This window comes from Wolffia australiana, chromosome 16 (genome assembly GCF_029677425.1).
Source record: "Wolffia australiana isolate 7733 chromosome 16, ASM2967742v1".
NCBI lineage: Eukaryota > Viridiplantae > Streptophyta > Magnoliopsida > Alismatales > Araceae > Wolffia > Wolffia australiana.
The window spans coordinates 5,596,991-5,669,079 of NC_135850.1; the positions used below are offsets into that span (position 1 = coordinate 5,596,991).

Below are 72,089 nucleotides of genomic sequence, written 5' to 3' on the forward strand. Positions count from 1 at the left end.
GAAACGAGTCCGGTGGAGCTCGATAGGAGGCGCAGTGCAGAACTGGAGCAAAGGCGAGAGAGGGGATCAGGTACGGGGGACGGCATCGCAGTGGCACGATCCAGGCAGTGTGGCAAGGAGGCGGTGCAGCTTCATTGTGCGGATGGTGCGGACCACAACTAGTGCATGTGCGTGATCAGGTTGCGCAGCTTTCACTCGGTAGCGAGGTTGCAAGGCTCGACTGTGCAACTAAGTAGCATGGCTTGGCAGCCAACATGGTTGGGCTGTGCGACTGACGGCGCGGCTGGTTGGTCAGCGCGGCAGCAGCTGGCGCGACTGGGTGGTCTGGTCGAGCGGCTGCACGGCTCGACTGGGAGGTCAGCTCAGTTGTGGCTGGTGCGGCTGCAAGGTTAGGTCATGTGGGACCGGTGCTGTTGGGTTGTGCGGCAATAGGTTCTACATGGCGAGTTCATCCAAGAAGGGTGAAACGCAAAGTGTCACAAAGGGACTAAAGACGAAGGGAGCTCGCCAACAACATAGGAAACCTAATTAAGATTATTTTAGTAATGATGAATTTATTTTATACTCGTTAAGATATTAGAAAGAATAGGAAACGTATAAGTTTAAATATAAATTAGGACTAAACATAGTTTAGAGTCAAACATAGAAAGGATAAAACATAGATAGGGTGAACATAGATAGGTCGGACATAGATAGCCGTCATATGAAATATAACGGCTATGTATTAAATAGATCGAACCGTGCGAACCGTTCGATCCCTAGCCAGTTATAACAGCTATGATTTAAACAGATCGAAAGGATCGAACCGTTTGATCTGTAGCCGTTGTAACTAAAATAACGGTTACTATTTTTGAATCATTAATATATTTAGCCTAAACATACAATATATAAAGACAACCAACCATGTTCACAGATCATAAAGGGAATAAAGAAGATATTCGAATCTGGATTATGTCCCTCTTCTCCTCTCTTCCTCACCTCTTGTTCCTCTCTCTCCCTCTATTTTCCTCTCACTCTTTCTCTTTTCAATCTCTCTTCCAAGGTGAGAATCGATTCCTCTGCATGGTATCAGGTCAACGAGTTCTTCTACGTCTAGGAACTCTTCATTGCCTCTCTATGTCGACGGCCCTCCACATCGTGAAAGCTGTTTCAATGGAGCTCTGAGTCTTAAGTCTTCAAGAAGTCCAAGACTGCGTCTGCTCTTCGATGGCACTCTGTTGCTTCCTACGTTCAACAGCTCTTGAAAGCCTCTTCGGCGGAGCTTTGAGTCTTGAATCTTCAAGAAACCCACAGCTGTGTCTCCCGTCCAATGAAATCTCAGGAAAAACTGATGGCTCAAGAAGCTGTAACAGCCGCCTCTTCCTTGATATCAACTAGAGACGTGTGTACAGCAACCATTGGACAAGTGCAGGTTGCAATTCCTCCAAGATTGGTCATCAATCCACAGTTCGGCAGCAACAACTTTCAAGTGTGGAAAAGCTCAATCTACCAAAGCTATATGGGTATGATTAAATGGAGTACATTGAGGGTATATCACCACCTGTTCTTCTTGCAGATGTCCAAGGAAACATCACGGAAAATCCAGAACTCAATAAATGGTGGAGAATTGAACAAACGGTTTTGGGTTTTCTCCATCAAAACATTTCAGATTCAGTACGACAGTACATCAAAAAATCAAAATCCTTACGACAAGCCTGGGAGAGCTTGGAAACCACCTTCGTGAGCTGGAATCGGTCTCGAGTCATGGAGCTTCTAGGAAAATTCCACAACATGAAGAAAGGTACTCTAAATATTGAAGATTACATTAAGTACTTTAAAGAAGGCGTAGAATCCCTGGATAGAATGGGACATCGACTAGATGAGTCGTCAGTTATTTACACATTTCTCAGAGGACTAGGTCCTGCATATTCTCAGTTTGTAATGAGCATAAATGCAAACTTCTATCACCTCAAGTTTGATGAAATCGTGGCACAACTTAAGTCAGATGACGCTTTCTTCAACTATGAATAAGAAGAAGAAAAGAATTATTTTTCCTCCCATAGCTAACAACTTGCAGATCCAAAGAAGGCAGCAAGGTACTAACTATCAAAGAAGAAATTTTGGTGGACAAAACAGGTATAATGCTCCATACAGAGGACGTGGAAGAGGAAGAAATCAGAGATCTCAACCTAGACGCCAGATCTGTTTTCAATTTGGTCATAGAGCAAGAGAATGCTTAGAGTTTCAGTGTTCAAAGATTCAACAGCCAAATGCTCAAGCCTTTGTGGCAACAATGAATCAAGAATGGTACCCAGATAGTGGAGCAACTCACCATGTGACAGCCGATCAAATTTTTCTGTCCCAACCGAAGCCTTATCTACACAACGATCAACAACAGATTGGTAATGGCTCAGGTTTGAAAATTTTATCTATTGATTCTTCAAAAATTACTACACCAAATCGAATTTTACATTTAAAAGATCTCATAAGCTACCTTTTTCAAGTTCTGAGCATTATTCAAATCAAATTTTAGAAATTATTCATTCGGATTTATGGGGGCCTTCTCCAGTAATTTCTAGATTTACATCCACTATTCAGCAGCTTGGGAAAATGGAATTTATGACCGTAGAAGAGAAAGTGGGATCCCTAAAAACTCATAATAAAAATTTAAGGATCATAAGTCAAGGAGGGATAGAAAGTTCACAAAACAAGCAGAGAAGGGGAAGAATGGAGAATAGAAGGGGGCACTCGTTGTCCAGATTGTTGCGCCTCATCCACTTCTTTCTTGCACGGCTCTGAGCCGGTTGGTATACCTGGGCTGGTTATTGGGTCAGCCGATCGTCCCTCAACTGGACATGTTGACTGTTCCACGCGGCTAGTGTATTTGTTAGACCGCCACGTGCGGTCAATCCCCACACCTAGAGGACCCCTACCAGGAGCAACCTAAGCCATCAATCGGAACTCTGTCCAGCCACCTAGCTGATAAATCCCCGTGCTGTCACGCGAGTCGATTTCCCACCACAGCAGGCCTCTTTGGTGACCATGCGCCACCGCGAAGGTGTACGCCAGGGGTGCTTGACTCTTACGGCGTGTGAGTTGGCGTTGCACCCACCCACCCTAGGCGATACTTCTTGCTCCGCAAATGTGATACACGGCAAGACTTGACCTTCCGAGCGACGATCCTACGCTGCACCAGACCACCCTATTTGGTCAAGACTGCACGGATGTGCAGCAACCCAACTCTAGCCTCTTCGAGTGGTTCCTGAACGGCCGTGTCCATGTCAATCGAACGACCGGCCAAGCTCGCAATCCCCTCCGCCCAGTGCAGTATCGACGGAGGTCACGAATGTTGATGCCGACGCCGCCCAGGCCATGATCCTGCATAAATCAGTACTGCTCGACCAGCTACACCCATGGCCATTGATAAGTCCAAATTTAGGGGTTTTATGTCGTTTTTTTGATTCAGACTTAGCCAACAATATTTATGAAACTTTTCCACTTAAATACTCTATAATTAATATAGGGCAACTAAGGGGTCGATCCACAGAGAGGCGGAAATTTAATTTCAGATTTTTTTCTCAAGCTTGGGATGAAGAAAATGATTTTAAACGAGAAAATAATTTTTTTTGGGATTTTTCTAGATTTTTAGGTAATTTCTGAATTCCCTATGATTTAAGTTAAGCCAAAATACAAGGAGAAACAGAAAAAAATATTTTTAAATTATTTTTTCTATTTTCTCTTAGCAAATTAATCACAAATAAATAATTTTAGAATTTTCTGGAATTAATTTACATAAAAAATATATAAATATTAAAAACAAGAGATAGAGATTTTTAAAGAATTTTTTAGGTGTTAAAATGACTTTAAATAGATTATATGAATCTTCTATATTTTTCTCTAATTTTTTTGGATTTTTTCAATGCAGAAAATAAGTTTTCTGATTTTTTTTCTATTTTTTAATAATTTTTAAATACTAAAAATATGGTATTTACCTACTTAGCCAAATTGGGCTTAAGCCTTATTGGGCTTAACCCCGTGGTCAGGACTTAGCCGATTTGGCTAAGTTCTGCACAGGGCTACCCTGTGCCCTGCGGTCGTGTGCGCTGGCTGCGTGGGGACCGACGGGCAGAGGGCTGTACCTGCTGCACGGTGGCGGCTAGAAGACAAAAAATTTGAGTTTTGAAATGATAAAAAATGCTATTTTTATGCGATTGTTTTGGGGTTCAAATTAGGCCATCCTTGAGGATCTAGAGAGATATAGGGAGATATTTTAGAGGGAGAAAAAAAAAATTTTGGAGAGATAAAATGTCAAAATGAGAGGATAGAGAGAGAAAAAATGAAGAGATAGAGAGAGACAATGTAGAGATGGTGTAGAGAGAGTTTGAGATGGAACTTGAAGGTGTAGATGAAGGAATTTTTTATGGAATTTTTAGTGGGTGAAATATGGATATGGATTAAGGTCTAGATAGAGAAAGAACAGATTCTAGAGAGATAAAGGGCCAAAATGAGGAGATAGAGAGAGAAAATGAAGAGAGAGTGTAGAAGGAGTTTGAGATAGAATTTGGATGTGCAAATGAAGAAGATTTTTTATGAAATTTTTAGGGGAGTAACTATGGATATAGATGAAGGTCTATTGAGAGAAAAAACCTATTTTAGTGAGAGAAAGTAGAGAAAATGAGTGTTTAGAGTGGGTAAGTGATGGATTTTAAGGGTAAATGCATGGGAAGTGATGAAGAAAGTAGACATCTAAGATCCTAAAGCATCGATGCAAGTTTACTGAGCCCTTAATGCTTCCTCTCAAGTATGTATCCTTATATTTTGCCATGATCAGGCATTTTTCAATGCAAACAAGAGACGAGATTAAGAGAAAACTTCAATAAACTCACATTAAGCAGGTTGAACAACCTGGATTCTGAAAAATGCCTTGTCCTGCTGGCCAGCCACTTGCTAGAGCACATCCAGAATGAGGGAAAATGAGGGAGAAAAAGTCTATTTATACATGGGGAGAATCAATAAAATACCCCTTTGGGCATTATCTATTCTCTTTTCTTGCCATTTTGCCTCTTTTTTCTCCATTGATTGAGAGCTTTGCCTTTTAATTTCCAGTTTGTTTCCTTTTTAAGGTGTTTGAAGGCCCAATGGGTAGGTCAGGTCGTGGCCCAAGACCCTTTGATCTCTCCTTTAAAAGCCTACAACACCGTTTCATCATTTGCAGCCCATTTTGATAATCGCTAAGCTCCCAAAAACCCTCCAATTTCCTAAGAATTGTATCCTCTAATTCCTGTAAATTTCTGCACATTTGGAACTATAAAAGACTCATCGGTAATCAAACTGATTGACTTCATAGAAGTCAATGAAGTTAGTGAAAATAATCATAATGTGCAAAAGTTAGAATTTCTAGCTAATGCATAAATATTTGATTAATTCAAATAATAACACGATAAATTACAAATTAATAATACTAAAAACATCTAAAATGTATGAAAATATATGTTCATTTATCATGTCATCAACACCCCCCAACTCGATTCATTGCTAGTCCCTTAGCAATGGGCCTTAGGTTCGCCTTTGAGAAGTCCATCCATCCCTTGAAACAAAAGACTCAAGTATGAAGTGTTATGAATATCAATCACATCTCTAAGTATAAATAGACCATAAAATACTAAATCACTAATGGTCAAGTCCTTTGTAGTGATGGAAAGAGCTAGTGGTCATGAAGAGGGAAGCTTACTTCTCTCTAGGTATGGTACTATCACCATGAAAAGGTCTCACCCTCTAAAGAAAGGTGGCCCTCATCACTCAATAGAAGTGGCGCTCATCTTACCCACACAATATCTTGCTTCCACCTGAAATTTGAAATGAGTCATTCTTCTCATCCAAGTTCTAGCACAGAATATCAAGAGTGTACCAAAGGAATACATGTGTGGCGAGGTTAAATTCAAACATGGGTACCTATAGGTAGGGAAAAGAGGAGACAGGTGCGTGACATCAACATGGGAAGGATTGGGTGAAGGGAAAATGATGGATGTCAGATTGGTATATGTTACTTAAACTAGCCCACTCCCAAATATAGATGAATGACCAGAATGCACAAGAAGAAGGTGAACAAATATGAGGAAGTGGAGTTCATCAAGAATGTGGATGAGATAGGCATGTATCCACATAAACAAAGGATTATAGCAACGACCAACAAAATCATGGGAGACGAAAAATTGGAATGAAGAAATAAACAAACAAAGACCCCATAATTGTTTTTTTTTCATTTTTTTCTTTTTCTTTTTTTTTCTTTGTGTATTCTTTTATTATTTTTTCTCTCTCTCTTTTTTTTTTGAAGGGGTGAACAACCAAGAATAATACATATGAGATCATATTCTCCAAAAGAAGAAATGAAATTTTTATCTTGCTAAATGCCCTTGATATGTAGGGGCAAGTGCAATTTATAGTATTTGGACCATAAAATTGCCCGTTCTCTGATAATTTGATTCTCCACACAAGAAAGTAAGTGAAACAACACAAGCAAACAGCTGGTGAGAAGAAATAAGATGAGAAGATGTAGAAGAAACAAAGAGAGAGATAACAATGGAAATACATCATCACTAGATGATATCACAAAGGGGAAGAGGAGAAGAAAAAATTGGGAGTTGGACATCTTCTAAGTAACATGGAAGGTAGCTAAAAGGATAAAATCTAAGTTCACAACTACATAGGTGGAAGATGGGTTGTAGATGATGAAGTACGGTAGTACACATGGTTCTCAAATTAGCTTTAGGTGGTTCAAGGGCAGGTGATTCTGTGCTTAAGACGTGAAGAAATGACCATCTATCCTTCCAGATGAAATTCTTTGTGATGCATATGCTTCACCAAAACGTGGGAACCAATCGATTCACTGATCACTCCCTTCCACAATGATAGTACTTCTACCCTTTGACGGCCACGCGATTACAGCCGCAGAGAGGCGCGGACGCAGGGCGTACAGTCATGGGGGCACGGGGGCACGAGGGCACGCAGGCACACAGCATGGGATGTAGGCTCGAGCTGCATGGCGAGGTTGTTGGTGACCCAACACTGGATTGGTGAGATGGTCTCCGATCAGAAATTTACCATATCAGCCATGTCCCAGCCCATTTACTACAAGTGTCTAATTGGTAGCTTAAGGTTAATGACACTAGGCCTGATTTTTAAATGATTATTTTGGGATTTTAAGCAATTAAATGGAGGGATCTAAGGATGAATACTTGATGGTGGTGAAGGGGATATGAAGGTATATCAAGGCAATAATTGACATTGGGCCGTGCTGTGAGAAAGTGGCTGGTTGGCTGTTGTGATAGTAACCATGCTGGAGACCTTGATGACCTTGATGTCTTGGTGCAAACCTAATAAATTTAGCATCTCATAAGTAGAAGATCATATCTTTCTCTTCTATTGAATACGGTTATATATCCATGAGTGCAGTGCCATATCAGGGAGCTTAGTTGCCCAGGTTGATTGCTGAAAAGAAGGAAAAAATCCAAAGCCCGTCAAACTGTTGGAGGAAAAAATCTGCTATTACCTTTGGTAAGAATCTGATCTACCACATGCTCTTGAAGCATAAGAGCACAATATTTCATTTTAGCGTGTCATATATTGAGGAAGATAAAGTTACTCTGCACCATGTCAGCTCAGAAGATCAGCTGGCTGAGATTCACAAAGCCTCTTAAAAGGCTGAAGCTCGTTCAGCTGCATGTGAAGCTGGGTGATTGAAGCATTTACGGGGAGACGTCAAGATCCCATGGATGGGTCCACGTATTTCTTTTGTTTCTCGCTCAGGACGCTCTCTCTTTCTGGCTTCATGTGCATTAGCTAAAAGGGACTGTGTTAAACTGTTACAACTACAAGGAGGGTTAGTTTTTTTTTCTCTTCCCCTTTCTTCATCTGCCCTTGTTCTCTCCCGTCAGCACTCTTCCTTGCTGCTGCCGAGAAGTCGCAGCTCGGATTCTATCCGAACATAGTTGACACTGTAACCCTAACAAGAAGTTCCGAATTTAACGAGTGCCGGTGGAGGATTTATGCCTCGTAAATCTGTACATGTATTCGGTGGGTTGGTGTAATTTTGTTTTGGATTCTTTATAACGTAGAAATAATATTTTTATTATTGTTTGGCTCAAGTTGGACGTCGTGTGAACCCTTCAAAATAAAACAAACCGTTCATCGAGTCCTACTTTCGATTTCTCACTCTCAATGGGATATGATAGAAGCTAATTTTCTCGGCAAATTCACTGCAATTGGGCTAGTGGAACAAAGAGGATCTTATACATATTTTACGGTCAACACCCACAGGAACATTACCGCCTATCACGAAACAAAAACATGTAAAAATATAACTCCTATCAGTTATTTGACAGCTTAATCGCCAACTTCTTGAGCTATGTACTGGCATGCTTGCGGCGATCATCTAGAGACACACAGATGCTTAATCAAGGGTTGAAGAAGGGCTTGGTGTCGTAGCGAACGTAACAGCCGCTCGTAAGTCCCCGACATGTCTCGCGGTAAGGGCAGAACTCTCGAAACCAACCAACCGCCGTAGACACGCACTTGGAACACTCTGACGGTGGCAAGTCACGCGTGCACTGCGCCAAGGCGTAGATAGTCACGTTAGGGGTAAATCTGAAGTTACCCCTTCCAAGACCAAGGCTGCTCGTCGTTGAAGCCTGGCTTTGAACTTTACCCATTAACGACTTCAACTCCGTAGCAAACCTCTTCTGCTGGGCCGCGTTCTCTGTCAAGTTATTATCGCTGTAGTCGTAGACGCCATACCCATTATCGAAAGTCCCGGCAAAAGACTTAGTATCGTAGCGAAAGAAGCAGTGATCGAACCACATCCATACTTCCTCCTTGTTGCGGCAGAGTTTTGACGTCTGTGGCGGGCCGTCTCGCAGGCAAATTCTACAGTCTTCTGCACTTACATCTTGTCTGCACTGGGCGATACCGTAGACTCTGTCTCTCCCTTGGAGATCGTACGCTGTATTGTAGTACCCGTTTGCTGGAGTCTTCGCTTGGAGAGTAGCCAGCACTCGTGCGATGTTGGTCTTTACAGGAAGCGACGCTTTCCTACCTATGTCGCAGTATTCGGTGAGGGGAGTCGCAGCGTGGCACAGTGAATGTGCAATGAAGAGGAGAAGAACGATAAAAGAGAGAGGGGGGTTTGAGATTGGTGTCATGGCTATGCTTCTCCTTAAGCCTCCGTTCGTTGACAAGGTATGGAACTTCGAAGCTAAGATGTTATTTGTATGCAATGAGATGCCGTCATTGTTGACTGTGACCGCGGCGGTCTAATCCAACCGGCGTATCTTTCCCCCAAATCCAATGGCGATAAGCCGCGTTAAAAAGTTCGATCCTTTTATCTGTTTGCGCTTAACGTATTTTATTGTCCACGGAAATAATTCTCTTTATATTTTTTCTCTCCCTGTCAGTCTCTCTCTTTCTATCTCTCACCCTTTTTTTCCCTCTATTACTCTACTCTCCCTCTACTTCTCTTACCCTTATCTTTCCATCTCTCTTCTCTCATTCTCTCCTTCTGTCTATATCACTGTACTTATCTTCTACCGATGAACCTTTATCTCTCTCAATCTCTTAGTTCTCTTCGCTCGCTTTCTCTCATTCTCTCTCTCTATATATCTGTATTTCTCTTCTCCCTATCAGTCATTTCTCTCTCTTTTCTCTCTCTCTTCTCTCTTTTTCTCGCTCTCTCTCGATCTATCTATCTCATATCCTCTCTAGAACGTTCAGGAAATTCAAGGCCGTCTCTTTAAAATAAAAGAAACTGACCGCTGTTGAGAGGAGACGCAAACTATGTGCTATAGTTATTGCTGACCATAAAATATGATGCGGTCACAAGGAAAAAAACGGACCGTCACAATCTACAGGGACAAAGCTTTACGTAGGTTGACAATTGTTTGCCTGTACTGGCGGGTGGTTGACAGCTCTTCCTTTGACCGTTGAATAAGTGCAGTTCCTGTGTCGTTTCTGTGTACGTTGACCCGGTTCACATGGAAAATAGAATTTGAGATGACGTCAAGATGAGGCATCCCAAGTTTCCGATAGTTATTCGTGTCTCACTCTGCAACCTTTATTCGTCTATCTCTCTCTCCGGAAATTCGACGCGCACCCATTGGAATAAGAAGAGTGACACCTCATTGGAGGAAATGCAAACTATGTGCATGTAATGGGTGACAATAGACTATGGTGCACTCACAAACGAAAAAATGGGGCGTCTCCCACTACTAGATATACTGGTACATCAAATGACATTCCTCCTATACTGGCTGGTGGTTGACAGCTCATACTTTCACCATTGAATAGTGGTGCTTCTTGTGTCGTTTCTGTGTTCATCACGCTAGTTCACCGTTGAACATGGAATTTTCGGATGACGTTGCAATCGCATCATAGTTTACAACGTATATCCGTTTTCTCCTGGTTTCAATCTGATAGAGCAGAAACCTTGTTAGCTAGTCAAACCTGGACTAAACATGTCAAAGTGATGCAGGACAACTAATGCAGGACGATTAATGCAGGACGACGATGGTGACGGTAAAGGGGACGACGGGTGTGGAGGAGTGGAGACGGCTGATGAGATTGGGAAAAGAATGATGATGTGCTATATGTGAGGGTTGGTTTTGGGAGGAGGTGGATAAAACAGACCACAAATTCACACGGTCGATCTCGAGAGATTTAAATCCGATGAAATAATGGTTCTGCCCCTTTCCTCGTCGAGGGCAGGAGTACTGTCTTCAACCACCGCGATGATGCCAAGCACCAAAATCAATACTATCAAATTCATGCTCACGGGAAAACTCAAGAAATACCTAATCCACTAGTCATTGAAAATTCCAGAAAACCTAAAGCAAATCCGACGGCGGTGGAAGAACTTCTCGCGGAACACTCGACAAAGAACACGGACACCAAAGAGTTTGAGGGGTACCTCTGCGCCAGGAGTGCGTGATGAGGCTGTGGGAAATTCTCAACGCGTCATTGGCAGGACGATTGACGTGCGCTTTGACATGGTGTCGCGGATCCAACTGCGTGGTCAGTTGGCGGGAGGTCAAGGGGGGAGTCGCCCCCTTGCGGGTGCGGGGCAGCGCCCGACACCTAGACGGTATGCACGGCGAGGGCGTCTGGGGAGTGGGCGATCGGCGTGGCAGCCTGCGCAATGTCACTTGCAGAGGCGGTCGGCGTGGCGGCCTGCGCGGGCAGTGTCAGCGTGGGTGCCCGGTGTGGAGGCCTGGGCGGGCAGTGCCTGCGCGGGTGCCCAGCATGGAGGCCTGTGCGGGCATTGGCGAGGTGGTCTCCATGGGCAACGCTTGCGCGGCCGGCCGGCATGGCGGCCTGCGCGGGCGGCGCTTGCGTGGGCGGCCGGCTTGGCGACTTGCGCGGGCAGCGTTCGTGCAGGTGGCCGGTTTGGCTGCCATGGAGGGGACGGCCTGGCGTTGGGCGGCCCCAACGTGGGCGAGTTGGCGCTAGGACGGCCAGGTGCTTGGGGCTGGGCATGAATAGGCAGAGAGAAAGAGAGAGAGAGGGCGGTTGGCAGCGTGTGGCGGCAGTCGGCGGCAGTCGGCGGCAGTCGGCGGCATCTGGCGGCAGTCGCTGGCATGTGGCGATGACGACGGCGGTGGCGGTAGCGATCTGAAGAAGAGGGATGGATTAGGGCAAGTCCTCTAAGAAGAGAAAAACTCAATTATTGAAAATAACTTTGCCTAAATTTTCCTTGCAGCATTCGCCTATATATATAGGCCTTGGATGAAAGAGAAAATGAGAAAGATAAAAATAAAGTAAAGATAGGCGACGTGATAACATGTCACGTCAGAGGGCAGTTCTTGATATGGCGTTGACGATGTGTCATGACGCGTGATAGGGCGTGCGTAGGTGGAGATGTGCTTGATGGGGCGTGCGTAGATGGAGAAGTGCTTGATGCCGGTGCGTTGACTTGGTCAGTTGACGGTAGCGGTGTGTCCACAGAAGTCGTGTTGACGTCTTCGCCATCACAAAGTCAGATCTTAACTGCATGATGAGTTGTTTAATATTATTTTTGCAATAAATATATCGCATGTTTGTCCATGGTAAGGCACACAAATCCTTTAAAAGACTTATTTAATATGTATACCTTTCCATGAAAATAAATTATTATTTAATCTTTCCCAGTTAATGTAGAGAAAATATCAGGTTGGTTCTTAAATTACTATGGCGAAGAGGATGGAGCATTAGTGGGTGTAACAGAGGGATACCACCCCAGATGACATAACATCATGATGATACCGGACTGAGGGAAATCAATTTCATGGAAAACCCAGTATATTGGAGCGATATCATCCATAGTTATAAGTAGGGACTGACATCGCGTGGTCTTGTAGAGTATTTTTAGAGATGGTTAGAGAAAGAGGGAGAGATAACAAGAAGAAAAGAGGACGAGAGTGAGAGAGGGCGAGAGAGAGGGATAGAGGGATAGAGGAAGAGAGTGAGAGATGGAGAGAGATAGAGGCGAGAGAACGAGAGGAAAATATGAAGAGACTAAGAGAGGAACAGAGTGAGAGTGTGATTAATGGGTTCTTGAGGCCTTGAATATAAGGATTCCTTCCACGGAAGAGTTATAATGGAATCATAATGGTATCATTAAAGAATGAAATGAAGAACCGCAACATAGATTACATCAGTGATTCCTTTAATCCTCAAGTGAGTCGTGTGGAGCTGTTCATGTGTGAAACCTCTAGAAGTATTCACACGAACCATTGCACATTGAATCTCCTATACCAAACAACCTTGGTTCAGCCTCCATCACCTCGGGAATGGAGTGGAGTTGTTGGAAGAGTGGAGAAGGGAGAAGAAGTGGAAGCCTGCTGAATAATTCTAGCCTTGATGAATTTCATTAAGCACCTTCCCCTAATTGTACTAAGTGGGATTTTTCATAATAACCCCCAAACTTTAAGTATATCTTTTGATGTCTAGAAGACTATTTGTGTATGACCCTTTTAAGCCAATGTCTTAGTCAACTTAATGGCTCTAGAGCCCGATTTCCTTTCTTGTCCTTCACAATTAATTAATTATATTATCATATAATTTAATTAAAGTCGTATCAAATTTTACCCAATCGATAAGTTGATTTTACAACCCTAGGGTACCAAGTTACACTATGTGCTCTAGAAGATACACAGGATCAAGAGTGTGTGCCAACTCACTCATGGTACCAGTTAATCATCGATTACTATGTACATATAGTTCCTCATCCACTTGACCCTCCTAGGATGACTTAGTGTATGGTCAAGTATCAAACCCTAAACGTTTATGTAAGTTAGTACTGATGTGTTTGAAAATAAATAGCGAACTATTATCCAATATTTCACTCCCTTGGCCAAGGACTTCATCGCATCGTCTTCCTTTATCTGTCTCCCTTTATACCAAGGGTGGATGATCCCATCTTGACCACTCAACCATCTTCCTAAACTTCTTGATACACCCAAACTAAGACTATAAGAATCCCATGATAGAGACTCATAGGTTATAGTCAAAGTACGATTGTTCCTCCATAAGATCTCTTTGGTCTCTCAAGTGTAAGGACCTCTTACACAACTATGAGGTGAATGAACCTGATGGAGGACCATCCAGTAGATCAAGCCCTGACCCGTCAACAGCCGCTTCGTGGAGCCCAGCCGATGTGAAGAATCCACGCTTCCTCATATTGCTTCGTGTCATTCTTCTTTATGTTCTTTCAGTTTTTTCATCGTCTTTGGATTGTCGGGAGGCCCCTCTTGTGTGAGTACCAGCCTCCCCCCCCCTAACTTGTTTATTGCTTATTTGTCCTAATTGTGCTTTTTAGGGAGGAGAAGAGTCCATGCAAACTCTTTTTCCCCCTAAAAGACCGTTTTAAGGGGGAGCCCAATAAACTCCCCTCTCAATACAAGACCCAATTAGCTCCATAACTGCCCCTTCTTCTTATAAAAGAAGGGAGGAAGTGGACATGGGATGTTAATGTTTTGAATATCCATATCTATCTTTGTAGAAAGCAGTTTTTTTTTTCGATCGTTTTGCTCTAGAGTTCCTTTTCTTGGTGCCATCTCTTCTTCGTTCTGGAATTGTATCTGGGATTATCAGAATTCCATTGGTAGATCCAACCCCTCCATCGCAAGATAACTCGGTTGCAGATTTAGTAACCAGAGGACGACTCTTCCTTGTCGACTGATCCCGTGTAAGAGTGGACTATTCATCAACGGTATTGTGATTTCAAGAATTTGATGTGGTTGTAACATTCTTGCTCTTCGACATTTCGTTTATTTGTGGGCTGAATCATCCGCAAGGATCAAACTGCCCTCGAAGATTTTAGACAGTTGAAGAATTTGAGAAGGTCAACAACAGCTTGATTTCTACATTCCTGATTTCAATTGGTCTGATGGTCATACATCAGAGTGAGACTCCGGAAAAAAAGGGTCGTCATGATCAAGCATTGTTCCAGAGACATTTTCACGGCATCCTGAACTCTAAGATTACAGCTACAGTTGTTCTGGTGACGTAAAACCAGGTCTTCATTGGGTTCACAATGAAGAACACCTACCGGATGCGTTTGATCAAGCCATAAGAACATTGTCCTCTCATGGCGGATGTAGCAAGAAATTTGATGTCGATTCACTCGTGGCCGCTGCTGATCACAGGAATCCGGTTCAGTTGATCATCAAGCCTTTTACACCGATTTTGCCTTGGGTGGAGAATCCCCAATGTGGACATATTGTTACAGTCATCGTCCATTTTATTCCCTGGTTGATCGACTCATTAGCGGTCTTCACCTCCATCGTGAATTCTCAAACCGGCACGGCCATCGGCTCTACTCTACAATAGCAACACCGGTGGGTTCCCTGGTGGCTGGGTTGGAGTATCCAAGCTCTCTTCAGCAATTCGGTGTGATCTCCAATGGTTTTCTCGTCTCCCACCCCATCGACTAGAGTCCACCTAGTGATGGAGCGCGCCCAAGCGTCATCGACAACACGTCATCGCAGCCATCTTTGTCAACATCAGCATCACCACCGGTCTATATCCATCTCGACTAGCACACCAAAGCGTCTGTGAAGACGCTCGGGTTTAAATACCCCTGGTAAAGCACGTCCGCGCTCGTATCTTAGTGTTTTTGTTATTTGTTTTCAGCCGTCTTGATTTCTGTTTTTAGTCGTTCATATCGATTTAAGTCACATCATCTTGTCCTTTGTTTCTTATTTGTGTTGTAATGAAGGGGAAGATCCTTATTGGACTCTCCTTTCTGAACTCCATGTAAGGGCCCATCATGGCCCTATATAAGGCCATGATGGGACCACGTTCAATCTTAGATCTGGAATTGGTGTTGTAGTTACATTCTCGTTTCAGGTCTCACTCTAGAAGAAGGAGAAGAGGGTGAGGAAGAGGAGTAGGGAGAAGAAGAAGAAGAGAAGGGTGAGAAAGAAGAAGCAGAGGAAGAAGGACAGAAGGAAGAAGAGGGAAATGGGAGGAGACCTACCTGCACTGTCGTTCTCTGCCCAGGCACAATCGACCACGATGTCTTCCTCGGCCGTTCCGCTGCTGCATCGTCCTCAGACGATGACGAATCGCACTATTATTGCAAGACGTGTTCGACAACTATCCCTTACACACGGAGTTTCACCGTGCCCCTGGCCTCATGTCAACACAAAAAGTCTTCTAAACAACACCATCGATCGCTTGTGGGCACTCTGAGGAGGTCCCGCTGCCCCACTAGGGGTGTAGTCGTCGTGTCTCGCAATTTCTCATTGCGCACAACCCTGACACATCAGGCACATATGTTTAGTTGTCACCCCATGGACGGGATCCAATGCCGCGCTACGACGGGTCAACGCATCGCTGCCATTCTGTGACGGGTCAACATGGCTCGCTGTCGCCCGCGATGAGTCGACTTAAATCGCTGCCGTTGGACTTTGCCTTTGCATGACGATGCACAGTTGTGGAACGATGACACCTCCGATCAACTGGAGCAGATGACGTGGATCCGAGCCATCCTCTTAGTGATGCAGACGCCAATCTCATTCATAGCATTGGGCGTGGATGCCTGAACCTTGCTTGATCTTAGCATGGGCGCAGTCTACGCCCGTATTGTTGACACTGCCCGAGGTTGCCTCTGGTGTCAGCGCCAGCGCTTGTGACGTGTTCAAACTCGTCACGCCACACACCTCCATCTCTCTAGTGAATGTGCTCATCAGGGCTGACCAATCGCTTGAGTCGACTCCCTGTCGCACGCCTCGCATCTCTGACCTCATCGCCTCCTCCCTCTGTTACTACGCTCTTGCACTGAGTCATCGTAGCTAGGTGAGGCAGCCATACCCCTCTACGGCACATCTCTCCCTGCATCAACCCGCACCAGCACTTGCTCCAATGGAGATCCCATCGACAAGCAACACCACCGACGACGTACGCGTCCCTTGCTCGCTCTTTATATTATCTCCTTCAGCATAATTTCGGCTGCACTCCACCGCGCTCGAGTTAGATCAGGTGAGAGAATCACTTTGAGAAAACTACGAATTGAGTGTCTTCCTAGGTACAAGATGAATCAGCCCATTATGTGTGAGCCCCTATGGAACTATTCCATTCGGCACTATAGTCACCATCGTCACTCCGATGAGGGTTAGAAGGTCACCGTCATCATCATCGGTCGCCCGCTCTGGAGCTCAAAACTTGACGAACCCCACTCATTGGCCCCTGCACGTACATTTCACATAGGACAATTGCATCACGTAGTTACATTCACCTAGTGATTTACCCATCGGACGAAATCATTGATGACGTCCGACATCAACCTGGTGTCGGCGACGAGCACCGATGATAATGAACCCTCTGTCTGTGATTTTTGGATGACTTGACCTGACTGCATCGGCTAGCAGACTTCTCTCTCCAATGCCAAGATATACGCCTGCCACAGGGTAATATTCCTTTCCCCCTCTTACGGTGTTAATTAGTTCTTTCAGTAGCGATCTCTAAATTGCTCATCGTCACGAGTGAAATTCAACGCGCGTTTAGGAATAGCCACCCTATTTGTGATAGAAAATTTCTTGACGGTTTCAGGTCTGATCAATTACATTGACGGCGCGAATGCTCTTGGCCAAGACCGTTCCCCTCTCATCGTCTTTTGATCTGTTCACACAGGTCATTTGGAGCTTTCTCGTGACATAACCCATCACGTGTTGTCGATAGAGCAGCGTCTCGGATCACCCGACGCCGGACATATTTCTCGTTATTATTTTCTTAAATCATAGTATTATTCCATGTCAATAACATCGCATTTAGAGTTTACCCTCCGGACGTAACACGAAGTGTCAATTCCGACCGTCGTGTTACATCAAAACCTAATTGAAGGTTTGGTATAATACCGTTTCGGGACTAATGTGGATCAATTCACTAAACTCTTTCTACTAATGGCAACAAGAACATCCATACTCATCATATGAATGAGGCTAGATAGTGTTCTTCTACCAAATACTTTCATGTCCTTCTCTTGTATCCCATAACTAAGAATATTTATAAAACATGCTTATTTCATTATTATTGCGATCTCATCATAATTCACTAAGTCAGATCATGTGTATAGGGACTTCGTTATAATCACTGTAATGAATATTTTCTAGTAATGAACAAGGAATAGGACATGGAATGTGTGATTGTGATGGCGACGACGTCAACGATACTTCTACGGACACGCCGCCGTCGTCAATCGACCAAGTCAACGCAGTGGCATAAAGCACGTCTCCATCTATGCATGCCCCATCAAGCACGTCTCCACCAACGCATGCGCCATCACGTGTCATGACACGTCATCAATGCCAGATCAAGAACTATCCTCTAATGTGACATGATATCACGTTGCATACTTTTATTTTTATCTCTCGCATTTTCTCTTTCCTCCAAGGCATATATATATAGGCCAATGCTGCAAGAAACATTTAGCAAGTTTTATTTCCAGAATTGAGTTTTCTTCTTGGAGGACTTGCCCTACCCTCTTCCCATTGGACTGTCGCCGTCACCCCGATCCGTTGACCATCGCTCCTTCTCCATGCCCGTTCGTGTCCTGCCTTTCGTCGTTAGGATCGCCCAAGCGCCAGGCCGCCAACTCCAGGGCCGCCCAACGCTCAGGCCGCCCGGCCATCCAAGCGCCAGGCCGCCCCATCAGGGCCGCCCAGCGCCAGGCTGCCCCATCAGTGCCGCCCAGTGCCCGGCCGCCCAAGCGCCAGGCGCCCTCGCTAGGGCCGCCCAGCGCCCTAGCCGCTAAGCACCTAGTGTCGGCCGCCCAGCGCCTGGCCGCCCCAGCACCACGCCGGCCTCGCCAGGGCCGCCCAATGCCCAGGCCGCTGAGTTCGCGGCCGCCAGCGCGCGCCCGCCGTGCTCCCAGAAGCCCTCGCAACCACTGGTAGCCGCGCATACCGTCTAGGTGTCGGGGCGCTGCCCCGCACCCCGCAAGGGGGCGACTCCCCCCTTGATCTCCCGCCAACTAACCTCGTACTTGGATCCGCAACACCTTGTCGACGCGCACGTTAATCGTCCCGCCAACCATACGATCAGAATTCCCCACATCCTCGTCACGCACTCCTGGTGCAGAGGTACCCCTCAAACTCTTTGGTGTTTGTGTTCTTCATCAAGTGTTCCGCGAGAAGTTCTTCCACCACCATCGGATTTGCTTTAGGTTTTTTGGAATTTTCAACGACTAGTGGATTAGGTATTTCTTGAGTTTTCCCACGAGCGTGAATTCGATAGTATTGATTTGGTGCTTGGAATCATCGCGGCGGTTGAAGACAGTATTCCCGCCCTCGACGAGGAAAGGGGCTGCACCACTACTATTTCATCGGATTTAAATCTTTTGAAATCGATTGTGTGAATTGTGGTCAGTTTATCCATCCCCTCTCCAAACCAGCCCAATATTTGGCCTTCCCCGTCGTCCCTTTTCCATCACCAAAGTCATCCTACATCCATCATCTCCTGTTGTCCTGCATAGTTATCCTGCACCAGATTAGCTTTCGAATCACATATATTTTTGTTAGGGATAAAGGGTGTGAGAGAGAGGGTGACATAATCAGAGAAGAGAGGAGGGAGAGAGAGGGTGTGGGAGCAGTTGAGAGGCAGAGGGACAGTCTCTAGTCTTTTTTGACGTGCCAACCAAACATGGACCACAAATAATCGGTCAGCCCTAAAAGGACTGACCAATGGTTGGGTTTGGTTTGGTTTCACAAAAGTTCAGTCAGATAATGTCCTTCACTAGTAAGTTTGGGCTCCTTTGTCAAATAATCATGCACCCACTTCTAAAAATCATAAAATATTGAAGCATGACAATGAAGGCATTGAGTCCCTAAGTTTTATCTATGTTTCTAACCTATTAGCACATAACTCAACTCAAAGACCCAATAAGCACATCTAGATGCATGTTATCCCAAGGAATTTTTGGCTTTGCTTATTGAGGCATAGAAGAGTTCTCAGAGTAAAAAAAGTTTTCTGGTCCTTGAGATCTCAAAAAGGTCCTCTATTTGGATAAAAGTAAGTACAGTGGGGTGGTTGTCATTGCATAAGCTGATCTTGTATTTACATATCCCAGTTATGAAATAGCCTAATTGGGTTGTATGGCACAACTGGTCAGCTTTCATTACCTGGTATTTTAATAATACAAAATCTAATTTAAACTTCATGCATTTATTTGGATTTTAGATGGCCAAATCATGTCTCATATTATTAAAAAAGCTATGTGAATATGCCTATAGTTTATTCAATTATATTTTCATAAATTATGGACATTTCCCTAACCCATTTGATAACCATATATAATATGCTAATTATAGTATTGATATTACATATTTACAAAAGAGATGGCATCATATCCAGGCATAACATTTACATAAATGTTAGCGTAGATACGTGATATGTGCCATAATTTGTCCCCAAGCCTATGGCCTCCACCTCTTGGGCTTAACTTAGTTAAAGTATTGAAAAATTCGGGAGGCTTGAGATCAATTCGAGGTTTGTGTCAGATATGATAATTAAGTGGAGATTTCATACAAGTACTATAACTCTGTTTTCTAATAGTTTGGAACCGTCATGATTTTTTTAATGTCTTAAATGATGGATATTATGTGATCGTCAAGCCAAGCACATCACAATGTTTTTTATTTAATTTCATTAAATGTAATATTTATTCATTATTATTTTAGTGTATATTTATAATGATGGATATTATTGCATAATGACCTAGTGAATTATTAGGGACCATAATTCATTGATCACTAGTCTTTCAGTATGTTTTATAAATGTTCCTATTCGATAGATAATCAAGATCGAAATCAAACTATCTTGATATAATAACACTATCATACTTACATTATAAGTATGGCTGATGATATGGCCATTCGTGTGGAGACAATAAGGGCAAATGGTAGGTATTCTTTGGAAAAAGGGTCCAACGAAATATCTGTATGTAGGGTTGGACATTTAGGATCGTGGACCAATTTGACCAGACCAAAGCGGGACTGTAGGTCCTCCACTTGAGGCTGCACTGGTTTGTATATCATTCAATATTTTTAAAAATTTCCAAAAATATTAAATCCAACTCGACCTAGAGGTTTCTATTGAGCTCAACGTGGAAGCCATATATTTTACCATCTGTGGGAACCAACTTGGTGTAGAATATATTTAAAATTACTATGAACATAAATATTCTACTTTGACTCTGACATTGACTAGTGAACTTGACCAGATCGGGACCAGTCCAGACCGGATTGGGACCAAAAAAGAAAGGACCAGAACTGGACCAAATTTTAGGTAAGGTTTAGGTTTTTGCTAAAAGATCAGACTAGATCGGGACCATCAAACCGTATCTATAAGTAGTATTCACTGATCTTTTATCAAAAGGTCAATCAAGTTGATTCATATCCCATTTGTATTGGTGATCTATTGATGTAAGACACCACAGATATCTTGTTGATGGATGAGTATCATTGATTAGGGCTTAAGAGTCTCTAACCATGGGATTAGCTCATATATATATTAAGGAGTACACAAAGGCAAGAGTGGTCAAGAGAGGATCTTCCCCGACGTACTGGAAGACATAGACTTAAGGAAGAAAATGTAGCTAACTCGGTAGCGAGGTAGCGATTATATTGACGGAGTCGTTCTTCAATGATCTCTGTTACAAATGATAACTAATCGAATGAAGGATTAGGTCTGCACGCTTAATCATATCCTAATTTGTTTGAGAACCTCGCACAGATGAAGGATTATATATACAATGGTAACTGATGATGGTGAAGGTTCAATGAGAGAGTTTGAACGCTACTCGGTATCTTCTGAGGCATGAGGTGTAGCTTTGCACCTAACTGGCTGGAATCTTTACCTATCTATTGAGCTAATTTGATCATTAAATAGTTAACCTATGTATTGATATAAGTAATTAAAATTTTTGGCTAATAAGTTTTTATTGGGCACTAAAGTTATTGACTAGAACGATAAATAGGCGGAGAGGGGACACACTCACAAGTTCATAGGGGCATTGGTAGATATATTTTACTTGATGCGTTTTTAATAAAATCTTAAGTAAAAATATAAAAAGTGAAGGGGCACACATTTTTGGCACCGAAGCCAGCCGGAGCTAGATACCCACTGTCTTCCTTTCTGAGCTTTCTCCACTCATTTAAATGTTTGCCTGAGTTAGTGTTAAAAGGATCGGAGAGCAAGGTAAATACAAGAACTAAATTTTGGAGTGAAAAGATGTCTTATTTTTGCCTTCAAACTTAGCCCATTAGAGGGTACTAAATACTTATCATGTTTGATCATTGTTGCTCTTGATTGAACTGGCTATGATGAACTTAGGCCGAGATTTGCTCCAAAAATGTTTAATGCCAATCACTCTGTGTATTCTTCAACACTGCTAGAGGAGTTGAATCCAACCTTGTTAATCCACCCTGTCATATATAACCTGACATCATCATGCAACACGAAGGGCATTTTCCGTCAGCTAAGAAGAGAAATTCAGAAAGAGTAATACAAGTTGGGTAGTTTTATTCTAAACAAGTCCTAAATGTTGGAATAATCCCGATGAAGATGGAGATTGTGGGTTCTAAACTTGAAGCGTAGGAGTCGTTCTTCTGTTATTTTTGTGGTTTAGAGATAGATGCAGACAAAAACGTGGGAACATGGATCCACTTTTGAGTCAGTTATTTCCCTTCCTTTTCCCTAAAAATGTACGTTCCATTTCTTCTTATAATCAACAAGTCGAGAGTTTTTTTTGTCTCTTCTCTCTTAAAACCTCTCTCCCTCTCTCATTCTTCCACCATAAGAGGGTCTCTCCCAACTTCTGGTATCAGAGAAGAGAGGATCCTCAGGAGGTTTTTTCTTTCTCCAATTGAAACCACACCATGCCGAGAAGAGGTGAAGAGGTGTCTCAAGAAGGAGGAAGTTTTTCTGTCGAGCATGCCATCAACGGAGCTGGAAGTAGAGCACCTGGGGCAGGAGATGTGGCACCGCCATTGCTATTTCCTGTTCTAAAGAAGACCAACTACTTCTTGTGGGCTGATCGAATGGAGGCGTTGTTGGAAGCGCATGGATTATGGGAAGCGATTGAAGAAGAGACCAGGCCGAGGAAGAAGGATCGTAAGGCTCTCTCAAACGCAAATCAACATCAAGAAGTCTGCGAAGGAGATTTGGGAGGAGCTCAAGAAGAGAAATGTGGGTGTTGATTGTGTGCAGAAGGCTTGAATTCAAGGTCTGAAGAGAGATTTCAAAAATCTCAAGATGGGCAAGGACGAGTTCATCGACAACTTCTCTGGTAAACTCTCCAATATAGTGACGAAGTTAAGAAGCCTTTGAGAGGATATTACTGAAGCATCAGTAATAGGGAATTTACTCAGATCTACACTAGCGAAGTTTGATCCAATTACTTCAACATTGGAGCAGTTTGGTGATTTTGAGATGATGACTCTCAATGACGCAATTGGGCTGACGCCGCACGCTATCAAGGATCATCAACAACGTCACCCGCGCCGCGTGCCATCGACGTTAAAGACCGGGTGAAGATGCTCGAGTTATCATTTCTGTTTTTTGTCTCTCCCTCTCTCTCGTGTCGTTGCATTTTTCCCTTTCGCGTCGTCAAGTTTTGTCACCTTCGCGACGTGTTCGTCCGTCTGCCATTTTATCGTCAAGGGGCGGGGCCTTCTGTTGACCCTTTCCCCCTCGTCTCTCTCCCTTTTCTTTCCCCATTCCCTCATCTCTCCTTTGCTTTATGTCTCTTTCTTTATTTGTAATGGGGGGAGCCCATTTATAAGGGGCTCTGATAACTTGCATTCTTACTTCGAAATACATGCTTAATTTAACCATTTTAATGCATTCTTATCATGAAATCGATGAATGTTATCATGTTTTGTGGTCATTTTAAGAAAATCATGGCATTTAGACCTAAGTTCCTAAAACTTCATTAAAAGAGCTTTTTTCAATTTTTAAAATGTATTTTAGATGCCATAGAAATATAGAAAATTAAATTTCGAAACCAATGAAAAAAATCTCACTCAAAATGCATTTATATTTTAGGAGATATGATTTTTCAAAGGTTTAGGGCTTTTTCTTATATATATTCAAAATCCCAGGGGTATAACCGTAAAAAAAAGCCAACAAGCAGCCCATCTGACATGGCGCACGGGTGATAAGGACGCTGATGGGGCACACGTGGCAAAAGAAGATGGTGCCACGTGGTGCGCAGGTGGCGCACGCATGGCGCCGCATAGGGAAGTAACTTAGCTGTTGATATTGATGAATAGGGTAAGCTTAAATATTTGCTTCACTCTATGTTTCTCTTTCTCACAGGTGACGTGGCGCAAGGAGATGCGTCCGTTGCCTTCATCGGACGATAGAGGAAGCCCGAGGTACGGTGTACCTGGATACACCGTCTCACTTACAGCACTCTAGCTCGTGGCGTGCTCCCATTGGTCGAAGACTAAAGAAGCGGTGCAAAGAAGAAACCGTCGGATTTTAAATCCGACGGTCTAGATGGAGCAGCGGTTAAGCTTACCACGGCCTTTATCTCGGGGGATGACATGGCAATGTCATAACTACGCGATGAAAATCGGACGGCCCAGTCCAAACAGAAGTCTCTCTCTCCTCCCTCATCAGTTGTCAGAATGGGCGGCACTATCCCACGCGTCAGATTCAGATCTGACGGATGATATCTAAAGAACGCCAGCGCCTGCGCGTGACTGTCAGATCTGGCCCATCCAACGGCCAGATCTTCTCACAATCTGCGCTGATCGCAGATTCGACGGCGTGCGTAGCACGCGACTCTCTCTCCTCCATTTTTCTCTCTCTTCTCCCCTAAAACCCTAAAAATCGGGGTGATATGGTGATATCTGAGCCGTTGCGCAACTCAAAAGGGAGATCCGATGGCAGATAATCCTCGGGACCTCCCTTAACCCTATGTTCTTCATTTTTGGTTGAGATTATCCCGTTTTTGAGCTTGTTCTTGGAGATTTTTGAGAGTTCTTGAGAGATTTTCGACTTCATCTCTTGGCGGTGATCCTAGGGGCCTTCATGACGCGATCGAAGGAGAAAAACTCCTCCGACGAGTCACACAAACCCCGAGTACGTGTATTTCGTTGGACAAATTGTCCTTGCCTTCTCTCCTTGTGATTTCGTCGATTACAGCCTTGATCCGGCGCCGAATAGGGTCAAGAATCCATTGGACAGAGGGTTATCGATGAGAAACCCGACGGGAGCACTTTATATAGATTTAATTTCTCGTTTTAGATAGGATTAGGACCATAGTTTTCCTCAATATTATCGATCGCGCATCTTATCTTCATTCCACGATTTCTCCGTCGTTTCTAGTCCGATTCGCGCAATCTTGGGCTCATCAGAATGTTCGTTTCCTCTATTTTCTATCTATATATATATATATTCCTGTATATTATCTCATCTATTCTATCCCTCTAATCTCATAGAAATTTGATACCGATATCCGAGATTTTCCCATTTCAACACTAATTCCCTGTGGATTCGACCCGTACTCACCGTTATACTTGAATCTTAGTTTCAGTGAGTCGGAATTACAAATGTTTTTGACACGTGAGTGTGTGCACTAATCTTAATTAGCAACTAAAATGACCGTGCGCTCACGTCTCGTCAGGTCCCCCTAATGGACTCCCCTTTATGGCCCATGTAAGAGCCCATCGCTTCCCCCTTTATAAGGGAAGAGAGGGCACCCTAAGAAACTCAAACCAGGAGAAGTAGAAGGAACCTTGTTGTGTTTTTCATCCTGGTCTCCCTTCCTCATCGAGAGAGAATCACAGGGGAAGGAGGATGAGGGGTGTGGGAGGAAAGAAGGAAGAATTGGGTTGGGGATCGAATCTCCCCTTTCCCCCCAATTTTCTGCTCGATTGTGAGCGTCGTTGACCGTCCTGGGTGGTCGATGCTCACGCCCGAGACAAGACCTCATGCCCCTGGTATGCCACCATTGGGAATAAAAAGAATCGGATGAAACTCAGTTCGACTGTGAATTTTCTGGTCACAACGGCCAATTGTCGTAGCAATTAACTCGACGTCCCACTCCGGTCAACTTTCTGACGCGCTTGAGACACCGACGGATGCGATTCTCGATCGACCTTCTGTGGAGCTTCCATGGGGCAAACTCTCCTGTCCGTGTTGACCAATTTCCCAGACTAATGAATGTCGGACTGTCCGGTGAGTCTTCCACCAGATTTGACGGGTCGTAAGTTCACCAGACCCGCTGTTCCCAACAGGCCGGACGGACGGTCCAACTGATCGGGAAACTGCCATGGTCAATGGTTCTATCGTGCTAAGAGATGATCCACGCTATTAGCAGGGTAGACGTACCAGAACGAAGGACTCCTCCCCATGGTGGGCATCCATCATTGACAATTCTGGTTGGGAAAGGGTTACCGCCGGCGCTCTACCGCTGCCGGCTTGCCGATTCCCTACTAGGACGAAAGAACCTCCACGGCTGCTTGACTTCAGCGGGACTCTCTGTGTCCCTGACCAAATGCATCCATTCGTCGACTCACCTACGTGGCTCAACTTGCTCGTGCCGACGTGCCAAAGGACATTACTCGCGACATCGTCCAGCGCCTGCATGCACCCTCCTGTCAATAAGGATGCGAACGGGTCCAGAGCGCGCTTGAGCTGGTTCCCCGCGTCTTCCATTGTCCCTCCTCCTCCGACTTCTACGTACAGCTCCAGCACTGCGCTTGTCAAGCCGCCCTTAGCTCTCCGACGCCTCTTCGTCACACCCGCTCTGACCGCCACCAACTTTCGATGATCCTGCACGACTAGCCACGCCAATGATGAGCTACGCCGCCCTCTCCCGTTGTTCATTTATTTACTTCTTGTAGTGTACTTTTGTCTTGACTCCACCGCGGTCGGGCTAGGTAGGTGAGTGAGGCTTGAGAGAAACTACAACGTCTTTGAGTGTCTTACCGGTACGGACGAGACCGTCCGTTACGTGCGAGCCCTATGGAAAAATTCCATTTGGCCATAGAATCCTTCGTTGCTCTGACAAGGTTTGAGAGGCCATCGTCGTCGTCACCCGGCGACCCCGTCCAAGCCTGGAGCTCGGCGCCTCCCACTAGTCAGAGCCTGCATGTACAACACGTAGGACACTCATTTGCGCATCATAGTTACATCGACTCGTTAGGGTTTATCTGTCAAACGACAACCCTGTCGTAGTCCAATACCACCATCACTTATCGGCGCCGAACCATCATATTCGGTGTTGACCGCACGACGTCCTAGATGACGTCCGACATCATGGGTCATTGAAAGTACATCCGAGATCGTAAGGTAGAAGAAGAGGAGCAAGCTCTGCTGACACAAGCAATTGAGAAGAGCAAAGGTCGGAGTGAAAATTTGAAGAATGAAAGAGGCGAGAATTCAAGAGGACGCGGTAGAGGTCGCACTAGAGGACGTGGAAGAGGACGAGGCAAGAGCACTGGTGATCAAAGCAATGAGGGTGAGCGAAAGCCCTTCGACAAGTCCAAAATTCAAAGGTACAACTGTCAGAAGTTTGGACATTGCATCAGAGTGTCGCAATGAAAAGAAAGAGCGGACACTCAATGTAGCCCAAGCCGAAGTGGAGCCACCGACAATACTGATGGTTTTCATTGAAGAAATGGAGACATTACTCCTAGGAGTTAGTGAAGAATCGACAAGCGATGATCGCTGGTTTCTCGACACCGGAGCTACCAACCATATTATGGGCAAGAAATTTCTATTCCATGATCTTCAAGAAATGTCTGCCAGGACGGTTAGATTTGGAGATGACTCTAGAGTGGATATCCGTGGGAAAGGTAGTATCCACCTTGAGACGAAGATGAATGGATCTGTAATACTGGGTAATGTTCTATGTGTCCCTAAATTACGAACTAAAGTTCTCTCCCTTTGGTCAGCTAGACGACAATGGGTGTAAAATGGTGATGGAGAATGGAGGACTCACCATCCATAATTGTGAAGGAAGATTGTTGGCCAACGTCAAGAAGACAAAAGGAAGAATGTACCTGTTGAAGTTAAGTACAAAGAAGATGTGCTTATCAATACAAGAAGACCATGATGAAGCTTGGAGGTGGCATCAGAGGTTTTGCCATCTAAAACTCCAGTCGAAGCAAACTTTCAAAGAATCAGATAGTCGATTGTATTCCTACTTTGAAGATACGAGACAGTCTTTGCCAAGACTGTGTAGCTAGAAAGCAACATAAACAGCAATTTCCTTCCGCCTCCTCATTTAGATCAACTCGTCCACTTGAGCTAGTGCATGCAAATATATGCGGTCCTATTTCACCAGCGACAATCGGAGGAGGAAGGTAATTTATGTTATTAATTGATGATTTTTTGCGGCTAACTTGGGTATCGATACTAAGACAAAAGTCAGAAGCTCTTCGTATCTTTACCAAGTTGAAGGGGGGTTGTCTAAGAATAGATAGAGGAGGAGAATTTCTATCTAAAGAGTTTGCGGAGTTTTGCGACCAGCATGGCATCAAACGACATCTTACCTCCCCTTACACACCTCAACAAAACGGTGTGGTAGAGAGGAAGAATCAGACCATTATGTCTATGGTCCGAATCATGCTCAAGAGCAAGGACATGCCATTGCGGTTTTGGGGAGAAGCTGTCAACACGTGCGTCTACACGTTGAATCGATCACCGATGAAGAGCCTCGATGAAAAGACTCCTTATGAAGCATGGACGGGAAGGAAGTCAAATATGAGTCACCTGCGGGTATTTGGCTCAATTACTCATGTTAAGACGACGGGTGGAAATCAGAAGAAGCTTGATGATAGAGGAAAGCCTATGATTCTAATTGGCTATGAAACTGGTTCAAAGGCATATAGATGTTTTGATCTAGTAGAGAAGAAGATTCACGTGAGCAGGGATGTGATATTTGAAGAAGAACAAGAATGGAAGTGGAAGATCCAGAAAATGAAGAGAGTGGAGGTATGCTTAAAATTCCTGTTTTTTCTGAACCTGGTGATGATGAGATCCAAGGGGAGCGAATCCATTCCGATTTTTATGCTCAAGGATCAAGCAATGAAGAAGCTACACCTGAAGAGCAATCAGGACATCAAGGTTCATCCTCGTCAAACAAAACTCTAGTAAGATATAGAGAGCTGAATGAAGTCTATGAAGAATCAGATAGGATTCATCTTGATCCGGAGGAATGTATGTTGATCTCAAAGGAGCCACGATATCACATTGAAGCATGGAAAGAAGAAGAATAGAAGAAGGCCATGATAGAAGAGATGGAAGTCATTGAAAGAAATAAGACATGGGAACTTGTCCCTCTGCCATCTGGATGTAAGCCTATCGGTCTCAAATGGGTTTAAAAAGTAAAGAAAAGTCCGAATGGATAAATTCTACGCTACAAAGCAAGATTGGTCGCTAAAGGTTATGTTCAAAACTCGGTATTGATGTTAACAAAGTTTTTGCTCCTGTTGCAAGAATGGAGACGATACGAGTATTGATGGCCTTGGCAGCACAAGAAGGGTGAAAATTACATCATCTAGATGTTAAATCAGCTTTTCTAAATGGCGAGTTAGAAGAAGAAGTTTATGCTAGACAACCAGAAGGCTTTGTGCAGAAAGGAAAATAGCATCTCGTGTTGAAGCTGAAGAAGGCGTTATATGGGCTCAAACAAGCACAAAGGGCATGGAATGTGAAGCTAGATAAGACCCTTATCTCACTTGGTTTCACTAGAATCATGCAAGATCATGTCGTTTATATGAAGCACACCGTCGATCTTGTACTATTAGTCGGCGTTTATGTCGATGATCTGATCGTGACTGGATCAAAGGAGGATGATATTAATAAGTTCAAGGAAGAAATGAAGAAGAAATTTGAGATGAGTGATCTTGGATTGCTCAGCTCATATCTTGGCATAGAAGTACGTCAGAAGCACGGGGAGATATGGCTTAGTCAAAAAGCCTATGCTCTAAAGATTTTGGAGCATACCGCCATGAAATAAAGCAATGCGGTACAAAGCCCTCTCGAAGCGAGACAAAAATTCGGCTGTAACGCGACTTCTCCACTAGTTAACTCTACTGAATTCCGGAACATAATTGGATACTTGAGGTATTTGACTCATACCAGACCCGACTTGATGTATTCAATTGGGATTTTGAGCAGGCATATGGAGAAACCTACATGTCTGGAATCAAGAAAATTCTCAGATACATAAAAGGCACCTTGGACTTGGGACTTATCTATAAGAAGAGAGATGAAGAATATAACTGATCAGATATAGTGATTCTGATCATGCCGGAGATGTGGATGATAGAAAGAGTACTTCGAGTATGGCATTTTATCTCGGAGGGAACTTAATTTCTTGGTATTCAAAGAAACATAAAGTAATTGCACTATCTTCGTGTGAAGCAGAGTACATCGCTATCACTGGAGCAGCATGTCAAGGAATATGGCTAGCACGTCTAGTTGCAGAATTGAAGAAAACGAAAGAGAAGATGGTGCAGTTAATCGCAGATAATAAATCTGCCATAGCTTTTAGCAAGAACCCGGTACTTCATGGTCAATCAAAGCACATTAAAACAAGGTTTCATTTTATCAAAACATGCCTAGAAGAAAAGAAGGTTAGCCTGCATTATGTTAGTTATGAAGACCAGATAGCAGATTTGTTTACAAAGTCTTTGGGAAGGATCAAGTTCGTGAAACTTCGTCTTCGACTTGGCATCGTTTCTGTTCGAGAGATGCATCAAGATTATGGGGGAGATTGTTGGACTAATCCCGATGAAGATGGAGATCGTGGGTTCTAAACTTGAAGCGTAGGTGTCGTTCTTCTGTTTTTTCTGTGGTTTAGAGATAGATGCGGACAAAAACATGGGGACATGGATTCACGTTTGAGTCAGTTATTTCCCTTCCCTTTCCCTATAAATGTATGTTCCATTTCTTCTTAAAATCAACAAGTCGAGAGTTTTTTTTGTCTCTTTTCTCTCAAAACCTCTCTCCCGCTCTCATTCTTCCACCGTAAGTGGGTCTCTCCCAACACTAAATTCATGTAGCATCGTGATCGCCATCAGCAGTCAACGGAGATTGTGAGAGGACATCCTTGTGACCAGCCTGTCCATCTTCTTCTTTTCCTTGATGAGAATCAGTTGTTCGAACACGCACCAGGGGAAGCTGAGGAAGTGTGGGCGTTTCAACCCCTCATTGAAGCAGCGCCAGTAGTCGGGATGGTACGTGACGTGGTACCAAGCTGACGCCTTGGCCAGCTTATTAAACTCTTCTCCGTTGCCATCCTCGCCCACGCTGCGGCGCTGGAACCACTCCCTGACTTCCTTCTTCAGCGCTTTTATGGCCAGGCGTATCGAGTCATAGTCCTTGCGCGCGCTGAAGCCCTTGACAGACTTGGCCGGCCAGCCAAAGAGAATCTCCGCCTCCGTCTTGACTCCGAAGTGTTCGATGTGATTCCCCAGCTTGAAGTCGTACTCTTCCTTGTACATAGCCGCCTCGTCAACGTGGGTCTCGAAGCCCTCCACCACCATATCCTTGTCGTAGAATCTGATGGCCTGGCTATGGGTGAACTCCGGCACGATCATGCTTGAAGAGCTGAGGTCTTTGACGGCATTGAAGAGCTTGCCGATCACACTTTTCGACGTGAACGTCGGCTTGTCGAGTTTCTCCATGAAGTCTGGAAATTCCTTCGCTGTCAGCGATGGCAGGATCACCGCGGGCACCCCTGTCTTGGGAAAGTCGACAGTGATGGAGAAGAGCCTGGCCAGTTCTCTGCACTGGGGGCTCATCGCCTTCTGAGGCTCTCTGTCTGCGAATACGGTGTGCGCGTTAGCAATGACCCCCATGCTATCATTCACCAGGTAGTTTGCAAAGTATTCTTCCACGTCCTGCGCAGAAACTCAGCAAGTTTCTTCTTCTGTTTGGGTTCTAAAGTTTAGAATGGTGTTTTTGAGAGAGGGAGAGAGTAGAAATACCTCCATGGAAATCTCGCGGTCAAGATAAACTTGCCGAGAGGGAGTGTAGTCCATGGGTTCAACCTGGCAGGGGGGTATCAGCTCGGGATCCCAGCAGACAAAGTAAATATCTCCGTCCAGATCGCTCCCGGAACACTCGTTGGGATGGGGTCTTCGGTGAACAAAGCAAAGATCAATCAAAGTTACTAACATAAAAGGGTAAAAAAGAAGGAAAGAAGGAAGAAAGATGAACAAGACCTGTGGCCCTTTTGAGGGAAGACGACGCAATCGACCAAGTGGCACAGCCGGGGCACATCTACGGCCTGAAGCATGCGGACATCGCCAGGGTGGAGGCAAGGGTTCTTCACGACTACCAACTTCCCGGTAACGACAGTTCTACCGCTGCTGCAGCTCTGAAGAGCAGACAAGGAAGAAGAAGAAGAAGAAGAAGAGATCTGGACGAAGACTTGGCCGTACTCGAGAGTTCTGGTCTCATCAAGGCAGCCCATCATAGCCCGGCCCAAGGGGAGAAAATTTCTGCTCCTGGTCCGCAGCTCGTTGAGCTTGGCCGCCCTGAAAGCCCTGAGCATCATAGACATGAAGGGCTCCTCTCCCGGCCTGTACCCGCAGGAAAGCATCATCTTCTTCAGAAGCCCGGCCATCTCCCCGGCATTAATGGCGTCGAGGAGCTCCAGCGCTCTGACCGGGTCCGTCTGCGTCTCTTCCAGCTTCGCCACCAGCTCCGCCTGCTTCCTCACGAAGACCTCGTCCCGCACGCCGAGCGTCGACAGCAGGTTGATCAGCTGCCGGTTCAGAAAGCAAGTCTGCGGCTTGCTGTACGCCAGCACGTCCAGCTTCGTGTTGCTCGACTCGAACTTCTCCATGCTCTTCCGCAGAGAGAGCTTCGTTGTGCACGTCGGGTCGACGGCGACGACCCCTTTGAACCCGCCGTACCTTATCTGGAACGCCGACGGGACCCCCCCGTTGAGCTCGCATTTGTCCGCCACCTGCGCCGCGAAGGCCGCCGATATCCTGCCGATCCCGTCGGAGAAGACAAGCCCGTCGGCGCTCTCCACGGCGGGGATCATCTCCGCCTTGCGCCTGGGCACGGACAGCGTCTCCGTCGACGACCCGAAAGACTGCCCCAGCCGCGCCGCGTACTTGGCCACGTTCCTGATCCGGCTAAAGTCCTCCATCCAGCGTCTCACGCCCTCCGCCGTCAGCTCCGCCGTCGACGCGAACATCCACACCGACCCTTCCTTGAGCTGGCTCGCCGAGAACGCCAAGAACTCGAACCCGCTTGTTCCCGACGGAAATCCCGTTCCGTAGCACCGACCGCAGCCTCCGGTAGAGCTGGGTCTGCCCGCCCTGGCGCGGCTGCAGGTCCACGGATCGCAGCCTCTCGCCCTGCTCGTCCACGAAGGAGACTCTCATGAAATCCTCCAGGCGGTCGGCGAAGTGGCGGATGACGCGGTTGGAGACGTTGACGTCGGGTCCTTAGAAGTAGACCTTGGTCGGGGTGATCTGGGCGCCGTGGACGTGGACCAGCCCGGGCGGGAGCGCCGCCCGGCTCGGCATCCGACAGAGCGGGGTCTTGAGCAGCTTCTCGTACTGCCCGACCAGCCAGCCGACCGGGTCCAGGACGCAGGTCTTGGAATAGGACAGCCGGTCTAGCCCTCGGTCGACGATCTACCGGCAATGGAGCCCCGGGTTCACCAGCTTGAAGAACCTGGCGTCCAGGGTGGGTCCAGAGAGGATCCCGTTCTGCACCAGGTGGTTCACCCTGAAGAGGACGTCGTAGGGCAGAGGGCTCCCCTCCTCTTCCCCGACCACGGCCGGGGGACGGACGACGGGGACGAGTTCCAAGTCCTGCGAGTAGGACCGGCCCGCCTCGAGTTGCAGAGGAGACTCGACGTGTTTAACGAAGGGGAAGTCCTGGGCCAGGTCCGGCGGGCTGGCGCCGGCGGGGAGTTGCAGATGGACGGCGGAGGCCTGCCCGATGGCGCAGCCATCCGTTAAATCGACGGCTCGGATCCATCTCTGGTCGTGGTCGGGGTCACAAAAGTAGCTGTAGCGAGGGTCCTCGAACGCGACCATGGCGAAGAGCTCCTGTATCGTGAAGATCTTCGGCGCAGCCACCACCTTTTTTTCATTCGCAGTTAAAAATTACTCCCGGAAGTTCAAATTAATCGTAGATTTCGGGATTACCAGGAAGAGAAGGGAGTCCTTGCGGTGGCGAATCTCCCAGATGCACTCGTAAGTGTACTCAAGCTTGTACTGGCGCCCTCTGAAGGAGAGGAAGAAGAGGAGCTTCCTGAGGTTCCGGCTGAAGCTGCAACGAACGTTCCCGCAGGCGAAGAGGACGGAGAGGCGGTCGCGGGAGAGAGGGCAGCCGAGGTAGAGGGCGGCCCCGCCAAGCTCGAACATGGGCACCCTCGGCCTGGGCACGATGTCCTGGGCCGGCCTGACGGTCAATCGATAGTAACCAAAGCTCAGGCCCGACGATGACTCCGCCTTCTGCTTGATCAACTCCGCCGAGCTCCCCGTCGTGAACTGAACGATGGCGAAGCCCTTGACGGGCGATCGAGGGCCTTTCTGGGCGCGGAGCTTGACGGCGAAGACGGTGCCCTCTCCGGTGTAGCGCTCGAGGAACTCCTTCACCTCGCTGGCGTCGCTGTTGCGGGGGAAACCCAAGATGTTCAGCGTCCTGCTTCCCATCTTCCTCCGCCGATCGAGCAAGATCAGTCTCAACTCTCAACTCTCAACTCTCAACTCTCAACTCTCAACTATCAATAAGAGGAATCGGAATGAATACCGAGTCGCCTCCATAGCAGTAGCTCTGCCACCTGTGACAGAACCTCCCACAGCGTGGGAATTGGGAAAGGTACGCTGTCAGGCTTTTCTTTTCAGATTTTTTGGTCCGGTCCCGGTTTTCAAAACAATAGTTCATAAAGACGCCACGTTTCTCACTTTCTATGTACTAAAAAATAAACGGCATTATGGTTTATTTTCCCAAATAAGGCTGCCGTATGAGTTGCATGGTTGGTTTGATGAGCTTATGTGTCAGTCCATGGAGTAAAGATAGAATATTTTGCTTCGTAGATATTCAAATGGCACGTTGCTGGATTCATTCTTTACTGAGTTCAATCATCTAAATATGTGAACTGCAAAACATTTTCTTCCATTGTAGGTTAATGATATCACGTCTTTGCAATTTATATTTGAAAATGATGATTCTCGCACAAAATATAATAAGGGGGAAATAAATATTGAGTGACACTAAGAAAGGATAAAATTTGTGTGACAACCTCAAATCTATGAGACATTTTCATGCCAATGTCCAAATGTTTGGAAGGGATGTTTTACAAACTATTGGGTCATAATCTGAACTCACAAAGCAATTCGCTGAGAACATGAAAATCAAACGTACAGATGTGCCAGATAATTTGTTTTTCAGTGAATGAAGGGATGAGAGTATTTGTAATTTTAAGTCATAAAAATAAACTAAACTTAGACGGGTCCCTTAATTTTTCTAGAGAAGGGAGTGAACTTACCTCAAATAAAAACTAAATAGATCAGAAAACTATGTGTAGAATTTTAGAATCTTCCTTTTAGCTTATATCAAAGTACACTAGAGTGACCATGTTCCACTTATATCTTGGGATCTACTATGAAGAATTATGTACTGGGAAGTTGGGTCGATGATGATTAATGGTGTTTAAAATATGAAATATATGTTGAGTTACGTGCCTTGGTTCAACCCTGGAAAACATGGTTTCCATGATGCAGAAGCCTGTAATCAATTCACAATCGATCTATAATATCATACATCACATGTACCTCATGGGGAACTTATTCCACCATTGACCTCTTATCTTTGAGATGCTCTTGGTTCAACCATGGAAAACATGGTTTCCATGATGCAGAAGTGTGTAATCAATTCACAATCAATCTATAATATCATACATCACATGTACCTCATGGGGAACTTGTTCCACCATAGCGTTCTTGTAGTCGCTAACCCAACATCCAGGCTCCCTCTTCTGACATTCAGCGATTTTGCCCTAACTTTTTCTAGAAAGCTCGGATCGAGGTGATTTTTGTTCCATTGGATTCAGAAGGTCTTAATCTATAGGAATCAACTAAAAGAACGCTATCAACAGATTCCTAAAGGCTCCGACTCGAAGCTTTTGATTCCCAAGAGGTTAGTTTCTCTATCCGAATTTTAATTTCAATATATCTCGTAATTCAAATGCGCTAAATATTTCGAATATACACTCCATCTGTTCGTCTCGACGAGGAGCATCATTTTATTTTATTACTTTGACATGAATTTTCTTTTTTAATCGTATATTTTGATCGCAAATTTTGTCTCCCCGAATACACTAGCTCGCAGCCCGCAATCCAATGCAGGCTGCAGAGCCACATGGATGCCCGCCTGACGTGGATGCCACGTCGGTGGGCCACCGAGCACTCGATGCCCATGTGGACGTGATTTCAGGGTCCATTACCCTTCTAATGGACCCTACTCCGTCCACGTCAGCCGTCGGGGGCGTCCACGCCGTCCGATCCGCCAGCGTGGACGCACCCAACGGTCTCTTAAAAACCAAAAACGACCAAAAGAAACAAAAAAAGGAAAAGTCAGAAAAAATCAAAAAAAGTAACCTCGGCAGCCGAGCAGCCGCCATCCGAGTCCATCTGGACCGTCGCGAACGCCACATGTTGCGATCGCGATGGTCCAATAGATTGACCATCAGTGGATCGGGCGACGGTTCAAAAAATTGAGCCGTAGGCATTAAGCGCCAACGGCTCAATAAAGACACCTTTATGTCTCAAAACTGGCTCCCTCTCACATCAGATCCGACGGCCAAAAATGAATCAATTTTCAAAATCAATACAATTTGGACCGTCGGATCAGCCACGTCAGCCCTTGAGAGTGAAGCACATAATGGCGCCGGCAACGCATTAAATGCGTTCCCGGTAAGCGCACCCCCTTAGCCGCCCATCATTGTTGACCGGTCCAAGCCGACGACCGATGCTCCTTTAGTACATCAATCAGACGGCGGCAATTCGTCCACGCAATCACCACATCATCATTCCGAAGACCATGTTGATGTGGCGTCTATTGACCGGACCAACTCGGCTGAGTCACTCCGAGTCGACCTGGTCGACTCGGATGACCCAAACCGAGTCAAACAGGCTGGCAACGACCAAGTCGACTTGGTCGACTCGCCCGACTCGGTCGGGAGGGCCCGATCCGACCGGATCAACTCGGCAGGTGCTGACCGAGTCAATTTGGCGTGACTGGCCGATTCGACCAGATCGACTCGGCCGATTTAGACCAAGTATATCTGATCGACTCGGTCAAACCGGCCCAAGTCAGCCTAGTTGCATCGGCCCAAGTCAACAGGGTTGACTTGATCCGCGCATACCAGGTTGACCAAGTAGACATTGACCGTGCCAACCCAGTTTGACTCGGTCATACTGACCAAGCCAACACTGTTGACTTGGTCAAACCTACACATGTTGACCACAAGGTCAACACTGACCAAGGTAACCTAGTTGACTTGGTTAACCTTGAGCATATTGACCACTTTGTCAATACTGACCATGTCGCCCAGCTTGACTCGGTCAACCTTGATTGTGCTGATCCCGTTGACTTGATCAAACGTGACTGTGTAGATCAGGCTGACTCGTACCATGTTGACCAGGTTGACTTGGTGAACGCCGTTACATCTGATCCTGACGACCAGGTCAACTCGATCAACCTGGAACGAGTTTCAGACTTCGAACCTTCGGACGTCCAGAGCCTATCCGACTCGGGTACTCTGCCCATCTCCTCTACTGATCGGATTGGGACGAACGGGCCAGTCTGAAATATCTCCATTGAACAATCCTCGGGGAGACCATCATCGATGACCTGGGCGGCGAATGTGGTAGGGACTACGCACACAGCTGCCACCCAATCCCTCCCCAAGATCACACTTCCTCCACTTTACGATGACACGACTCCAAAGCGGGGTTACATTGACCCGGAGGGGGTGAGAGTTGTCGCCTTCTCGAAGGAGAAAGTCTTGCGAATGGCTACACCATTTGCCTACACTTTGATAGGGCGATTCGCGACCAAGCGCCCCCTCATCGACGATATCATGAGGGTTTATGTAGCGCCTGGGAACTTCATCGGTCCGGTGGTTATAGGAGCCCGTAACCATCGGAATGTCTACATCTGCTTCCAATGGGAAGCAGACTTTAGGAAAGCTTGGAGTCGCACCACGTGGACAATTAGTGGTTCCACGATGCACACCTATCGATGGATAGCCGAGTAGACTAGGACCTCACGGGAGCATTGCCCCCACTCTGTACCAGTATGGATCGGCTTCCCAGGGCTCAGACTGCACCTCTTCACACCCGCTGCAGTGGAGTCCCTAGCTAGCGCTGTTGGCACATTTATACATATTGACAAAGATGTACATCTGTTCAACCGCCCCGAATACGCGAGGGTATGTGTTGAGATAGACCTCTTAGAGCCCATCCACCGCATGATCCTCATCCGCAATGGGGATGAGTTGATTCGACAGACTATAGTGTACGAGAACCTTCCACAGTTCTGTACGCACTATATCCTCCTAGGGGACACACTTCAAACGTGTCACCAAAGGGCGTCGCACACTCCCCTAACCCCCTCAGAGGAGTACCTTCCACCTTTGCCTTATAACGACTACATCATAGATGCAAAGTCTACCACTCCACGACGTCGTCCCACCCAAAGACCGGCCCAGAGTACACGCCTCGCCCCCGCACCGCTTGGTGCGCCTACTCCTACCCCTCCCCCACTTTGGGATTCTATGCTACCCAAGACTATCTCGACCAAGCCCACAGCTTCGGGGTCCCAATGGGTGAAGAAAGGGGCTAACAAATGCACACATATTCCCACTACCAGCATTCGACCAGGCAAGGGTAAGGAGGTACAAGCACTTGCTAGTACCTCTAATACCTTCGCCCTCTTGGATCTCGAGAATCCTGAGGGAGACTGCGTGGAGGTTGGACAGAGTCGCACGATTGTCCCTAGCACTTTGGGCCATCCACCCACCCGTCCCTCCCCACTTCCCCATTCCTCATCACCCCCCCGTACCACATCCTCTCGCCCCTCGCCAGACCACCAGCCTACACCTCCATCGCCCCTCCCGCCTGGCTCCCCTCCATCCTCACCACTCCGCTCTTCCACCTCTTGCTCCTCCACATCTTGCTCCCTTCCACCTCGCCCATCTTCCACCAAGCCACCCACCCCTCGCTCACCACCCATCACCACCTCTAGCCTTCCGCCCCACTCTAGCCACACTCCCCCCCCCACCCGATATACTCACCTCCCTGCCCGACCTCCATCCATCACATATCCCTTTTGAGCTAGGGGACTGCTTGACTAACCATCAAGCCCTCCTCATTAGCTCTGAGGATACATGTGCGGATACTAGCGGCCACGCTCCCACGGACGATGAGGATGACGACGCCTCTATCTCCGAGGAGTCAGACGTGGACACCACCCCTTCTTCAGGTCATCACTCGGACACCCAACATACACATCGCATCTATAACACCCGATTGAGGGTACGACACACGAGTCGATAGCTTTATGATTCCAAGTCTTGTTTGGAATTGTAGAGGGATCGGCAACCCTCAAACCCAGTCACACCTCCTCTCCCTAATCAATAAGTACAAACTAGGAATAGTTGGACTTATTGAGCCGATGACTACATCGGAGAGCTCCCATACCATTGCGAGGAAACTCGGAATGGATCATGTTTATTGTCATCCCTCGAATAAGCTCTGGCTTTTCTAGAAGCGAGATTATTCATTGGAACTCCTGGCCGAAGGGACTCAGTATGCCACTTTTGACATACCATACTCACCGAAGCCCTACATCCTTACTGTAGTCTATGCCTCACATAGACACCTAGTGCAGGAGGCCCTCTAGGAGGAACTCGCATTAAATATCCATTCCCACTCACGGCTTGTTGATCTCCCTTGGTTTCGAGCTGGGGATTTCAACTACATACGAGCAGTCAGAGAACGCCAGGGAGGCCGCCCACCTAAGTCACGATCTATGCAAGCGTTTAACGACTTTATTCTCTAGACATCACTTGTGGAGCCTCCTACCATCGGGGAGAAGTAGACTTGGTGTAATGCACGCCAAGCAACCGCGCGTACGTATGAACGGATTGACCGATGTTTTACTAATAGCAATGCACTGATGCAGTGCACCATCAGAATTCAGATCCTCTCGAGATATTACTTGGACCACTCGGTGATCCTCCTACTCCCAGACTTGAGTAATCGAGTCCGCCGTCCTCCATTCTGCTTCCAATCCATGTGGTTAGAGCATAACGACTTCCATTATTTTGTCCGTAGCCATTGGCATGGAACGATCTCGACATCACCTATGGAGAACTTCAGTTATCGACTAAGGAATCTCAAGTTCCACCTTAAATGGTGGAATCGACATGTCTTCAGAGACGTACACGCGCCAGTCGAAGCACTCAAGACGGAACTAGCTACTATCGAGTGATAGTTGCAAGATGTTTGGACCGACGAAATGGGAGAGCGCCAGCTTCGGCTTAGGGAGTAGCTTGAGGACGCTATGCGACGTCAGGAGATTTTCTATCTCCAAAAATTTGCATGTCCAATGGCTGCGAGAAGGTGATAGAAACACACGGTTCTTTCATGCCTCAATTCATCATAGAGCCCGCCCAAATTATACGACCCTATTAGAGACATATGGCCAGGACCCCGCCCAGCTAGCAAGCGCAGGAGTGGAGTTCTATCGTTCCCTCCTCTCCTCACAACCAACTATTGTGAGCGAGGACCTTCTCGCCTCTATCCCCCACTTGGTGACCAACCAAGAAAGCACCCTCCTCACAGCCCTTCCTACTCGAGTAGAGATTAAGGATGTCGTATTTTCCTTGGCTAGGAACAAGGCTCCGGAACCGGATGTATTCTCAACGGAATTCTATATCGCATATTGTAGGCACAGATTTAGTGCTTGCTATCAAGGAGGTGTTTACGCGCAAAGTCTTCCCTCACAGTTGGAAATCCATTTTTTTGGCGCTCATACCAGAAGTGGACACTCCAACTACCTTCCAAGACTTTCGCCCAATTAGTCTTTGTAATGTCTGCTACAAAGTTGCATCCAAAATCATTACAAATAGACTAGGGAACTTCCTTGAGCGACTTATCTCGCCTGAGCAGTGTGGTTTTGTCAAGGGTTGATAGGTCCATGACAGTATCATGCTCGTTCACAAGCTAACACAGTCTTTAGACGCTCATATACGGGGCTTAAATGTCATCATCAAACTAGATATGGAGAAGGCCTTTGATAGAGTCGAGTGAAATTTCCTCACCCAAGTGCTGAGTCGCTTCGGGTTCACCAGTGCGTTCATCGACCTCGTCAATGCTTGCATTAGAGAGGATCCTTTCTCTCTCCTGATGGATGGAAATTCCACTAGCTTCTTCACGGCCACGAGAGGTCTACGACAAGGTGATCCTATCTCACCTACCCTTTTTATATTGATGGAGGAGGTCTTCAGCCGATCGCTCACACGTGCGATCAACCAAGGCCTCATCCAACCGTATTTTACAAAAAGGGGCTGCCCGATTCTCTCACATTCTCTATTTGCAGATGATGCCATCCTCTTCCTCAATGGATCCAAAAAATCCATTAAGGTATTTATGATTATCCTCACAGCATACAAGCTTGCTTCGGGCCAGCTCGTCAATGCCCTGAAGATTAGCTTTGTAGTTGGTTCTTCCACTACTATAAAGCGCTCTCAGATAATCCAGCACTATACCAGATACCAGCGCTTTATAGTTGGTCCTTCCTTTCAAATATCTTGGATGTCCTATCTTTCTATGACCCGCTAAGCATCGATACTTTGATGCCTTGTTGGGTAAACTTAGAAAGAAACTAGAGGGATGGAAACTTTGTTTCCGATCCCCTGGCGGACGTATCCAACTTATTCGACATGTCCTCATGAGTATCCTGCTTCACACCCTCGCGGTCCACTCACTGTCTCTTACAGTCCTCCTCTCAGTAGAATGACTGTGCGCACGTTTCCTATGGTCCGTTCACCTAGAGGGAGAGAGTCGCCATCATTAGGTTTCTTGGGCAAAAGCATGTCAGCCGACAGCCGAGGGGGGTGTAAGGATTAGACGCCTCACGGACATCCAGGACATGCTTCAAAAGAAGCTCGTATGGTGTATGTGCACCACACAATCTCCACTAGGAAGTTTTATCTCCGCCAAGTATGGCGAGTGGGCTCAACGAGAGATGGACATCCCAGGCCATCGGAGATGGTGGACATGGCAGCAACACTGGCTTGAGATGGCCACGATCATGCGTTGGCATATTAGCCGTGGTGAGATCAGCGCCTGGTTTGATACTTGGCACGCTGATGAGCCGTTCGCCAGCCATCCCCACTTCGTACCACATAGAGCGCGACTCATAGTGGCCCAACTGCTTATGGGCAACCCGCAACACCTATGGGAGCAGCATGGCCTCCCCCCCCACACGTTATCCCAAGTCTTGAATACTCCAATCGGGTCCAATCCCGATCGTGCCATTTGGACGCTCACACTCGATGGAGCGTACTCATGTAGTTCTTTGGGAGCATTTCCGTGAGAAAGCTCCCAACCAGCACTGGGGACGCCGCATCTGGCACCCGACGATCCTTACTCGTGTCTCCTTTTTCCTTTGGAGGCTCCTACATCGTGGCCTCCCGACAAATGACGACTGATCCATCTTGGTCATTCTATCAGTTCCCGCTGCCACTATTGTCCAGCATCCCCTCATATTGAAACTATGGAACATCTCTTCTTCCATAGTGAAATAACTTTAGACTGTTGGAGCCAAGTTACATGCTTCGTGCGCCCACTTTCTCATAGTCCACTGACCCCGTTAGAGTGGTTTGGCAAGCTCTTTCTCTTGCCAACATACCCCAAACGGAGCCTCATCCTACACATCACCATAGCTTACTTACTATGGGAGATATGGAAGGGACAAAATTCCTCTCTTTTTGCACGTACACCCATGCGCGTTGTGGATATCATGCACCGAGTCAAGATGTGGCTCAGGCGTACCTATCATCTCATCCCCCCTCGCGCCAGCAGCTCACCACTCGCATGCGACCTCCTTCGCTCCTGGGGAGTCCCGACGACCGTAGCCCTCATCCGCATTCAGCTACGGGTTATCTATTGGCTCCCACCGCCAATCGGCATCTTTAAACTGAATGTGGATGGGGCGTCCAAAGGAAACCCGGGTCTAGCAGGGGGAGGGGGCATCCTTCGCGATCATACAGGGAGCATTCTCTTTGCTTTCGCTTCTTTCTATGGCATACAGACTAATACAGTAGCCACAGCTATGGCGATACGTGATGGTTTACTCCTCTGCGAGGAATGAAACCTTCATAATATCGTTGTAGAATTGGACTCACAGGTGTTAGTCGACATGCTGCGTGTAGGTACATGCTCCCAGTGGCGACTACACCAAGTATGGCAGCACATCATGCGGTGCTGCCCTCGCACAATTAGCGTTCGACATCAGCTCTGAGAAGGCAACCAGATAGCAGATGCTCTTGCCAACCATGCGGTACACACGCGACTCCCTTCTTCTCTTTTTCTTTCTTGGCAGGCGCTCCCTCCGACAGCTCGGGGATGTTGCCGGGTCGATCGTCTCGACTTGCCAACCCTCCGTACGCGTCGGACATTCTCGCCTGTGACCCCATGGGAATGGAGGATTGCGTGGAGCACTCAAGGTGGGAGCGCTCGACCTCTTGCCTAATCCGATGATCTCTCATCTCAAGTTAGAGGGGTGGACTGCGCCCGCCTCGACTGAAGACCTCGCCACGCACTACATTGATACCATTTGACGGAGGCGAGGTCATCTTCACAACTGCTCCATCATTGACATAGCGGGGGGCTCTGTTTAGGGACGATGACGCAAATACTTCTCTGAGCACCTGCAAGGTATCATTTATGTACCATTTTCTTTTCTTAACATGGCCGTGGACGAGTGGGATCCAAGTGTAATTGGGATATTTATACTCGTTCCACGCCTATAAACACTTATAAACACTTATAAACATTTATAAACACTCCACTTATATATAAAATCCCCCTGGGTGGCGTCTAGGGCGCGGATGGATCGGTCTACGGGCACAACCGCAGGGTTGACCGTACCCGGCTGCCATTTAAAAAAAAAAAAGATTCTGGCATGCATGGGTGCTTGAAATGAGTGCCCCTTTCACATTTATGTTTTGCTTAAGTTTTTCTCAAAAATCCCATAAAGGAAAATATACTCACCAATGCCCTTATGATCTTATGTGCTTAACCCTCTAGGCCCACGTATCATTCTAATTAATAACTTTAGTGGCCCAATAGTAATTCTTGGAGTACCGTATTCATTCACTATATCAACGTATAAATTAATTAACAAAGGGTCAAATAAGCCCAATCAATATGTTAAGTTTCCAGTCCATGAGATGTCAAGCTACACCTCGTGCTCTAGAAGATATCAAGTAGTGTTTGAACTCTCTCATGTAACCTTTACCATGGTGGATTACTGTTTATGTATAATCAATCATCCACACGAGACTCTCAAACAACTTAGGGTATCGTTAATCATCAAACACTAATCCGTCATTCAAGTATTGATGTGTAACGGAAATCATTGGAGAATGACTTCTCTAATATCCTCACTAGTGTGGCCAGGGATTTATTAGATCGTCTTCCTTGAGTCAGCTTTCTCTTATAATGATGGTGGATGATCTCGTCTTGACTACGCAATCATCTTTGTGAGCTTCCTACTACATCCGAGCCATGACTTGTTTGAATCTAATGCTTAGAGGCTTGTAAGTCATAGTCAAAATCTAGTCATCCAATCATGAGATGTCGATGGTGTCTCAGGTCAGTGGATCACTAATACAAACAAGTAAATATGTTTTGTGACTTAGAAAAATCATATCTTTATAAATTTTATGTCCAAACAATTCAGGAGAGATCAAATTGGAGTCAACATAGTTCTTTTCGAATAAAACGTCAAAGAAATTGGTATAATTTCAATCTTGCATTAAAAAAACATTTAATGAGTAAATATTGACAAAACACGTATATAATAAATTTAATGAAATTAAATATTTAAATATCATCATATTATTATATGAAAATTGCATGTTATAATTAAGCCAATGAAAAAATCAAGATTGGATATGGGGATGGGGCAGTTATCTATATGTATTCAGGCTACTCCCTAGTGTGTCCCACATGTTTTATTTTCATAAGACTTTGACACTCTGATAAGCCACAAAATAGGGGTGAATTTTGGAATATTTTTAGTCCATTGTCTTTGCTAATTTTAGCTTATACAATAAAATTTATAAAACCATAACTTAAGATGTATAATGAAAATTAGGGGTATCATCCAACGGAAGCTAGAAAGGCATTAAATTAGTGACCTGCTTGAATAATTTGATCCTAAATGGAGTTCATTTAAATTTCAATGAAGATCAAATCACCCCAATTAGGTTATGAATTTAGAAAGGAGGGTAGAAGAGATGGGAAGAATAGAAGAAATAGGCAGTTCTAGATTGACTTCTATGATCCAATAAAAATAATCAAAGGGGTCGATTAGAGGGGATAAGAAGGAATATGATTTAGTTTTAGTTTCATTCTGGGGAATTTGGTATCAAAATTCCCCAACTATTAGATCATAAAGGCAATCTAATATATCTTAGTAATTAAACTTTTATAATATTTTTTAATGTGCAAATGGAATAGCTAGGTAAGTTTTACAATCTCTTCTCTCAATCTCAATAAGGGCTTGTATATTCCGCTCAAGCGTAGCGATTTAGAAATTGATGTAGGATGACTCAAGAGAAAATTGAACAATTGACTAGAGAGACGGGTGGGGCGACAAAGGATGCTGGAGGAAGGATGGGCTCGGGGTAGGATGGATAAATCAGACCATGAAATCCACACTATTGGTCTCGAAAACTTAAATCCGGTGAAATACTAGTGGTGCAGTCCCCTTCCTCGTCGAGGGCGGGAGTACTGTCTTCAACCACCGTGATGAAAACAAAGCACCAGATTCAATAATTCCAAATTCATGTTCACAGGGAAATCTCACGAGGAGACCTATTCCGCTAGTTTTAGAAATTCCAAGAAATCCATAAACAAATCCAACGGCGGTGGACGAATTCTCGCGGAGCACTGGATGAAAAACACTCAACACCAAAGACTTCAGGTGTACCTCTGCACCGGAGTGCGTGAAGAGGTTGCGGGTAATTCTGATAGTGACGAGACTCGGCGTTCCATGCATTGTATGGCCCACTACACGAAAGTTCTGGACGTTTCAGGCGTTGAATGGCCCTGGCGAGGTGTGTGACGGAGGAGCGAAGAACACAGACGGAGGGCGGACAGAGGCAACAGAGCGTGCATGGGCACCGACGGGTTGGCACCCCAAGCGTTAGAGGGTGTTGGCAGACACTGGCGCTTGCGGGCGCTGACGGGCGCTGGCGTGCGCTGGCGTCGGTGGGCGTTGGCGGGCGCTGGCGTGCGCTGGCGCCGGTGGGCGCTGGTGCGCGCTGGCGCCGGCGGCGCTGGCGAGTGCTGGCGCTAGTGGGCGCTGGCATGCGCTAGTGCCGGCAGGCCCTAGCGCGCGCGGGCGCCGGCGAGGCTGGTGCACGCGGGCGGCCCTGACTGGGGCGGCCGGCCCTGGGCGAACGGCCTGCGATTGCGCTTGGTGCTGGCGGCTTTGGGCGGGCAGCCTACACTGAGCGTTGGCGTGGGCTGTCCTGGGTGGGCGACCGGCGCTGGTGCTTGGTGCGGGCAGCCTTAGGCGGGTGAAGGAGGAGAAGATAGGAGAGGTGAAAGAAAGAGAAGGAAAGGAAGGGAGAGGGAGAGGGTGGACGAGAGAGAAAGAAACGGTAGCCGGCTGCGGCGACAAAGGCGGCAACGGCGGCGACGACAAAGGCGATGGCCGTGACGAAGGCGGCTGCGACCTAAAGGGGGAAGAGGGGATAGGGGAGGCTAGGGCAAGTCCTCCAAGAAGAGCTAACAAAACTCAATTCCTAAATTATGACTTGCCTAATTGTTTCTTGAAACAATGGCCTATACATATAGGCCTTGGAGGAAAGAGAAAATGCAGTTAATAAAAAAAATAAAGACAAGCGACGTGGTTCGTGTCACGTCAATGGGCACTTGTGGATCTGCCTTTGGCCACGTGTCAGGACGCGTGAGGGAGCATGCGTTGGTGGAGATGTGCTTGATGCTGGTGTGTTGACTTGATCCTGTGACAATAGAGGCACGTCCTTAGCGGAGACGTTGACTTCAAATGACGGTGTTGGCACTTCCGATATCGATGCGTTGATGTCGTCGCCACCAGAAATTCAGACCAAGATCTAGAAGAACGATGAAGAAATTCACCAAAGAAATCATCCAGATTACACTAAAAACTCAAATATAAGGAAATAGAAAGCACCTAATAAAGTTGATCCAAGATGAAGCTCCTGTATCTCTTGCAGATGTGAAAGAACCACCTCCACAATGACCTCCTCCTCTTGAAATTCGGCTTTTTTACTAAGGTTAAATGGTCAAAATTATCATTTTACCCCAAAATCATTAATTAATTTGTATCCATCAATGTAGGGTAGATCTGAATGATCAAATATAGATAGAAAGAGGAAGTCAAGACGAGCAAATCCATGAAAAATCATCTCAATCGGACTTCAGGATAAAAAGTTATTAATAAATAAAATTTGACCAATCACAGTCGTTGGATCATTATGTGTCGATGTATAAGTCACTGCGGAATTTCAAGTTCATTTGGCGCCTACCTCTCGGTGCGCCACATACCCGTGATTTTAGTAGAAAGGAGAAAAATAAAATAAAATAAACAGCATACATAGCGCTGTGCATGTGTACCCATCGTCATAGTTGTCTTGGAGATTTTTCTCCCCTCGGGCAAAGCTTTTCTCTCCTCCGCAATCGGCGATTTTGCCATAACTTCTTCTACAAACCTCAGATCAAGCTGATTCTTATTTCATTGGATTTGGAAGGCCTCAGTCTATAAGAATCAACTACAAAATGTCAAAGCAGAGTCCAATAACTTGGATTCGGGACCAAAGAATCCCTAAGGTAAGTTTTTCTATCCGAATTTTAAATTGCCAAATTCCTTTTATTCTAATGAGATAACTATATCGAATCTATACTTAAATTGTTCATCTCGGGGAGACTAATTCATCAATATAAGTAATCTATTATGAATTTTACGTTTTAATCTTTTTTTCCAATTAAAGCTACCTCTTATTGCAAAGGAAAACTCGCAGCCCGTAATCCAATGCGAGCTGCTGTGTTGCCTGGGTGTCAAGGTTGCCCGCCTAACGTGGCGGCCACATCGGCAAGGCCGCCGACCCTGGCAGCCCAGCTGGAGGAGAAACCCAAGTCCACTGATGCTTTAGTAGACCCCGTTCCTTCCACGTTAGCACTGAGATGCCTCCAGGACGTCAGATCTGATAGCCATGAGGCATCTCACGGCTCTCCAAAAACAAAAAAAGCAAAACAAAACATTTAAAAAATCAAAAGCCCTCATAAATCCCCCTCCGACAGTCACATTGACTGTCGAAGCATCCACGTGCAACAATATTGTGACTATTGAATGTGCCCCTTGGCACGATCTCAATGACCCTAATGATGGACCCTTAGTCCATCGCCAGATTTTCAAAAAAATGATCTATTGGCATTAAATGCCAGCGATGCATTAAATCCCACTTTATACCTCGGGCCCCTCAAAATGGCTACGTCATATCCAATGACCCAAAACCATTCTCTTACCTTGATAGGTGAATTTTGTGCCGTTGGATCATCCACGTCATCACATATGCAGCTTTCCTCTACCGTTCTCGACAACACATTAAATGCATTGTCGGGAGTTCAACTTACCATGCCAGCTCCTATTTTTGACTTTCCTCTTTTATTCCCACCATCGAATGCCAAAGACGTCCACCGGTCGAACGGTTGTCTACGAGACAAGTCATTGCCAACCCCAGGCTGAGTTGACTTGGCCCAGTCCAGCTGAGTCGACTAGTACGCTTCGGCCCAAATTGATTAGGTTGACCCGACGGATTCTGGCCGGGTCGACCTGATCGAGTCTGCCCCATTCAACGTGGTCGACCCGGCCGATTCAGACCAGGTCGACCCAGTCGAACTAGCCAGGCCCGATCTGGTCGATCTAGTCGATCCGGCCATTTCTGACCCCCCGGCCAGATTTGATTTGGTTGATTCGGCCAGACCTGAACCGGTCCCCTTGAAAGGCCCAACCTGGTCGCCCCGACCAGGCTTGACTCGATTGTTCTGGTCAACTCTACTCGGGACGACCAGGTCAATCCAGCTGGGTTCATACTGATTGACCCCCCCGATACTGGCTAGGTCATCCCGATCGTTCGTGACGGATCCAAGTCGGTCATCTCAGTCGACACGGATGCTTCTAACGGGGCCATGGAGTCACCGGTGATGGGGTTTGACCATGCAGACCAGGACGACCAAGTCCGAGCTGACCAAATTGAAGCTACTCTAGGAGATCGTAGTGGCGGGGCATAGGATGGCGTAAAGGCACAGCGGCATAAAACGGCTGCATCAAGGTACTATCAGACGTCAGCGACAGTGATGTCTGGCATCGCTTCGATGATGAAGAAGGTTGTAAGCTAACTACTAGTGGATGGAGGTAGGCATCTATGATGGCGGAAGTTCATCCTGCCGTGGCATGTACTTTGCGTCGATGAAGTGGCGGCGGCGGGTTGTTTGACATTTGCTCTCCTTGAAACTATTCTAGAGAACACTAGGCACGCATGTGGCACGAGTAGACGCGACAGCGGGCTCGGAGGCAAGCGCTGTAACGAGGACACTAAAGGCGCTGCTAGGCATGGTGACAGGCTAGGAGGCGAGCACAGTAAGGAGGACGGCCCTGACGCATGTAGGCGCGACAATGGCTTGGAGGTGAGCACGGTGATGAGGATGGCAGCGCAGCTAGACGTGGTAACAAGCTCGGAGGCCAGCGCAGTGGCACGAACGAGGGCAATGCAAGTAGGTGCGGTGATGGCTCATAGGCAAGCGCGGTGATGAAAACGGTGACAACGCAGGTAGGCGCAAGGACGGCACAGTGACACGATGTCATGGTTGATGCAGACAAGGCAGGTGGTTGCGGCTGCGCAACTATGGTTGCAGCTGCTACACGGCGAAGCGACTACGCGACTAAGGCTACGGCTTGGTTGCACTGGTGCATGGCTGCACGGCTGCATGGCTGCACGGGTGCATGGCTGCACGGCTGCTAAGCTGCCCACATGCGGCTGCACGAAGACGCCAGCAACTGCGGGATTGTGGCTGTAGTTGCTACGCGAGTGCGTGGCAGCACGGTTTCAGCTTGGCTACGCGGCTGTCTGGCTATGCGACTGTGGCTACGGCTGCACGGTTGCATAGCTACGTGGCCAGCTGCACGTCTACGACAGTACAGCGGCATGGCTGCCCGGCTGCTAGGCTGCGTGGCTGTGGACAACGACTGCGACCACTACGAGGGCTACGGCCGCTCTAGCGGCTCATGGCACTGTGGCGGCTGCAATCGCTATGAAGGCTACGACCTGCTCTAGCGATTGCGGCTACTACGACGGCTGTGGCGGCTCTAACCGTTGTGGCGCTTGTGGCGGCCACTGTGGCGCCTGTGGTGGCTCTGGCAGCTACGACCGCTACGGCCGTTGCGGGCGGTTGCAGTCGCTCTGGTGGTTGCGACCTGCTTCGACGGTTGCGGTTGCTCTATCTGATGTGGCCTGCTTTGACGGCTACGGTCCCTTTGGCAGCTGGGGCGGCTACGAGCAGTTGCGATCGCTAAAAGGGACTACAGCCATTACGAGCGGCCGCGTTCGCTCTAGCTGCTCAGGCTGCTGCTCATGGCAACGGCCGCTGCTCTCGGCAGCGCCCGCTACTCGCACTGGCACCTGCTGCTCTCGGTGGTGCACGCTACTTGCGCCCGCGCCCACTCCTCGTGGCGTCCCCCCTTGCTCGCGGTGGTGCCGATGCTCGTGGCGGCACCCGCTGCTTGCGATGGCACGTGCTGCTCGTAGTGGCACCTACGAAGCAGGCGATTGCGCTTGCAGGGCAAGCAGTTGTGCCCGCAACTCATGGATGGGGCCTCGTTCGGCAACGGCGGGTGCCTCCTGGTCCACTGGTGGCGCAGACAATGGTGGCAATGGAGATGGCGGCGCCGGCGAAGTTGGCGGCGGCGGTGTTCTGCCGATAGTACGATGGAACACTAAGTTTCCCTCCCCCCCCCCTCGAGGGGTATTTTTGTAAATACCCCAAACTCAAAAACTTTTAATAAAAAAAACACCTAAAATAAACCTAAAAAAACACAGGACTACATGTTGACTTTTCTCTTTTTTCATTTGACTCTCCTTTCTTACGATGGACACCCCCCCTCCTATAGGGGAAATATGGGCCTTCCTCCTTAGAAAAAGGAAAGAAGGTCCAAACGTTTAAATGGGAGGGCCTAATTAGGGGGGAAAAACAAACACACGCCGGGCGTGTGAAAAAACACAGAAGATATGCCTGTATGGCTGGATGGTCCCCCATCACTTGACTCGAATTCAACGAAGAAGAAGAGAACAAAATAGATGCAACTCACATCAGAAGGTTCATGGGAAGTCTGAGGTATCTTGCTCACACACAACCAGTTTTGGTGTACAACGTGGGTGTTCTAAGCAGATTCATGTAGAAAGCCACTGACGTTCATATGAGGGTTGCAAAAATAAACCTGAAGTATGTTAAAGGGATTCAAAACTAGGGCTCGTGCATAAAGGAAGACAAGGAGTTGTTGCATTGACCAGCTATAGGCATAGTGACTTTGTTGGAGATACACTTGTTCGACAAAGCACCTCTAGTGAAATATTCTTCTAAGTAGCAATGTCCGTGAGGTGGAGTCGCTCGAAGCAAAAGGCTCTGTCTTCATGCAAGGCTGCATACATAGCACTCTGAACTACAACCTGCGAGAGAATCTGGTTGAGCAGACCTAGCGATACAACTGAACGGGGAATCACAATATGGCATCAAAATCAAGGTAGACAATAACTCTAAGATACAATTGAGCAGAAATCATTTGCATCATAGTTGGAGAGAGATATCAACACTATATTATACTTTATTAGAGGCTGTGTGGAAGCATGATAGATTGAAGTGAACTTTGTGAAGTTGATGAACAAATAGCAGACATTATTACCAAATCATTCTAGAGGATTAAGTTTCATGAATTTTGACATAGAAAAATTCTACAAAAGATAAGTCCTAGCGTCTAATATTGAGGAGGAGATTGAAGGTAATTGATCCCTGATGGTCACTAGAGCCTTTCACGATTCAGCGGCAGACTACAATGGGTCATTAGAAGCAAGGAGTTATTGGGCCTGACTAGTCCACGTGCACCAAGCGATGGTTACTCGGTGATGGGAGGATTTTGTCATCCTGGGATGAAAAAACTGTCCCATCACCATTAGTGCACTATAGTTCGGATCATGCGATGAACATCTAGTGAAATTTACTGTGATAAACAGTACATGGTCCATTTGGGCCAGCCCAGTTATAAAACATCGAATTTGGGCCTGGTCAGGCCATTAAGGGATCTTGAGATTAGAGGCTTCTTAAGGCAGACTTGTTCTTCTCTAGGATGAAGTTCCAGCTGTATGGGCTCTTCTTGTTAGCCACATCCTCTATCCTCTTTGCGCCGATCCTCATACACAACAAAATTTAGTGATTAATTTGTATTTCTCTCTTTATCTTGTTCGCGCCTTATTTTAAAAACATATTTTAAGGATCAGGCCACAATATTTCAGGTGAAATTAGAAAATGGTTCTGCAAGGATCTGAAATGAGCTAGCTAAACATGAAATTTTGCTTAATTATTTGGCCATTGCAGAGAGTAAAAAGACCTAAGTACAGAGGCTGAGAGCTGGAGAAAAGGATATCAAGAGAGACGAATAAAGGGGGGAGAAGAGAGACCTAGGCAGAGATTAAGAGATTAAGGCTGATAGTAGGAGAGAAAGAGATTGAGAGAGACAGACCTAGTGGGAGAGAAAGAGAGATTGAGAGCGGAAGACAAAGAGGGATAGAAAGAAGATATAGCAAGAGAAAGAGACCTAGCCACTCCCTAAAAAGAGAGAGAAAGAGAAAGAGAGCCGGAGAGAAAGATGGGGTGAGAGATAAAGACTAACGTTAGGAGAGAAAGATAGAAATAGAGGGCGGGAGAGACTGGGAGCAGGGGAGAAAGAGAGACCGAGAGCGAGAGAGAAAGAGAGTGCTAGAGAGAGAGAATAGAGACAGAGAGATAAATAGATTGATAGAATAACAGAAAGGGAGGTCATGACCGGGAGAAAAGGAAGGAGAGACTGAGAGGTAGAAGGAAAGGGAGACAGAGATAGAGAGGAGAACTGAGAGCGGGACAGAAAGAGAGAGGGAGAGAGAAAACTCAAGAGTTAAGAAACAACTAGAGATAAAGAGGGAGAGAGACCAATAGGGGGAGAGAAGTAGAAAGAGACATCAAGAAGGGGTAGAAACAGAGAGACAGATATAAAGAGAGAGAGAGAGTGACAAAAGCGAGAGAGAAACAAAGAGAGACAGAGATAGAGAGAGTGAGACCACGAGCGGGAGAGAAACAAACAGAGACAGAAACAGAGAGAGAGAGTGACCAAGAGCAGGAGAGAGCAAGACCGAGAGGGGGGTGAAAGAGAGAGAGAAAGAGAGATATGGGGAGACTAACAGAACAAAAGAAATAGAGGGAGACAGAAAAAGAGAGAGAGACCGATTGCAGAAGAGAAAGAGAGTCAGACAGAGAAAGAGAGAGGCGCTATGAACGGGAGAGAAATGGATTGAGGCAGATATAGAGAGCGAGACCTATAGCAGGAGAGAAACAGATTGAGACAGCGATAGAGAGATAGAGAGGAGGATATAGAGAGACAGTGACAAAGAGTCAGAGAGAGGGCAACAAAATGAGTGATGGAGATAGGTATTACAGTTTTACTTACCACGTCACCAGGGGTCAACCAATAGGGTTTTACTTAAGATTAGACTAGTAATAAACAAACATGTACCCTATTCTTGTTAAAGAGATTTCCTGGCTACAATTAAATACATGGAAAGATAGATAGATAGATAGGATTAAACAGAGATAGGAACAGATAGGCGGCCATGATTAAACATAGTTAGGCAACAGATGGACGGATTAGATTTAATCTCATATATTCGTGATGGATTGTTATAACGACCTAAATAAAATATAACAGAATAGCACATATATTGTTATATCTATAGTACTATAAATACAAACATACCTGTAACTTGTATACAACGATCTTAATGACCATTCACCTGTCTTCTTGTTTCTTACCCTCCTTATATCTTATTCTTCTTTTTGTTTATTTCTCTTTTTCTTTATCTCATGGAGCTCGAGCAATCTCTACATTGTATCAGAGCTAACGTCCATTAGCGCCGAAGAAATATCCCCTGGAATTTTAACCTTGGCCTTGCCCTCTTCTGTGGGAATTTCTATCACTACTCGACAAGTCCCGATGAATATTCCAGCAGCCACATTACTACTCAGCAATGATGATACCTGTCAAATCTGGTTGAGCTCAATCCTACCAAATTTCAATTATTATGAGTTGACTACTTTTAATCAAGATAACTAACCTCCCTTCTATGATTTACATTTACTAGAAAATCATGAGAAAAATCCAGAATACAAACAATGGTGGTGGAATGATCAAACTTTTTTGGATTCCTTCATTCCACCTTGTCGTAATTTGTCATTCCGCGCATTAGAAAAGCCCAAACAGCCAGCGAAACATGGAACATGCATCAAAGCAACTTCTCCAGCAGAATTAAAGATAAAGTCATGGATCTTTATTGACAATTCCACACTATGACAAAAGGTACCATGACCATTGATAAATTTATGAAATATTTCTGATCTATTGTCGAGTTTTTGGAGTCTGCTGTTGCCAAAATTGATGATGATACCAAGAATTATTTATCCTTGACAGGACTACAAATGGAATACAGCCAGTTTGTTCTATGAAATTTGAAGATTCAAGCTCTTGCATTTCTGTAAAATTTGAATACAGTCAGGACTAAGCTTAAGGCACACAAAGTGTCTCTTGCATTTCAATAAATGCAAGCTCAAGTACTTTTCATCCCATGGCCAGTACCAGCCAAACTCAGAGAAGTGCAACTTTGAATCAAACACCACGGAGCAACAACTACTGTTTGAGAGGATTCAGCCAAAACCATCGCCCTTGCTCGTCAAGCAGCCGTGATCTCTCCGGCAACTCTCCGCCACACCCGCTCTGATTGCTGCCAACCGACAACGACATTGCATGACGAGCCACGCGCCGACGAGGTACGCTGTCCTCTCCCGCTGCTCGTTTAATTACCATTTGCGGTACGCTTTTGTCTTGACTCCACCGCGCTCGGGCTAGGTAGGTGAGAGAGTAACAATTGAGAGACTCCGACAACTTTGAGCATCTTACCGGTGCGAACGAGTCGCTCTGTTACGTGCGAGCCCTACGGATTGATTCTGTTTGACCGTAGATGTCCTTATCGCTCTGACGAGGTTCGAGAGGCCGCCGTCGCCATCGCCTGGTGACCCCCCTCCAAGCTTGGAGCTCGGCGCCTCCCTTGAGTAGTTACATAACCCATTAGGTTGCATCTGTTAAACAATGACACCGTCGACGGTCGATACCGTCATCACTTATCGGCACCGAGCCATCATACTCGGTGTCGACCGGACAACATCCTAGACGTTGTCCGACATCACTAGAATATGTTGTTATAAAATTATACTTGAATCTATAGAGTAAAGTGGATTTTGTTTACAATTAATAAATATTGAAAATAAAACTTAAGAAAATAGCTTATTTTAAAATCCAGAAGTAATTTTAAAAATGGAAGGGCAAAATACCTAGTTTTTACTGGATGGTATTATAGGTGACCATGTGCCAATCTGTTATCATAAGATAAAACTATTCCGTCTACTTCCTTTCATAATACCACCTCAAGGACACCATATAAATTTTGGGTGTCGGCCATGGAACTAAAACAATCGAGACTTGAAATGAATTAGCTATGTGATGGAAATATATGTGCATGCATGCCAATCACACACTCCATATCATGTTTAGTATTTATTACTACAGTATATTGATTAGAATGTGTGTGTGATGCTTATAACGAATTCTTGCAATATATAATGTGACATATGATGTCAGACGTCGTCAAGACGTCGTCCGGTCGACACCAAGGGTAGCGGCTCGGTATCGAATCAGGAACTCTATCGGAGAACGACGATCAACGTCGTCCGATAATGTTAATGGACAGGTATAAATGATGACAATAATGAGAGGAAAGTCCTACTGTCGTACGTGCGTGTGCCGAAATGCGGTGTTGCCGTTCTAGAGAATGACGGGATCGCTTCTGGTGAGGTCAGACGGACCTCCCAAACCTCGCCCGAGAGGGTCAAGGGCGAGTACGTCATCGAACGGGATTACCCCGCTGAGATGCTCACACGCGTCGGGAGGACCTGACTCGTACTGGGCAGGTAAGACTCTCGTGAAATTTTTCGTCATTTTCTCATTCTGTCTCGCTCTCACCTATATCTAACCCGAGCGCGGAGGAGGCAAGTCGAAAGTGCACTGAAGGAAATAAGAGACTAAAGGGTAGCAGGGTAAGGGGGTACCTTCATCGCGTTGGCGACGGATATCTCGTACCAACAAGGTCCGGAGAAAACAGGAGGCCGAGAGCACACGGGATCGGCGGCCAGGGCGCAGAGGGGTCGGGCGAGTCGATGATGTCGGCGGTCGGCAGGGTGGAGATAGCGTGGCGTAGGCAAGTGCCAACGGAGGCGGCGCAGGGCGTCGTGCGGGCGCCGCACGAATGCCGCGCGGGCGAGGGCAGAACGCAGTTCCGCGTCAGGCGCAGCAAGGAGTTGGGCACGGCACGGCCGGCGAGCGCGGGCACAGGGGAAACACAATGGCGGGGGCCGCGGTGTAACTGGGCACGGCACCGGCGGGTGCTGAGCGCGATCGGCCGGCGGGCGCGGTCAGCTACGCCCGGCGTGGCAGGGCGGCAGTGCAGAGCGCAACCGGCCCGCGGGCGCGGTCAGCGACGTCCGGCGTGGCGGAGACGGCGGTACTGAGCACGCTCGGTCGGCGGGCGCGGTCGGCGACATCCGGCTTGGCGGGGGCGCTATGCCACGTCGCGGGGCGCACCGGTGCGCGGGGTAGAGGCGGGGGTCGGCGCGAACTCCTGAGGGGCGGTGGCACTGCGCGAGGGTCGCTGACGGCTGCGGGGAGTGCAGACGACATCGCACGCCACAACGGCCAACGGCGGAGGTAGTGCCGGAGGCGCAGCCAGCGGCGAGCACTCGGAAGTCAGGCAACGGTGTCCAGGCGTGCGGGAGCGGCGGCGTCGGCGTTCTCTCCCCTGATCTTTTTTCTCCTCTCTTTCTTCCTATTCTCCTTCCTCTTCCTTCTTCTTCTTCTTCTTCTTCTTCTTTCTTCTTCTCCCTCTCATAAACGTGACTCTTGGAATTCCAAAACGTTATAATTTTTCAATGAAAATCAAGAGTGTTTTAGGGGGGGGGCGCCCTCCCCTCCCTTATATAGGGGAGAGGAAAATGGGCCCCCTTAACTACAAAGTGAAAGAGAAATAAAATAAAACAAAAATGGGTTCTTTAGGCCCACTAAGGGGAGGGGAAGATATCGTCATGTGGGAACTTCCCCTCGCTACATACGGGTACGAAGAAACAGGAAATGAGAGCGATAAAGGCGAACAGGTACGGGTCGAAGATGGCGCGTCGTCACGCCGAATATCTGAACCCGGGGTTGCGCGTCATTGCTGCGGCTCGTCGTGTTGGCTGGACAAGTGTCGGTGGCGGGCTCGATGATGATGCTGGCTCCTCGAGTGACGGCCCTGCGGTGTTGGACGGTGCCGCGCCATCAACATAGTAAACTAAATATTCCAGCAATATGTGTCATGTTGGCACATCAACATGAAAAGTCACAAATTTTACTAACGCATAATCCAAATTACACCAAATGCAAATACAATGAAGTAAAAAGTATCAAATACAGATGATCCAGGCTGGTTCTCAAATCTGTCTTGCAGTTGTGAAAGAGCCCCTTCCATAATGACTTCCTGAACTCGAATTTCTGCTTTTATACATAGTAAAAGTATCATTTTACCCCCAATAAGTAATTAATTTTTATCCATAAATATAGGTTTGATCTGGATGAATCATACAGAACAAAAAAGAACGTCAAGACGAGCAAATCCATAAAAATTTGAGCCCAATCCGACTTCGGTATCAAAAGATATTAATATATGAAAATTGACCAAGCTTAGCCATTGGATCAATTTTTATTTATTTAATTTAAACTTTCAATACACGCACTCTCATGTCGACTGCTGAATTTCAAGTTCATTTGGTGGATTCATCCTCAGTGCGCCACGTACCCCCTGCTAGAAGTATAAGAAGATAAAAAAACACACACACTACATTTTAAACGCACTTACCTGTGCGTTGTAACTAGTGACACCCAATGAGAATCTGCCATGTTCCCTCCTGTGCACACGCTTTGTATGTGCAGCATGGTCAGTGCACTTACCGCCCAAGAGAGATAATTTAATCTTCACATTTAAGCTATCGGATTTTCTTCCTATACGGTCGAGATCGTGCCACTTAACATCGCGGAATTCAGTTTTGACATTTTGGGCAAAACTCCCTTCTTTATTTCGCGCGTGCAAATTGACGCCACCCAAACGTATTTATGCATATGCCCCTCCGCTTTCTCTCTCCTCCATATATCCTAAAAACATACGAAAAATCCAGATTATTTCGATAAAACCCTCAACTATTTCCAATTGGATCTTTATGCCAGCAATGCTCCAGAAATAGCTATTTTCAGGTCATATTTGCAAAAAGAATTTTAGAAAATTCCTTCTACTTCAGAAATTAATTTAAATGACCATTTTATTTATATTTATATATTTTTTATTTAAAATTCATTTTATTTATATTTATATATTTTTTATTTAAACTCTTTAAATGCATAAAATTGTGCTAATTTCTTGAATTAAGCACAGATTTTAGGGTGTTATCACCTATCTATAGTTGAATCTATATTCAATCCTGTTCGCTAGTTCTCCTAACTAGTATATGTTATGTGTTTCTTTCTTACTAGCTACTCTTTAAATGTGGCACTATTAGCCAGCACTGCTGCTGACTGGGCTTGCAAATTGATGACTCCTCAATAGTGCATTTAGAGATCATTGATACAACTTTTCAAAGAACTTTTACAAACAAGCGTTTTAAAGAAGTTCAAAATCATCGAATCTGTAAGTTCTGGATTTTCTAGAGTCATGACATCTCTCCATTAATATTTATCAAAGCCATCTACCATTTTAACTTCCAAATTTCAAGATTCAACCCAACAAGAACTTTTCTTTGTTACGCAACGTGGCATCATCTATTAGCATGACGTGGAAATGTATAGTGACCGAACCATCAAAGTCGTGAACAGAGCTCAGAAGCTAAGAAAGCTTCACAGCCAATAAAGACTGTAAAAGAGGATCTCTTTATTTCTATTTCACCATATATCCCTCTATTCCTAAACAAGAGAGAAATCTAATCTACAACCTTTGTCACATCAACTAGAAGAACAGTCAGCTGTTAATAATTTGCCACTTAGCCTAAGACGAACACCAATTATCTCGATTCAAGACAGCCCAATCAATCAATAGTAGGAAGGGCCTTTCAATTTCTTAAACCGTCATGGCGGTAAAACAATAATGTTTTTATTCTTATGTTTCCCAGAGTAATGCCATGTATGGACAAAGGAACACTATTAATTCGCTGAAAGATAAGTATAAGTGAGTCTTCAACTCGGCTATCTACTGACAACCAAGTCAGCTAAGGAGCGGACGTGGCCCAGTAGGATTTAAACTTAAATATTAGCAAGTAAGAAATGAACATGTACCCATATGCTCTGTTATGAGAATAGATGGTCAGGATTCAATCTAGGATCACACATAGATAGGATTAAATCTATCGGTCAGGATTCAATCTAGACAGTATCAAATATAGGATTAAGTCTTGTTTCACATATGTAGGATTAAAATCGAACGGCTCAAGTTTGTCTTAATCTAGCCATTACGTTAGTTATAACGGCTAGGATTAAGTCCTACATAATAAACTATTATACAATAATATAGATACGAACCCACATGTGACAATATCTTTATAGATTAATCCATGGATTCTAATTATCTTCCTCTCTCTCCCCTTTCTACAACTTGTTCTTGCTCTTGTTGCTCTGCGCGTGCAACCGTTCGGGTTCGACGTCTCCAACACGCTCAAATTCTTGCAAAAAGCACGAAACAACAAGACTAAAGAAGAATAATAACGTGGACATTCCGATTATATAGACAATCGCCTTGGTAAAACAGTCAAACTTTATTTCCAATTTTTCCGCAAAGAGTTGTGCCGTGGTAGAAGATCATCGCTGCTGGGGCAAGAACGAAGCCTCGCCACCCTTGACTTATCAAAACCCGGTGCCGTGCTGTTCAGGAACGCGCTCATGGTCGTAGGCAACGAAGCAATGGTCAAACCACGCACCAGCATCGGCTTGACCGGGGCAGAGATGAGGTAGTTGAGCCGTAGCGTCTTCAATGCAGCTTTTGCACTCCGTGGCGTTTATATCCCGGTGACACTGGGCGAGTCCAAACACCTTCGACTTTCCACCGCCAAACGAAACAGTATTCAAGCGTTTGGGAGGATTCTTAGATACGAGAGCTGATAACACTTTGGCGATGCTCTTGGAGATGGCTGGGGTAGTCGGCCTGTTGTAGCTGCAGTAGTGAGAGAAGGACTCCGCAGCCTCGCACCTGGGATGAGAAATGAGAAAAAGAAAGAAAAGGAGAGTGGGAAAGGAAGAGGCGGGAAGAGCCATTATTTTGCTGCGACTTGATGTATGTTCGGTCGAATGATGCGCTTTGTATCGCGGCAGCGGACGAATATATACATGCAGTCCGGTCAAAGGTGACGGATTTCTGAAACGCGTTTACCGCTTGGTTTTTAATGAATCATAATCCAAGGGCGAGACTGTCGGTCCCGGGAGGGATCTACGGGTGTTGACTCTGCTAAAAACGATAAGAATGGGCCATGTATTTTTCTAGCGGCTCGATAAGGAAACCTAGGGGCGGTCGCACTGTAAAACGCACAAAACCGCTCCAAGCCGTATTTTTATTTTAAATAATGTTTAATTGATATTCTTTTAATAACTTTTCTTATGGATATTTTATAAATTTTTGTAAAGTGGCTGTGGGAGAGATAGAGGGAGAAAAATCTAGTTTGACAGACAGAATGAGAGAGAGAGAGAGAGAGATCGAAAGAAAAAAGAGTTCGAGAGACACGGAGAGAGAATTCGAGTGAAACAGAAAATTTGTGAACTCAGTCAAATGTGGGTCCCACGAGTGGAAAATCCTACTTAGTGTATATATGAACGTTTTTGGATGTTAATGAAAAATACACGATTCTTTCCGCCGCCTCCTTCTCCTCTCTCCCTTCTCCTTCCTGGTCCTTCCTTCTTCGAGTCCTTCTCTCCAAGATCTAAAGTTGCAGTCCTTTTCTTCTCCACCCCTCCTCTCCTCTCTCCCCTCTCCATTCAACGTGGTATCAGAGTTAGACCAATTCCGGCAGCGAACAAGACAGTCTCTTCAGGTGGATCCCTTCAACTACATAAAAAATGGTTTACAGTTCTTTTTTGTCTGCTATTAAGAAATGCAAAATAGCAGGTTGTTACTTTGTTCTTGTCCTCTTTGTTTATGTATCTTAAAGTGCATATCTGGTCGTGTTTAGGGATTAATCGACTGTTGGTGTAATGTTGTGCTGAACATGTCTCTGTTTTTCTAGTTGTTGATGGTTCTCAAAGCCCTTATGTAAGGATGAGTCTTGAAAACTTTTGCACCTGTTGCAAAGATGACTTCTATACAGAGTCTTATCTTGTGTGAGTCAAGTAAAGGATGGGATCTATCTTGGCTTGATGTCAAAAATGCATTCTTACATGGTGACCTCCAATTTTTTTTTGAAGCGTATATCGTCTAAGCGTATATCGTCTAAAGAAGCGTATATGGAAATTCATCTAGATTTGATACATCACAAACAAGACGCAAGGTATATCGTCTAAAGAAATCGTTGTGTGGCTTGAAACAATCCCCAAGGGCATAGTTTGATCACTTCCGCAAGGTTGTTGTTGGAATGGAATATCAACAAAGTAATGCTGCTCACAGTCTTCCCTTCAGAACACACATGGGTAAAATTACTATCCTCATTGTATATGTCGACGATATTATTATCACTGGTGATGATGGGAAGTCAATCAAAGAGTTGATAAGAAACCTGGCACAAATCTTTGAAATTAAAGACCTTGGCCAATTGAGGTACTTTCTTGGGATTGAAATCTCACATTCACAGGAAGTTATATTTCTCACTCAACGCAAATACACACTAGATCTCCTTACAAAGATTAGGATGCTAATGTGTAAACAAATTGATACTCCTATAGAACATAATCACCAACTCGTACTTAACGAGGGGGAGAAAGTTGATAAATATAATATCAATGATTGGTGGGACAGTTAATGTGGTTAGTAATTTTATGCACAATCCAACATCATGCCACTTGGATGTTGTCATGCGAATACTAAGATATCTGAATGGTAATCCAGGCCGTGGAGTCCTGTACTTGAATAAAAATAATTGACTGAGGAATGTTACATAGATGCTGATTGGGTAGGAAACAAAGATAATTGACGATCAACTTAAGGATACAGTATATTTTTTGTAGGGAATCCAGTTTCATGGATGATAACTTGCAAATTAACATGATTAATTGATTAATTTTACATTATATTTATGTGTTTTAATGACCATATTTGCATGTTATCATATTAAAATGGAGATAAATGACTTACACTTTGATTTTACTATTATTTCTAATTTTTTTATCATTTTTTACATGGTATTTAACTGGGCTTTAAATACTTGTCTAAAGGTCGGTAAGGGCTCTCATAATTTTTCTGGAATTTTTCCATATTTTTATATAACTTTCTGACCAATATTTAGCCAAGAAATGATTTTTTTTTATTTAAATAATACATATGCTATTTTATTTATTTATGCGGCGTCAATTTGCCGCGTGCACACGGAAATCAACACCGCGCATTTTAAATTAAACGGCGGTAAGCTTACCTCGTCTTACCACTTTTTTTTTTTTTTTGCAGGCACCGACAAGGCGACGTGGCAAATTTCAAGCCATTTAAATTCAGTTAAAGAAGAAAGATTCCTCCAATGATTGCACACCGACGACGCGAACAATGATGCACCAAAACATAATCCTAGGTGGCGGATAACAAGAAAATACTGCGCCAACCAATAGAGAAATGCCATTTCCTACCTTCTTGGAGGAGAGAAATAAATCCAACGGCTAGTATTAATCCTCAGTAAAAATGCAATATCTTGAGATCTAGCCGTTAGATTTAGCTGAAATTTTGAGGGTATGATTGTCTTGTCCCCCCCTACGATCCAGATGGTTGGATCTTTAAATAGAGGTCTGGAAAAGGGAAAAATTCACTCTTTGAAGCTCTCTCCAAGGATTTGGCCAGGAAGGACACAAGAGTTGCTTTGCAAGTCGACAGTTCTTGATTCTGAACTCAAATTTGTAAGTTTCTGATTTGTAATTCAATCTTCTTCTTGAACATTCTAAAATGCCAAGGCATGGGCGAAATGTACATGCCCTAGAAGTGGTTTTGAATGAAATTAGCACTACATTTTGATTCTGATTCAAGATCTGGTTTTTGATCTTTAATTCTACATCAATTTTGAACATTGCATCATTAGATTTTTAATTTAGGATTGGATTTTATCTTTTCCCCAAATTCTTCACTTTCTCTCTCTAGGTTAATTTGTCTAGTTTCTCTGTCTAGATTTCAATTTTAATTATTTGGAAATTTAATTTAATATAAAAAAACTAAAAACAAAATTTGATTCGAAAATTCATTCATCTTGAAGTCCAATTTTGAAATCCCTTTCTTGATTATTAAATTCCCAAATTTAATTCATAAAAATTGTCTTAAAATTTTATAACAATTGGGAAATTAATAATCCAAATTAATCTGATCTTATCATTGAAATAATTCTATCTTGAGCTTTCTGACCGAAATATTTAAAATCAAAATTAAGTTTTTTACTTGATTTTGATTAATTAAAAACACTATTAAGCATAATTAAGATTAAATAATTGCACAATTAATTCATCTTTGAATTAATTCATTGAAATTGGATAAAAATTCTTGCTTGCTGCCTCCCTGTGGTTCAACCCCTTGCTTGCTCTATATTCTATATTTAGTGATTAAGGGTATTTATAAACTTTATTGTATAAGTCTAAAGATCAAATCAACAACATATTTACACGCATTTTTAGGCTTATCAATGGCGAAGTAAGAAACAAATCATTATTGCTAGATCTTCCGTTGAAGCTGAATATAGATCAAGGCCCTAAGTGTGTGTGAAATGTTATGGCAACGGACACTCTTGCTAGAACTAGATCTACTCAGTCCTGGTCCTCTTATCTTATTTTGTGATAGTATAGGTGCTATCAATATTGCAAATAATCCCATCCAACATGATCGTACGAAGAATATATATATTGATCATCATTTCATAAAGGAAAAATTGGACACTGTTATCATATACTTAATACATATTAGCTCAACTAAACAAGTTGCTAGCATCTTGACAAAGGGAGTGAACTCAACAATATTCGCTTCCATGTGTACTAAAATGAGGTTGCATGATATCTTCATCAACAATGGAGCTCTATGATTTCTTGACAATCCATGATGTTACTATTTTGTTTTTGTCGTTTATTCGTTGCTTGTGTTTTCATCAGGTTGGATGTTACCTAACATCACATCTTGATGGGAGATGTTGTAAATAGTCAAATGTGGGCCCCACTGAGTGGAAAACCCTACTTAGTGTATGAATGAACGTTTTTGGATGTTAATGAAAAATAAAGGTTATTCTTTCCACCGCCTCCTTCTCCTCTCTCCCATCTCCTTCTTCCTTATTCCTCCTTCCCTTCCTGCTCTCCAAGATCTTAAGTTGCAGTCCTTTTTCTTCTCCACTCTTCCTCATCTCTGCTCTTTCCTCTACATTCAACATGCATTTATACATGTGTTTTCTTTCATTATATATGCTTTCTTTCCTTATCTATTTTATGTGATAGATAGACTGACAGAAAGAGATAGAGAGAGATAATGAAAGAGAGGGAGAAAAACTGAGTGAGTGCGAAAGAGATAAGGCTTGGGACAGATCCTGAGGGAGAGATTGTACAAGAAGAAAAAAAGGAAGCTCAAGAAGACGTCGAAGAGAGAATATTAAATTGTGCAACGTGGCGTGACCCAAAAAGAAAAATATGTTGAGCACGAAAAGAAAAAAACCGAAAGAGATGAAGGAAGAATGGAAGACAAAATAGATAGATGGGAGAGGAGAAATAAAGCGGGAGACAGTGAAAGGAAGATGTTGAAATAGAAAGGCAGATATAGCAATGTATAGAAACAAAGAAAAAAGGGACGGTCAGAAGAAAAGCGAAGCAAGAGGGAGAACATTCAGCAAGAGAGAGTGCCTGTGTGAGCAAGATGGATAGAGGGGGAGGGATGGAGAAGCAAAGGGAGAGAAAGCTAAAGAGAGGGATAGAGAGGGAGGAACATAAAGAGGGTAAAAGAAAGGGAGAGCGAATGAAAGGGAAACACAGAGAGAGAGAGAGAGAGAGAGAGAGAGAGAGAGCGAACCAGAAACAGAGAAAGAGACAAAGGGAGAAACGCAGAAAGAGATAGAGAAAGGATAGAGAGATACATAGTTAGAGGAAGAGGGAGCGAAAGGCAGTGGGAGAGAGAGGCTCAGAGAGGAAAGAAAAGCCTCAATGGTTGCAGGTTACAGGCAAGTCTGCAGTGGCAATCAAGATGACGTTATAGGAGGAGAAAAAAAACGCTCATCCGACTTCCTTCGCTGTTTTTTAAAAAGAACATTTTTCTTCCCCTCTGCATGGCTAGGTCATTATGACCAAGCCAGCCCATATGCTCTATATGCGGGGAAACTATTGAACGATTCGAATAAGGGAAGAACACTGGAGTTCCTTGTTGTTTCAATATCTCTATTATGTCATCCTTTTTTCTTCTTCCTTGCTCTGCAAGGGTAGTATCAGACAGAATATGCTCTAGGGGGGGGAAAAAGAAACAGTCATGCATTGGCAATAATAGGTTCAAATGCTGCCTCTAAAGCAATGATCAAGGCCTCGAATCTGGCACTTTCAGCTCTGTTTGTAATAAGGAGTCAGCAACTCAGCCACCGAGAATACAGTCTCGTAAGCTCAAGGAAGGACCAAGCACAGGTTATGGAACTTTCTCTTCAGTTTCATATTACAAACGTACCATGATGACGAATGAGTATATCAAACATTTCAGGTCAATAGTTGAATCACTCAAAGCTGTAGGAAAATAAGTGGATGAAGCTTCAATGATCTTTACTTCTCTGACAGGACTTGGTTCCGAATATGCACAGTTTGTAGTCATCATTAATGCCAACATCAATCAACAGAAGTTAGAAGAAAGTGACCAATCTCAAGGCTCACGATTATTTCTCACGTATCAAATAAATATGAATGCGACCACTTTTCCACCCCCAGAAAATAATTTTCAGATACGAAGAAACCAAAGTCAAGGATACATACTGAGAAGATAGCTCTATCTGTCAAAGGGATGCTCGCAAAATCATGGTAAATCAGAGGAAGAAACAATGAATAACAATCTGATGCCAAATATGTTCAAGATATGGTCATAGATCAGGAGAATGTCCTAAATGGACTTCAAGAAATTGGCAAATCTGGAAAACATAGAACCAAAATTACTCTTCAACATCTCGGACTCATTTAACAACTCTCCCAAACAACCACGGCGGGTATCCCAATGGAGCATCTCACCATGTTAATTTGGATTCCAGCTTGATACAACGACCTATCAACTATGAAGGACAAGATCAACTTCAAATGGGTAACGAAACAGATCTGAATATCTTATTTGTTTGATCTTCTAAAATTACTACATCTTACAAAAAGAACATTTCTAGAGATATGCTTAATTTTCCTAATATTACTAAAAATCTATTATCTGTGCATAAACTATAGAAGATAATAATTTTTATGTTGAATTTCATGCATCTTATTTTGTTAAGAAGGACAAGAAAACAAATGAGATGTTTCTCAAAGGATCAACTAGAGGATCTCTCCATTACTTGTATGCATGCGGACCATGTCCAGCAGCCAATGTCACAAAAAAAACCTCTCAAGACACTTGCAACTCGAGTTGGGCATCTTCAGTTTCACATTTTACAAACACTATCAAAAATTTTGGTCTTCTTATGTATCATTCAAATAAAAATTATATATGTGATTCATGCAACATTTCAAAATCTCATACACTTTGCTTTGCATATAATTTTCACACTTCAACTAAGATTTTACAGTTGATTTATTCTGATCTTTGGGAACATTTGCCTACATCATCAGAATCTGGTTTATCTTTCTATATTGGTTTTCCTGATGAATTTAGCATATATAACTGGTTTATCCTCTTTAAAGGTGATAATAAGTAAATTAATGGGTTATTTCTGAGACATTTTATTTGTTCCTGCATTAAAATAATTATTAATGTGTGTTATTAACCATTGAATGATTAAACCAATTTTTATTGTGATGTTATGATTCCTCTTGATTTCATTGTGTTTTTAAGGATTTTTCAAATTCATATTCTAAAAGAACTTAGCTTTACGATTTGGAATATACTATTTATGAATTGTTTGACCTTATATTCGTGGTAATATAAATTTTCTAAGTAGAAATATATTTTTTTATATATTTTTATGACTTATTATTCATGGAGATTCGTCAAATGGCAACCAACCACATGTATCATCAATGATAAGTCATTGCAAAAAGGTACAATTATAGCATCAAGTATCGTGTTGCCACAATAAGCCAGTCATTATTTTCCATCTGATGCACTTTATTTCCAAGAGGTCATGTCGACCAATTAAAAAAATGATGATTTAAATCCCCATAAATGGGATTCATAGATTGAGAAAATTTATGATAAAAAATTGCAGAAAGAAACTCAAAAACTATGACAGTACACGTGGTGCACGAGTGCCACCATGATTGATTAAAGGGAGATTTTGGATTCTGATGTGGCGTACGAAATGTATGCCACATCAGGCTTTCATTTGGAAGAACAAAATAGGAATGAGAAAGTAACATGGCGCACGGCGATGGGTCGCCACGCCATGATTAAATAAGAGTTAAAAATTGAGTTTTTGCCTTTTTCTGATGCAGGTACACGTCGCATTCTCAGACCATGCAATCCCATAAGATGAGGTGAGCATGCCAATGAAAAATAGCAGATGATCGGATGACTTAAGCAAAAATAAAAAGAGGAAGTGTTTGTGCCGATGATGAGAAGAGAGAAAAAATGGATGGCTAGAATTGTTCCAACTTCAATGCATGATACGTGACAATTTAGAGGTCCGATTGAGCAGAAATATTCAAGGATGCTTTGTTTTTATCCCTCTTTCCATCCATACCTTGTGACCTATATTACAGGTGTGGTCCACTGTTTAATTCATCCTTAAACATTCTTCCTACTTATGTGAACTGATTCAAAGAAAGTGAGTTTCTGATATCCATCAAGTCTATTCTTGGTGTCGTGGGTGTGGGAAGAGGCAACAGAAAAAAGGGGAACCTTACCGGCACTTGAAAATTGTCATGGTCCTTGCAGAATGTAAGGATCTGCGATAAGCATCTTTACCTTATGTTGCTCTTTCTCGACATCATTGGTAGCTTAGATCAACTTCATTACCACATCTGGCCATCACATCACCCCCATATGTTCTCTGAAGCACGCCTCACCGCCTTCACGCCATCATCTTATCATTAACTTACTCATCAATTACCATATTTGACTCATTCTCTACCCCATTCCAGTCACTCTTCCCATCATTGTTATTTCATTCTCATATTCATTCGACCTTCTCAAACCTGAATTATCATGATCCACTAACTAATCTCCTCAACTTAATATTACTATCTCACTTCGCATTTTATCCTCATTTGATGTTGTATTTAGTATCTACCTCATCTCATTTCAATAATCACCATATTAAGAACATTAAATCCTTAATCATTGTTCTCTATTGTGATGATCCAAACTCATCACTCTCTAACATTACTAAGTGAGTAAAATTAGATTATTTTTATTGAATAATATCAAAAATATCAAAGACAAGTTTAAATCCTAATTTTGGTAATATCAAAATCACAAGTGACTTGCTTCCCACATTGATAGATTTTCAAAAATGATAAGAGAAATAATTTAATACCAGTATTCAATATTTTGAATCCAATTTGGTAAAAGACAACCAAGCTCTCCATTCCTTTTTCAAAACTCAAGGTAAAGTTCATAGAGTATCATGTTCACATACTCCTCAATAGAATGGGAGCTCCAAAACAAAACACAAACACATACCCCAAACTGCAATAGGATTTCACTATTATGCTAAAAGGCCAAAGATGTCTTGGGTTAAAGCGCTTTCAACAATAGCTTATCTGATCATCTGTTAACTACACATATCATCAAAAAAAGAATCACCCAATGAAGTATCCCACAAAATTGTGCCCGATTTCCCTTTCTTGGAAACATTCTGACGTCTATATTACGCATACTTAAGATAATATGCAAAACATAAACTAGACACCTGGCTAGATAATTGTGTGTTCATGGGACATGGTAATAATAAATCACAAGCTATTTTTTTGGAATAATTCCATGCATTTAATGTGCATGTTTTCATTGAAATGATCATAAATCCTTATATATTCTTAACGGTAAAAAAACTTTATTCTGCTTTTAGAATGAATTTCCAAAGTTTCTTGACTTTATGGTATTTAACATAATTTTATGACATTAATAAAATAATTTTACAATTCAGAAAATATTTATTTAAATTACACTCAACATTTTAAGGGATTTATTGTATTTTAAAATAATATTCTGATTTTTATGGATTTTCTAGTATTCTTATGAAACTTTATAAATTTAAATTCATTAAAAATAATTTTAAAAGGCAGAAATTATAATTTTGCATTTTTTGAATTAACTGACCTTTTCCACTCCTAGAAGTTACACTGCTAATCTGTCATATAAATTGGAGGATAGAGGAATTGGAGGATAGAGAAAATTAGAGCGCTCAAGTTGTTACAAATTGAAACAATGACACCGTAGGATCTTGAAGGAATTTTAAGCTGAAATTTTGAGGGTAGTTCCACATTTTCATCCTCCACCCATCGACCATCTTGGATCTATAAGTAGAACCGCCCCTCCCCCCAATCATTTTAAAGAAGATACCCTTTGCTTTTTTTCCTATTACAATTAGCAGAGTGATTTGCTCATTAAAAATATTTTTTAAGTCCATTCTTCTACTTCAAGAGCTAAGGATCAAATGAATTCAAAGCCCCACTTGTCGCCTAGGCATGCAACGACGAGGTTAGTGTCATCTTTGTCTTTCCCAACAACATCATCATCCTTTATCCTTGGTTATCATCGCTGATAGCCGAGGTTTCTACTATCATGCACACAAACTCCAACTCTGTTGCTCATCAGTATGTATCTGCTTCCATCTCTGGCACGATAGTGAAATCATTATCATTCGCTCCTCTCCACACGTACCTGCCATCATATCTATCAAAATCAACATCGTATCTCTTTTATCAACTCCACTCACGTACATCTATGTCAACCATCACTTGGCGCTGTGAAAGCGCCATAGAAGGTATTTTACATTATAATTAATTACTATTTCTTAATTTCTAAAAAATCTCCCAAGATTATTCATAAAATTTCAATATATTTGTTTAAATTTTTAATATTTTTGACATCCGGAGTATTATTTTGAATTACTTTTCATGAGAGATCAAGTATGAGTTTCATAAAATAAATATTAAAATCTTACAAATAGAAAGCAAAGATAAAATTTACTTATCCAATCCTTGGTCCTTGCAGATTCCACCCTTGGCCAGTGCTTATAAGGAAACTCATAAATATTGTTGCATAAACCAGAAGCGTTAAATGTCATTTGTACCCCTAATTACTGATGGAAATATATGTAGCCGGCAAGTCAATCACACATTCCACATCTCGTTCCATGTTCGTTAATAGAACATGTTCATTATGGTGCACGTGTGATGCGTATAATGAAGTTCATGAATACATGATCGGACTTAGTGAATTATGATGAGATCGTAATACGGAGATCACTAGTCTTTTAAGCATATGTTCTTAACATTCCTATTCAAAGGATATGCGAGAAGGACATCGAAGTATCCGAATAGAATAGCACTATCTAGTCTCACTCATACGATGAGTATGGCCGGTCCGGTAGCCATTAGTGTGGACACACTAAGGATACATAGTGGGTGCTCTTTAGTGGAAATAGTTCACTGAATGGATCCGTACGAATCCCTGAATGGTATTATACCAAACTGTCAATCAGGTTGATTCACGTCATGGTTGTGTAAGTGGTCCTTAGACCTAAGACACCAAAGACGTCTTGTAGACGGACGGTTGTACTTTGGCAATGGCCAACGAGTCTCTAATCATGGGGTTCTAAATGGTCTTAGTTTGTGTACATCAAAAAGTTCTCGAAGACGATAGAGTGGTCAAGATGGGATCGTCCACCCTCGGTATAAGAGGTGACAGCTCAAGGAAGATGATGTTATGAAGTCGTTGCCCAAGGTAGTGAAATATCGGAGAAGAGTTCTTTGATGATTTCCGAATGCATCAGTACTAACTCGGATGATCGATTAGGGTTTGACAGTTGACCATACCCTATGTCATCTATGGAGCGTCAAGTGGATGAGGGATTATACATACATGGTAACCGATGAAGAACAGGTTCCATGAGTGAGTCGATACACACTCCTTTGTATCTTCTAGGACACGAGGTGTAACTTGGCACCCCACGAGTCAGAGTCCCGACCTATCGATTGGGTTAAATCTATCTGACATTAATTAGTCTATATGATGATATAGTTAATTAATTTGGAAGGCCAATAAAGGTTATTGGGCCATAGGAGTCGTTATTGGGTCACACGCAAATGGACTTTTGGACGTTCGAAGATATACTTCAGTTTTGGGGGTTTTTATGAAAAATACCCACTTAGAATAAATAGGGGAAGGCCCTGAACAAAATTCACCCAGGCCAGAATTTTTCAGGGGCCTTTCCCCTTCTTCTCCCATCTCCCAACACCCCCTCTCCCTCCCCGATGTGATCGGGACGACGTAACAACGCCGACGGAGAAAGAGCGGGGCTCATCAACGAGAAGGAGGAGATCCGACCTGCCAAGGACCGCATGGA

General features: G+C 44.5%; 2 protein-coding genes and 1 pseudogene across 2 annotated transcripts; all 3 read right to left on the minus strand.

Annotated features, from left to right (window-relative positions):
- Positions 1–8,432: 8,432 nt before the first annotated feature.
- Positions 8,433–9,176, minus strand: LOC144713982 (cysteine-rich repeat secretory protein 55 pseudogene; annotated as a pseudogene).
- A 21,215-nt stretch (positions 9,177–30,391) lies between these two features.
- LOC144713739 (putative RNA-dependent RNA polymerase 1) lies at positions 30,392–34,326 on the minus strand. Its single transcript, XM_078588417.1, is given in 5 exon segments — positions 30,392–31,370; positions 31,458–31,608; positions 31,695–32,731; positions 32,733–33,578; positions 33,645–34,326. Coding segments are annotated over 5 exon segments (3,363 nt in total). The 5' UTR covers positions 34,155–34,326; the 3' UTR covers positions 30,392–30,551.
- Positions 34,327–60,111: 25,785 nt separating this feature from the next.
- On the minus strand, positions 60,112–60,519 carry LOC144713985 (cysteine-rich repeat secretory protein 55-like). Its single transcript, XM_078588720.1, has one exon. It carries the CDS (start codon positions 60,517–60,519, stop codon positions 60,112–60,114), a length of 408 nt encoding a protein of 135 aa, XP_078444846.1.
- Positions 60,520–72,089: the final 11,570 nt, after the last annotated feature.

Excerpts from the sequence above, each read along its gene's own strand:
- LOC144713985 (XM_078588720.1), bottom strand. The coding sequence starts at position 60,519 with ATGGCTCTTCCCGCCTCTTCCTTTCCCACTCTCCTTTTCTTTCTTTTT.